At 41.4% G+C, this 72089-nt stretch overlaps 3 protein-coding genes, 1 long non-coding RNA gene and 1 pseudogene across 4 annotated transcripts in view; 3 read left to right on the top strand and 2 right to left on the bottom strand.

Moving 5' to 3' along the window:
• Positions 1-19447: 19447 nt before the first annotated feature.
• Positions 19448-25376, top strand: LOC118561173. Its single transcript, XM_036133101.1, has 3 exons — positions 19448-19461; positions 22417-22998; positions 23938-25376. Exons 1-3 carry the CDS (start codon positions 19448-19450, stop codon positions 24833-24835), a joined length of 1494 nt encoding a protein of 497 aa, XP_035988994.1. The 3' UTR covers positions 24836-25376.
• Positions 25377-28452: 3076 nt separating this feature from the next.
• On the bottom strand, positions 28453-29724 carry LOC118561172 (annotated as a pseudogene).
• A 6187-nt stretch (positions 29725-35911) lies between these two features.
• LOC105923877 lies at positions 35912-47300 on the top strand. The gene is made up of 4 exons (XM_036133099.1): positions 35912-35997; positions 39390-39961; positions 40050-40179; positions 46311-47300. Exons 1-4 carry the CDS (start codon positions 35984-35986, stop codon positions 47242-47244), a joined length of 1650 nt encoding a protein of 549 aa, XP_035988992.1. The 5' UTR covers positions 35912-35983; the 3' UTR covers positions 47245-47300.
• A 13577-nt stretch (positions 47301-60877) lies between these two features.
• On the top strand, positions 60878-65995 carry LOC110368077. The gene is made up of 4 exons (XM_021315110.2): positions 60878-61044; positions 62629-63210; positions 63304-63420; positions 65033-65995. Exons 1-4 carry the CDS (start codon positions 60878-60880, stop codon positions 65814-65816), a joined length of 1650 nt encoding a protein of 549 aa, XP_021170785.2. The 3' UTR covers positions 65817-65995.
• Positions 65996-70620: 4625 nt separating this feature from the next.
• The window catches only part of LOC118561174, a 3192-nt gene continuing 1723 nt past the window's right edge, over positions 70621-72089 (bottom strand). The window contains exons 2-7 of the long non-coding RNA XR_004929826.1: positions 71646-71867; positions 71530-71567; positions 71281-71426; positions 71150-71197; positions 70782-71008; positions 70621-70698 (exon numbers count right to left, since the gene is read on the bottom strand). This is a non-coding gene — a long non-coding RNA (uncharacterized LOC118561174). The remainder of the gene's footprint in view (positions 70699-70781; positions 71009-71149; positions 71198-71280; positions 71427-71529; positions 71568-71645; positions 71868-72089) is intronic.

Raw genomic sequence — 72089 nt, 5'->3', positions numbered from 1 at the left:
AGGCAGATTGTTCCACAGCTGTGGAGCCGCTACAACGAAGGAACGACCTGTTAGTTTCTGTTTTGATTTCGGGACAATAAGAAGCTGCAGGTTGGCAGACCTGAGGGAGCGGACAGGTGAATGGGAGTGCAGCAGTTCAGAAAGGTAAGGGGAGCCAAACCATTAAGAGATATAAAAGCAAGTAAAATAAATAAAATTCATGCAGGAAACCAATGAAGGGACTTTAGGATGGGGGTAATGTGCTCAGACCTTTTTGTTCCAGTTAAAAGTCGTGCTGCAGCATTTTGCACAACCTGCAGGCGCCCGATGGACGCCTCACTAACCCTAAAATATAATGAGTTACAGTAATCCAGCCTGGATGTTAGAAATGCATGAATGACTGTTTCAACAAGCTGCCTTGATATAAATGGCTTTATTTTAGCAAACTGGCTCAGATGAAAAATTATTAATTTAACAACAGCCCTAATCTGACTCTCAGGTTTAAGATCAGCATCCACCTTTAATCCCAGATTGGTGATAACTGGCCTATTTGTATTGTCTCTGTATTTACCTGGAAGCTGCTTTTCATGCTTTTCACAATGCTCTTCTTCATTTTGCCCTCTGACTCGCTGAAAGAGGAGTCAACTATGTCTGCCTTTTCTTGGATATTGCTCCTTTTATAGTTATCTGCACTTCTTCCACCCAGAGAACTTCTTGCAGAAATCGCTCACAGCTACGATGTCAGGTAGCGTATCTGTAACATTCTGACACAAGGCCCTCTGTAGTTTCCATCTGTAGAAACAAAATGTTAATATCCATGAACATTAAACTTCTTAAGCCTCCTACAAACAAGGAGGGAGACAAACTGGTGCCTTGCTTTACCTATTCCAACACATCTTGCTCCTTTGCGTTCGGCTATCTATAAAAAGCAAAGTAATCTGTTAAAGTGACGTTAATAAAAATAGCATCTGCTGTTTATCTGATGTCATCTTGTATTTGCAGAATGTGCACTAAAGCTAAGCATCCAGGTTCACTGTGTTCATATCAAGAGCACAAGTCGGTCCCTCCAGATGAAGCCTGAAGAACACACTGGACTTGTAGCAATAAAAGTTTTATGTAATTTATTTTATGAATTTATTGTCTCGTAGTTGTGGAGGAAGTTTGGTTGACTCTTTTCTCACAAGGTTGCTTCAATAAATTTAGGTCAGGTGGAAGTCTTCTGCACAGCTCTCTGAAGGTCCCAGAAAAGCAGTTTTATTGAATTTAAGGTCTGAAACTCCTTTATTGTCCTACAATGGGGGAATTTGGGATTTCCCCATGACATTCTATTTCAACCATTTTAACAGAAATTATTTTATGTGTTTGGAATCATTTTGCAAGTTCAACTCAATGTCTGCAAGGTACCCAGGTAGTTTTGCTAAAAAAAAGAAAGCATCCTTCACCGCTGTGCTTGATGTTCACGCCTAAGGGCAATTTAGAGACACCAATTAAGCTCACAATCATGTTTTTTGCACATTGAGGACCCAGAATGTACAGGGAGAGCATGCAAACTTGCCTTCCACCAAGAAGTTCCCAGGTTACGCCTAAATTAGACCGTGAGCGTAACGGTGCTACGTTCTAAGCTAACAGTACGACACGGATGATTGAGAGCAACATAAAGCTCACGGGCATCACTCCCCTGCATGAATGATACTGAAACAGTGAAACAACATACAAACATGTGTTCAGTCTTTGTTGTCTGTAAGTTAATGTTTCAATTAATTTATTAAGTGGTGCAGGAGCAGGATATAGTTTTCACAAGCCGAGCGCGCCCTCTTGTGGCTATAGACTGTAATGTTTACTCCTTGGTTCCTGTTGGTCACTGTGAATTACCGCTTTAATTTTATATTTAAGTTACACCTGAATAAAAGTCGCAGAATCTGCCAAACTATGAAGAAAAGTGCAACTTATAGTCCAAAAAATACGGCATGCATTTTGCACAGTTTTTCTCACATTGCTGTGTAGATCAGCTGCTGTATTTCTTCCATTTAACAGAATATTGCATTTTTACCTGAATATTCCATATTATCAATAATTGTGCAAAGCTCTGGCTTTATTTTTACTTTTATTTTAGCCTTTCTGATAAGTTCATTCTCTGTTGCTTAATAACTAACTTTAGATCCGATTAGCTTGTTTTTTCATTGTTTATTTAGTTTCTAACTCTGTTTCAATCTGAAAAACTCACAGAGAAAGAAATGGCAATTAGAAGGATTTTATTGATACAATATTTTAAGTCTTTGGCGCTCAGACCTCAGCAGGAACATTAATGCTGAATTATACTTTAATATGCATAAGTAGATGTATGAGAACAGGGATGTTCCCCTCAGGTCTGGAACTGGTGGTGGAGTGGAGATAAAAGAAGTTTGTTCAGTCCATATGATGATCTGTTTAAGATAGATGTCCAACTTGATAAACACAGGTTTGCATGAACTGTCCATGATGAGCAAGCTTGAAGCGACTGTGGAGAGGAAAAACTCCCCTTTGGGAAGAAACCTCTGGCAGAACCGGGCCCAACATGGTGGTCTTCTGCCGGACCAATAACAGGCGATAGGGAGTAATGAAGACTGAAGGGAGAAAACACTCTGATGGGTTGAGGATGGAGGAACATCATGGAAGCTAGATGAACTCAGCTATGATGGTGGAGAAGGGGTTGGGGGTGGGTTGAATCGGACATCTGATTCGAAATCCAACATGCAATCCGTTTGCGCTTGCTGGTTAGCAGGCTGAGACGTGGATTTGAAGTTGCTTTTAAGATGAGCGCGGGATGCTGATTGGCTTCATGGAGGTGCAGTTCGTAGCTGATTGGCTCACATCAGAGGCGTATCGGACTCTGATTGAATGGAGGCAGGCGATGAGTTTCTTCGATTGAACTTGCGCCTTCAGCTTCATTCCAATCTGAAAAACTCACAGAGAAAGAAATGGCAATTAGAAGGATTTTATTGATACAATATTTTAAGTCTTTGGCGCTCAGACCTCGGCAGGAACATTAATGCTGAATTATACTTTAATATGCATAAGTAGATGTATGAGAACAGGGATGTTCCCCCCAAAAATGCCGAGGTCAGAGCGCCTGACTCATAAGGCAGTGTGACGGGATAGTGATTTGAATGGGAGATTAGGTGAATGAAATGAAAGAAATGAACAAGGAGAAGTGAGCAGAGATGCTTTCTTGCGGAAGATGTCTTGCGTATGCTTTCTTGCGGAAGATGTCTTGCGTATGCTTTCTTGCGGAAGATGTCTTGCGTATGCTTTCTTGCGGAAGATGTCTTGCGTATGCTTTCTTGCGGAAGATGTCTTGCGTATGCTTTCTTGCGGAAGATGTCTTGCGTATGCTTTTTGCTGAAGATGTGAGCATAGATGCTTTTCTTGCGGTAGATGTGAACATAGATGCTTTTCTTGCGGAAGATGTCTTGCTTATGCTTTCTTGCGGAAGATGTGAGCGGAGATGCTTTTCTTGCGGAAGATGTCTTGCTTAAGTTTTCTTGCGGAAGATGTGAGCATGGATGCTTTTCTTGCGGAAGATGTCTTGCTTATGCTTTCTTGCGGAAGATGTGAGCGTAGATGCTTTTCTTGCGGAAGATCTCTTGCGTATGCTTTTTGCGGAAGATCTCTTGCGTATGCTTTCTTGCGGAAGATGTGAGCATAGATGCTTTTCTTGCGGAAGATGTCTTGCGTAAGCTTCCTTGCGGAAGATGTGAGCATGGATGCTTTTCTTGCGGAAGATGTCTTGCTTATGCATAACAGAATGCTTGACGCATGCATGAGAGAACACATTACAAGACGCAGGACCAGATGCGACAAGACGTACGAGAGAGTGCAACAGGATACATAACGAATGCATGACAGATGCATGAAAGGATACATAACAGAATGAGTGACAGGATAAACTGACAATATGAGTTACGATATGAACGAAAGTATACATGTGATGAATGATGATATGAAAGAAGCATAAAAGATCAACAATATGATAGGAGAGTTACAGACTGTGATGATTATGAATGATAAACTCAATTCGAAAGAGTGAAACATGAAGGGTCTGGCCAGACATGTGAAAAGTTCAATCCACCACCAGTATTTGCAGTTAGATTACCTTAGAGCCGAGAGGGCATTGAGCAGCTAAATGAATGGATGCTCAGAACGATGTGTGAGGCATGATGATGATGACCATAGCCCATTGTTTGAGTGATCAGGAATCTGTGAAACAATTATAAAGAACCCCCCCAAAACCTACGGATGGCAGCATCCGTACATTTGTAAACACATCCACGACAGAAAGGCATTATAGAAATATATTTCGATCCAGGCGAGAAGCAGACCAGACGGTCAGAACGGCAGCTCTCAACCAGAGTATCCTGTTCAAGAAGGAAAGAACAAATTTAGCGAACTCTAATGGTAACATGACTTAAGACATAATTTATAATAATGTTTGCTTAACTCATGAATGCATAAACTGCCGAGCGCATAATAAATGCTGTCATGAACGGATTAAGCTATTAAGCTCATTCCATGATGTTTGAAATGAAAATACTTTAGATTCTTACTACATTCTGATAAAACTGATGATCTTCATTACTTATTAGCTTAATTAGCCTCACCAGTCTGCAGACAGGATCCGTAATTTAAACTAATGTTATACAATAACGTCATGATAAATAATTGATCTCGGGTTGAATTCTGAACTGTGGTATGGGGAAGGTAACAGGAATTCTGTCCTGCTGCAACATGAGACCCTCAATGCTTGGACGCCTTTCTTCCCACCGGGGTCCTGCTGAAAACCCTCTTTACAAATAAAACCTTCCTCCCACAGACAAAGAGCTCTCTTTCTTCGGCTCACTCCTGCAGACTTCTTTAGCAGCTCTCACAGAGCAGACAAAGAAGGCCAACCATGAGGCCTGGTCGGCCCTGACCAACACACAAGCCAGCAGCTGGGAAAGGTGCCTGGCCAGCCACGCTTGATCCAAGGTCTGCTAGACTCGACTGCCTGCTTCAGCATCTGGAGAGGCTCTCAACGCCTGGGGAACATGTCCGAGCCATTATTTCAACAAATAATGTTCTGTTTAACTTGGGCCCCGCATTGTGAATAGATTGAAATACATGGCAAATGTCTCAACTCCATTCCATGTTCTTGGAATCAGACTCTCAGTGAACAAGGATTCACAGAGTTATCCTGATCAACCACCCTTGTTTGTCCTTTCTTTGTTTTGTTTGCAAATAGTTCCTTAGCCTCTTTCTATCTTCATTTTGCCCAGTAGCCCAATCAAGTCTCACCAACCTAGCAAAGAGGATTCACCAATTGAACATTGTGCTAATTCAGGCACCACAGAGAAAGCGTGCTCCAGACAGCAGAGAAGAATGAAAAGGAGAAGCAGCGTAGCTTAATGAGAGGGCCGTTGCCGCGAAGGCCTACCAAAACAGGGCCGTTTGCCGCGAAGGCCTACCAAAACAGGGCCGTTTGCCGCGAAGGCCTACCAAAACAGGGCCGTTTGCCGCGAAGGCCTACCAAAACAGGGCCGTTTGCCGCGAAGGCCTACCAAAACAGGGCCGTTTGCCGCGAAGGCCTACCAAAACAGGGTCGTTTGCCGCGAAGGCCTACCAAAACAGGGCCGTTTGCCGCGAAGGCCTACAAAACAGTGATGTGGAATGGGAGATGAAGGTGAGGTGAATGGTGAGGTGAGGTGAGGGGGAACGGTGAGATGGATGGTGAGATGAGGTGAGATGAATGGTGAGGTGCTCGGCCGGTGCTCGGGGCTGATGCATGGGGGCTGATGCATGGGGGCTGATGCATGGGGGCTGATGCATGGGGGCTGATGCATGGGGGCTGATGCATGGGGACATGAAAGATGAATGCTCATGACATGAAGGACACGAAACAGGCACATACAGATTACATGAGGAGTAGGAGACGGGCACATGGCGGGCACATGGCGGGGGTATGAGACAGGTACGAGCGGGGTACGAGACAGGGCACGAGACAAGGCACACAACGTAGCACGTGGCAGTGCACGATGAAAGTAGGTGAAGAGAATTTGACAGAATACTTTATGAACGCCTGGCTAGAGCAGCAGAGCTCATGAAGGGCACAACAATTGGTATAAATCGCTGGATTTAAAATGCACTTCTGAAATAAAATGGGTTAAGTAACAACTCAACCCTACTGTCCGGTTAAACTGAACGTGAATGACATTGAAAGTACTTAATGCGGAAGGATTGCCAATAGTAAGTCTTTGAATGACGAAATCAGAGATTTAAAATGCTGAGACATTTGCTAATACAGCCTGCAGGTTGATGATAAAGGGGAGACGAGAAGAATGTTGCCATATCAAAGATAGTAAGAGAACACAGGAATGGGAAAAACCAAAGAGGAAAATGGTAAGGTTAACATTTCAACTTACAAACTTAATTAACACTTAAAATCAAGCATACTATGGACAAGAAATTACTGTAGAAAATATGAACAATGAGTTGAATTAGAATGACATAATTATGAAATAAGAGAAGATTAATGGAGTCCATCACGAACCATACTGCAACCAGTAGGTGGCAGTAATGCTACTACAAGCCTGTAGCCAACCGCCAAAACCAGAAGAAGAACGAAAACAAACAGAATGGATGGGATACTTCTGCCTAACAGACGGACAGTTCAGGAGCATGATGAGCGAAATGCATGTAATAAGAATGAAAACATGAGTGGATACATGTTACCTTGAGCTGCTAGGAGCGGGCATGAGAGGAGATCAGGCTGAAAGTTGCGCAGGACGATAGCCGCTCTCGGCTACGAAGCAGAGCGGGACCGGAGCTGAGTTAGAGTTGGGACGGCGTCTACGTCGCTTGTGAAAAGCGGGGATTTGCAAGTTCATAGCGCCAGGAATCGGAGCTGATGAAAACAGAGGTTGGGTGACGGACAGCGGAAGAAGGCCAGCTAAGAGAGCGAATCCAGGTCAGTGCTGGTTAAGATATGCTGGAGCGAATACAGAGATTGCAGAGGATGGATGCGCGGCTAGATGGCGTTCCTATGAGCAGCAGGATTTGAGGATGAGTTGTTATCGTCTTGAATCGGACATCTGATTCGAAATCCAACATGCAATCCGTTTGCGCTTGCTGGTTAGCAGGCTGAGACGTGGATTTCAAGTTGCTTTTAAGATGAGCGCGGGATGCTGATTGGCTTCATGGAGGTGCGGTTCGTAGCTGATTGGCTCACATCAGAGGCGTATCGGACTCTGATTGAATGGAGGCAGGCGATGAGTTTCTTCGATTGAACTTGCGCCTTCAGCTTCATATTTATGCCACTGTCATGCCCAAATTTCCCCATGGTGGGAAAAAAGGAATTTCTTTACTTATCTTAACTTATCTTAATAAGCTCCAGTAACAGTGATCCTGTTGAGCAACATCTCAGAACAAAACCATATGTAGTTAATTTTGCAAAATCAAGCAGCAGTTTGCAGCTCTTTTTGTTAGATAAGTAGTGTTGATTCAGCAGTAACTATTTAATCTACTTGTCTGCTGCTGCCTGACAGATTGTCTCCCACTTTCACTTTGAAAGTAAGCTGGTAGGCAGGTAGCTTGGAAGTTCTGAAACAAGTCTTAGAAATTTTCTATTGAAACTGCTTTTCCCGACTGTTTATCCACAAGTCTCATTAAAGTGTGCAAACTCATCATTTCCCCTTCGTTTTTAATCTAGGGAAGATAATCTGTAAGGATTTAAAAAGAGAACTAAAAACTGCAGGGTTTTAATTTTCTGAAGAAAACCCACAAACTTATAGTTTCCAGTTTCAGTCTTCAGAAAACTAAAACGCTGCAGTTTTTTGGTTTTGTTCTTAAAATTCCTCTATTTCACTTTGAATTAAAATCCTTTCAGTTACTCACTTACTGAATAAGCTAAAAAAAAATAAGACAGGGATTTATCTCAACTTAATTAGTGTTACTCAAACAGCAAACCTAGAAAAACAATAGGCAGAGTAAGGCAAGTTTATTTATAAAGTATTTTTCAGCAACAAGACGATACAAAATGCTGTACATGACAAAAAACAGAGGAAAGAAAGGCATTACAGAGAAAAGCACATTGCATTGGAATAGTAGCAGCAGGTCAAGACAAATTGGACTACAAACTTCAACATTAACATTTAAAGGCAGCTCTGAACAAATAGGTTTTTTACCTTCATTTAAAGGAACTCAGGTTTTCAGCACTTTTACAGTTTTCTGACAGTTTGTTTCAGATCAGTGAAGCACAAAAACTAAACGCTGCTTCTCCGTGTTTGGTTCTGGTTCTGGTTCTAACTCAAAATTTATAAAAATGTTTTCTGACTGGGTCACATTCTGAAATGTCTGAGAATTTTTAGACAAGTGCTTTTCTGAACCTGTTGCTGTTATTTATTGTCTGCAAAGAAAACAGAAGCTGTTATCAACCACAGATCAAAATGAAAAATAAGAATCAGTGTTTTGTGAATTTATATGTTTTCATCTTTGATTAAAAGTGTGTTGATGTCCTAGAAAAAAAGACAATCACTATGTGATGCGTTTTAAGTTAATGAAGGTTTACATCTGATGAAAAATGTTTCGACTAGGGCTGGGCAATGATTAAAATATTTAATCGCGATTAATGAAGGATGTTTTCTTCAAGACTGCCAAGGAGAAATGTGTGCGCTGGGTTCACCGGTGCGGTCAGCCTATACACAACAGTTCAACCCGGAAAAAGTTACCAAATTCAAGTACATATGTAGCAAGCATTTTGTTGGAGGAAAGGGCACAACCGAAGAACATCCTGACCCAATTCCAGCGACATCAAGTAGTGAACAGGTAAGAGTATTTTGGTGGCCGACATGTTAATAATGAAGCGCCTGCTACCATGATAGCATATAGGCTATCATGGTAGCAGGCACTAACATGATACCCTGCTACCAGGATAGCTTACTCAAAAACATTTCAAATGAGACAAACATTAAACATATACCCATTCCTGGACGGACGCCATGATCGCCGCGCAGGAAAAAAACAACAAAGCTTACCGTTCGATCAACTCGGCCCGTTTTCCGTTTTTTTTTAAGCCCTCGACACTCAAGCCATCGTTTGAGCTGAAGGTTGGTGTGTTCTTCGACAGTGTGACCAGTAATCCGTGCGCCTGGAACATCGTCTTGGGAAAGTTTAACGGCTATAAAGTCGGTCATATCGCTGTTTCTGTTGCGCGTGTTGCTACGGGCGTTCTCTACCTGTATGGGGCGTTGCTCTTGAGACGGTAACGTCACGTGCGCTGTACGCTATTCCTGTGGGAAACACCGGCCGTTTCTCAATTCACGAGAACGTAAGTCCGTACTCGCATTCTCGTCAAGTCTGTTCTCGGTAAGAACACAGGAAGATCGGACTTGACGAGAACACGAGCACGCAGCACGTATTGTGCATTGGAACAGAGGTATACTCGTGACGTCATCACACCCACAGCGCTTGAGCATTCCTTTAACGTTCAAAACTATTTATACGCTACACCATCATATCTTATTGAAAACGTTTTTTATTTAAATTAATTTCTAAGTATAGGTATAAAAAATATCTAAAATAATTACAGAACTGTGGGTATAAAACCAGCAATAGCGTGAATTTCTTTGTGGGGAGTTGTAATTGTTGTAGTTGCAGAGGCGATTGAATCTTCTTTAAAAATCAGCACTTTGTAGAAGCAAAATGAGCGATACGAGCATTATTGCTGTTGCTTCGGTCGTTGGTCAGCTTTACCAGCAGGCTGAAGAGGAGGTGATGCAGTTGAGGAGGCAAATCCGAGCAAGGAGAAGATTGATGCGGCAGAGGAGGCTCAGAAGGCAGGCTTTGCTCACCCATCTATTGCCAACTGGTAGGCATTTTAAGATCGACAGCCTATTTCCTACTTTTATCTTTAAAAAAAACCCATTGATGATGATATTAAAAACGTGATCAGGTTGAAATTGTGACTATTTTTCCTATATTAATAAAAATGAAGACCCAGTTTTAACATTAATAACAGTAGGGTTAAGCTACTTTATTGCACCTACTGACCTTCACAGCATTGATCATTAAGAAAGGGAAAAAAAACACATTTTTATGTCTGTCCACCTTTACAGTGATTAATCTATAAATTATGTGCAGTTAGTTCAGCCCATTTTTTCAGTGAAATGGTAAAAATACCAGAGAAGGGAAGCCATTTGTTACATTTACTATACAACACTATACATTTTACCTTTTCTTTCTTGAGAACTATAATAATCTGCATGTTAAACAGGTATAGTTTTATGCATAGAAAATGTGACAAAAAACAATTATGGTAACATTTGGCATTTTTTATTTACATGAAGAAACAGAAACAAAATATGTGAGGATAAACACTTCTGTGCCAATCCTCCAAATATTTTTTAATGAAGGGGACCTGAAACCAGCCTTCTAGCTAAACAGGGCCACCATCGTCCTCCTCCTTCAGCTGCTGCCCATCAGAAGGCCCATGGATGGCCACAGGAGATAGAGGTGCTGGTGACCCTCTACTGGCAGGCCTGCGGTGCATCCTATAGGGAAACAGCTTGCCAGTCAGATCTCTTACCTTCTTGTCCTTAAATAGAGCCAACAATGACACACAACTGATACATAGATTATATTAATTGGATAGAAGATTAAGACAAATCAGCATATTACCTAAATTACAAGTTAATTTTATATTTGGTACAGGTCAAGTGGAGGCACGCTACAACAGGCACCACGCCAAGGCTGATTAACATCATTGAGCGTGTCTTTGGTGGTCTGAAGACACGGTGGCGTTCCATCTTCTTAAGGGTGCTGGAGGTCCGCCCGACGTTTGCCCCAAAAGTAATCACCGCCTGCTGCATCCTCCACAGTATTAGTATAGAGGCAGGGGACCAGCTAGACGTGGAGGATGAGGAGGTTGACCCAGAGGAGGATGACCATCCGGCGGCTGAAGACAGGGAGCTGCTGCAGCTGGCTGCATGTTTAAGTGAACATGACTACACCTGACCTAATGTAGATCAGTTGGAGTCATGTTCACATGCTGCTTCATTTCTTTTTTTTTACCACCTGGAAAAATACATAAAATAATGTGTAAATTAATTTCCATTCCAACTATTTTCAATTGTAAGTTTATAGGCATTGTCTGTTTGTATAAGATCTTAATGAGTTATTTCTTTGTTTTAAACCATGTTAGTAACTGTTAATAATTTGTTGAATATATTACACCTTCATTCTGTTCCAAAGATAAAACATTTGTATAAAATAAATGTCAGTTTTTTCATATACTATTATTACTATTATTTTCTTTCCCTCTTTCTCCTCTCAATTATTCGTGTCCTGACTCAGAAGAAACTCACTTAGATAGGAAAAACATTTATAGAATGTATTTATTTATTTTATATGCTGCTGCCGTCCTAGGCAGACATATACAATTTATTCCAGCAAGTATTGAGTTAATAAAGCAACACACGTCAGTCAGATAAACACAAAACAAATAAATAAATCATAACCAGCGGTATTATGCACTCTACTTTTTTTAATTACGCACTAACTCTGTAAACAGGCCACATAGGGAAGCTTAAAGTATAATGTTCTCGCCTCAAACGATCTGAAAACGTACTTTTGAAGAACAACAACAGCAGAAAAGGGAATTTTTAACTTACCGCTGTGAGCTCTGTTTGCGCTGTCTCAAATCAAGCTGCGGCCGCGGTGCATTCTGGGCAAGCGGACTGTCTGAAGAACGCACAAGTCTGCTCTGATGCATGCTCGATAAAGAGGGCGGGCGAGAACAACATCCGGGGAATTCGGCGCGTTCTCGACTTGGCGTTCTCAGCATTGGAACAGTGCTCGGTCTGAGGCTGATGACGTGTCACGAGCACACGAGCACACGAGAACGCTCAAGAACGCATATTGAGAAACGGCCACCGCCTTCCGCATGTCGGCTTTGTTTTTTTCCGGCCAGCACCTTTCTTACTCTGAATCCGAGGCTTGGCTGACAGCGAGGTTATTGGCGCATTATCGCCACCTACTGTTCTGATTCAAACCCCCACACCGCAGCAACAGACCTTCACAAAATAAAAGCATGTGAGCAACATGCGTTAACGCGCGTTAAAGAAAATATCGCCGTTAATAGTCTAATGAGTTAACGCGAAATTAACGCGTTAACTTGCCCAGCCCTAGTTTCGACATTTTGTTTCATCAACTGAAATCTATGCAACTAATTTTATTTTAACGTAACGTTCTTCACAATGACTTAAAGTTAAAACTGTCAATTTAAAATAATCTCAGTGGACAGCATATGCTCAAATAGTACAGTACCGGTTGTTCAGTCCTGTGCAGTATCCAAGCTTTTCAAAGAATATCTCTCTTTTGCTGCAGCAGCTCCCCAGTTTCAGAGTTACAGCTCCAAGTGCACCAATGACCATCGCGCTGGCACCACGGAGACCCTGACTCTCCATGACTTCTGTACATCCTCTCTCAGCTCCTGCTATTTCTCAAGCTCCTTCTGGGTGTGCCACCACTTGTGGTTGCTTAGTTCCGCTTTTTCCACCACCAAAATGTCTGCTTGGTTAGCCATCACCCACTTACCAGTCTGAACCTGGAAGTCCTGTAGGAAGTCAGCCTGGATTAGATTCAGTGAAGTTTATTTCTGTACAGCAGCAATTCACAACAAAAGTTGCCTGAAGGTAATTTACTGATAACAAACGAATTAAAGTGTATTATGTGTTCAGAAATATGTAGTCAGTTACATACATACATACATACATACATACATACATACATACATACATACATACATACATACATACATACAGCTTAAAACTCAATTACATTACTTATTCCAATTTTATTGTAGTTTTTTTAAACAATACAGAGGAGTTCTGTTTATCATTCAAATTCCTAATATAGGTTCTTCAAAGACAAAAATAAAGAAGGCATAAAGTTAAAAGCTGAAATAACAGGTAATGCAAAACTGGAGAGTAGCAGGAAAAAGTAGCAGGCCAAGGAAGAGTGGGAAAAATGTCCTCCAGCAGTCTAAGCCTATAGCAGCATAACTATAGAGGTAGCTCAGGGTAACATGAGCCACTCTGACTAGAAGCTTTGTCACAAAGGAAAGTTTTAAGATTAATCTTAAAAGTAGACGGGGTGTCTGCCTCACAGACCAAAACTGGGAGTTGGTTCCACAGGAGAGGAGCCTGATAGCTAAAGGATCTGCCTCCCATTCTACTTTTAGAGACTCTAGAAACCACCAGCAGACCTGCAGTCTGAGAGCGAAGTGCTCTGTTAGGAACATACGGGGTAATCAGAGCTCTGATATATGATGGAGCTTGATTATTAAGGGTTTTATACGTTAGAAGGAGAATTTTAAATTCTATTCTTGATTTAACAGGAAGCCAATGAAGGAAAGCTAAAATTGGGGAAATATGATCTCTATTGTTGATTTTCATCAGAACTCCTGCATTTTAAATTTTAAATCAGCTGAAGACTTTGAACTGCATTTTGTGGACTTCCTGATAGTAAAGAATTACAATAGTTCAGCCTTGAAGTAACAAATGCATTGACTAGTTTTTTCAGCATCACTCCTGGACAGAATGTTTCTAATTTTGGCGATATTCCTAAGGTGAAAAAAGGAAACTCTGGAAACCTGTTTAATATGGGATTTAAATGACATGTCTTGGTCAAAAATAACAAGATTTTTTACTTTATTACCAGAGGCCAAGTTAATGCCATCCAGATTGAGTGATTGATTAAGAAGTTTATTTTTTTAGGACTCTGGCCCAAAGATTACAACTTCTGTCTTTACTTCCTTTTAGATGCAGGAAATTTAAAGTCATCCAGATTTTGATGTCATCAAGACATGACTGCAGTCAAAGTAACTGATTGGATTCATCAGGATTTATGGATAAATATAGCTGAGTGTCATCAGCATAACAGTGGAAATTAATCCCATGCTGTCTGATAATTTTGCCAATCGGAAGCATATATATATTAAAGAGAATTGGTCCAAGGACTGAACCCTGTGGTACTCCACAGGTGACCCTAGAGTTTGAAGATTTATTATTAACATGAACAAACTGGAATCTGTCCGACAGATAAGATTTAAACCAGCCTAATGCTTTCCCCTTAATCCCTACAGTATGCTCAAATCTTTGTAGGAGAATATTGTGATCAACTGTATCAAATGCAGCACTAAGATCTAACAGGACAAGTACAGACACAAGTCCATTATCTGAGGCCATGAAAATATCATTAGTGACCTTCACCAGAGCTGGTTCAGTGCTATGATGAGCTCTGAAGCCTGACTGAAACTCCTCAAGTAGGTCATTACTTTGTAAATGTTCACATAGTTGATTAGCAACTACTTTCTCAAGAATTTTAGATAAGAAAAGGAGATTAGATATAGGTCTGTAGTTTACTAACTCATCTTGATCAAGAGATGGTTTCTTAAGTAAAGGTTTAATAACAGCTACTTTAAAAGCCTGTGGTACATATCCATTTACTAAGGATAGATTAATCATGTCCAAAATAGTGCCACTGATCAAAGGGAATATGTCCTTAAACAACTTGGTTGGGATTGGGTCTAACATACAGGTAGAAGGTTTAGATGAAGCTAAAATTTTAGAAAGCTCAGAAAGCTCTACTGCCTCTAAACAGTTTAAACACTGCTCAGGTTCTAAAGATTCCTTCAGCACTGCCTCACTTACTGAAGACGAGGTAACCATGTTTGGTAGGATGCCAATTATTTTATTTTTAATAGAATACATTTTATTTATGAAGAATCCCATAAAGTCATTACTGCTAAGGGAATGGATGGATCAATGGAGCTGTGACTCTGGGTAAATTTGGCAACTGTACTGAAGAAAAATCTAGGATTATTTTTGTTGTCAATTAATAATAAAAACCATGCTGCTCTAACTCTGCAAAGGGTCTTTTTATACAAAAGTAGACTGTTTTTCCAGAATAGGTAGGATTCTTCATGGTGTGTAAAGCGCCAATTTTTCCCCAATTTCCTAACATTGTCCTTCAAAGAAGTTCAAGGAAATATTTTAGTCTAAATATTGTTTAGACTTGTTGTCTATGGTGCAGACAAAAATAAGAATACAATAAAATAAAATAAAATTGAATAAAATCGATATATATACAGAAGCAATATACACTCAGTAAACTGTGCGTTAATGTAACGCAGAGGCTTGTAAGTCCTGAACGGGGGAGAGAGACAGTGTCCAGTGTCACAGGCGGCTCTTGGCCTTGTTCATCAGACCGGTAGCAGATGGGAAGAAACTGTGCTTGTGGCGTGAGGTTCTGGTCAATCTCATCATTTTGTTTAGTAATTTCTGCCAAAAGCTGCAGCATTTTGATTTAATCCATCGAGAGCAGCATTTGCAAGCAATGCTCTGATTGGATGAAAAAAAACTGTCTGTGATTGGCTGGTGGAGTCGACCGTTTTGAAGTTGCGAGCGCAGAGACGGAAACGAGTGAGCGTAGAAACAGCCGAGCGAGCGCACGGCTGGTGTTGAGCATGGAAGGAGCAGGTGGAGCGTGTGAACAGTGGGTTGAGAAGAGTTTATCACAGTTGAGCATGCACATGTGATGTTTAAATGCTGAATACCTGTGTCACTGCATGCTTGAATTGGTTCCTGCGAGCTCGAGGCAAAGGCACAAAAATAACGTCATAGTGAATCACGAGGAGTTCCCAAAGCTGAAGTGCAGCAAGAGAGAATGTCATGAATGGTGTGGAGCAGAACCCAGAATTCAGCCAAAACAATGTTTTTCCTTTTGCTGGATTTATTGAAGGGCAAAATTAACAAAAACCAGATCCAAAAAAAGGGGTAAGGCAGACATCCAATACACTTGACAGGAACAGAACTGGGCAGAATAAACAGAAGCAGGTTAACCAAAACAGGATCAAGGTGCTGGGGCTCTTACCAAAACAAACCAGGAGGAACAAACGCGTGGGCATGAAGTGTGATGATCCGACGGGGAGCAGAGAACTAAGGCAGGTTTAAATAGGCGGATAGAACAGGTGAGTGGAGGGAAACTAATCAAGGACAGGTGGGAGCGATTAAGGGAGCAGACAGGACACTAGAAAATAACCCTAAGACAAAACCAAACAAACCAAGCACAGAACTAAAAGCAGAGCTAAAACAGGGACCAGATAACTAACACAATAAAGGGGCTAAACTAGAATCCAAAAACGCAAATAAATCCAAGGGCAAAAAGAGCTACTTTAACCAAATAATAAACATAAACCAGAACAGAACGTGACAGAGCCCCTCCCTCAAGGACGGATTCCAGACGTCCTTTGAACCGAAAATAAAACAGATTAGACCGGGTGGGTGGAGGGGGTTACCGGACGGAGGGACACAGTCCATACAAAACAACCCGACACGGCGAACAGATGAAACAAAATCCAAAAATTACCAATCAAAACCTGAACCAAAAACAACCCAGACAGGGTGAACTAACAACTAACAGAAAAGTCTCAAAAAGTCTGGCGGACGTCCCGGAGCACGGCCCCGGCATGTCAGGTTCTCCGGCGGACGTCCCGGAGCACGGCCCCGGCGTGTCAGGTCCTCCGGCGGACGTCCCGGAGCGCGGCCCCGGCGTGTCAGGACCTCAGGAGGCCGTCGGCGGACCAGCGCCCTCGGAGACCGTCGGCGGACCAGCGCCCTCGGTGCTTGGCGCCTGGAGAGGGAAAGAGCAGAACCTGGCGCCTGACTAAAGACTAGAGACGGCGCCTGACTAAATGCTGAAGAAGGCGCCGGACTACAGGCTGCTACAGACGGAGCCTGGCTACAGGCTGCTACAGACGGAGCCTGGCTACAGGCTGCTACAGGCGACTGGTGCGGGAGCCTGGCTACAGGCGACTGGTGCGGGAGCCTGGCTACAGGCGACTGGTGCGGGAGCCTGGCTACAGGCTTCGGGCAGGACCTGGCTACAGGCTTCGGGCACGAGTGCTTTAAAGCTGTGAGGAGCTGGCACTGGAGACAGTGTGTTAAATCTACGAGGAGCAGGCACAGGAGACTGAGTCTTTAAGCTGCGGGGAGCCGGCACTGTAGGCTGGGCTTTGAAGCTACGGGGAGCCGGCACTGGAGCTGAAATCGAGGGCGGGTCCTCCAGGGCCCCTTCTTGGGGCTTGGGGCTTGGACGTTCCTCCTGGGTCTCCTCGTCGCCCGCTGGCGGCGGACCCCCCTGGGTCTCCTCGTCGCCCGCTGGCGGCGGACCCCCCTGGGCTCCCTCAGGAGCTTTGGGCAGAGGCGAACCCTCCAGGGTCTCCTCGTCGCCCGCTGGTGGCGGACCGTCTTCGATGGATGCAGGTGCCAAGGTGTCAGCCGGACCCTCGGGGACAGGTTCTGGGTTCGAGGTGTCAGCCTCTGCTTTTAGTTCAAGCACAGAACTAAAAGCAGAGCTAAAACAGGGACCAGATAACTAACACAATAAAGGGGCTAAACTAGAATCCAAAAACGGAAATAAATCCAAGGGCAACCAAATAATAAACATAAACCAGAACAGAACGTGACAGAGAATGTGTTTTAAATGTGCTTATATGTTAGAAACAGATAGATATCACAGCAAAGAGATTAAAGATGAGAACAAAAGCGTCTAGAACACCAAACCACAGTCATCACTGCAGCAACTGAAAACAGGAAGTGACGCAATACGCCTTACCGCAAACAGTAAGTCAGCAAGCAATCCAAGCTCTGCAAGAGACATGACACCAAAGGAGGCAGCATAGCTAACGTGTTAAGATTCAAAGCAGTAACAAACTTTCAGAAAGTTTACTTTTAGATTTAAATTTATCTCAAGTAAAGCATATGATTGAAGGTATAAACAATGAAATGAAACTAAACAAAATTTTGCTCAAATGTACATTGTGAATATACAGTTGAATGACAATAAAAACAGCTATGATTTTTGATTGGTCCAAGGCAAGTGAGAGCTGGTGGACTTAAAATGCTGTTCTGGGTTCTTTTGTGACCTCCTGGATGAGTCTTCAATGTGCAATTTTTATTTGGCTGGACAGTTCTGGAAAGTTCTCCTCTGTGCCATGTTTTTCTCCATTTGAGGATATTGGCTCACAGGGTTGTTTGTAGCAACCTATAGATGATCTCAATTTCTTTGGATCAGAACCAGATGTGTTGCTTTTTTAAATCTTTTGCCAGACTGATCCTGTTTCATATATATAAATATATGAAACAGAAAAAATACACTATATTACACGGGTCTGATACAAATCAGGGTGGTTTTAAATTGGTGAAATTAAACCAAAAAAGAAAGAGACATTTCATTAGTTATTGGTTGGTCTGGACAGGCTTTTCTGCTATGAACAAAGATTATCTTTGTATTTTATTATTTGTGTGTCAGGATCTGCAGGAATGTGATTAGTTATGTCAGCTCCCTGGGGATGCTTTTGGTCTGTAATTCCCTTATTCTGCTTGTCTCTAGATTCTCATTTGTGTTACCTGTTGAGTTATGTGTTAAGGGTTTAGGCTTATTAGATTCTTGTATCTGTTAGATCCGGTTTCTGTTAGGTTATCTTCTCACTGTAGTAGTTCGGTTATATCCTTGTTTTATGCTTGCCTTTCTTTAGTTCAGTTTCTGTGCTGTATTTATTTTACTAGCGCACAGTTAGATTTAGTTAACTTATTGTCCTTTATTTATTTAGTCCTGTTATATCTTTTCTTAGTTTAATTAGATTCTTCTCCAAATTTGGTCCGTTCATTATCTTCTGCTAGGTACAATTTCCTGCCGTCTCATTACCCTTCACCTGGGTTGTATTCCTCGGTTCAGCTGTATCTAATTATCCATCTGTTGTTTTCTTCCATCTCTTCCACTTTAAGTTTAATCCGCTCTGTCAGACACGTTGTTTGGTCCGCGGTCTTCATTCTGGATTTAACCTGTTATGATCACTTCCCTGTTGCTGCTCCTTGTTCCTGTCATCCTATGATCCTGTTTCTTTAATAAACCACCATTAAGCTCAACCTGAAACTCCAGAGCTGTTGTCTGCACTTCAGTCCTGCACCAAACCTGACAATGTGTGATAATCTGAAACTGCAATTTATAAGAATTTACACTTTCTAGAACGTTTTATTTTCATACATTTTGTTCACAGTACAACAGATATCACTCCTTTTTTTAAATTACTTTTGATTGTTACTCTTATTAAGGCTGTCAGGTGTAATTAACCTCAAGTCCAGAACATCCACTGGTCAATATGTAACCTTTTAGAATCTGGTTTCTGAGAAACAGGAAATGACCTGAGAGTGACTTTAAACCATGTCTACTACGTGCTGCGCCGAGGGTTTTTTCTTTTTTTAGATGTGGCCTACAGTAAAATAAATATGCAGAAACCGAAACTATGCACCTTAGTTGACTTATAGGAAGATCCTCAACCATTAACTTTAAAGAGCGAAAGACACAACAAGACTGTTTGCAGTGAGAAACCGACAAAATGCCAGGAGAAAGGTAAATAAAATAAATACTTTAATTTGCTAAATGTATTGACATCCAGGACACCATAAGAAGGTACATGGAATAATGTCTGTTCACTTGGAATCCTTTAAATGACATTTTTGTGAACTTATACATACATTTTATTTCAAGTCTTTCTCAGATCAGTTGTTCTCTCTACAAATACACAATATTTAGCTATTTTTTTTATAGCTAAAGGAATATCTGTTCTCTTAGTGATCTTCAGGTTGAAAATTATGTATCTTCCCTTTATTTGGTATTTTTAACATTACCAAATAAAGAAAAATAACAATTACATGTCCGTTAACTTCATAAATCCTATATCTTGCTGACAGTTTGTTCTAGTTTATAGTTTGTTCTAGATTACAGTTTAATTGGAGTTAATGCAAGCTCACTGTATCTTTAAGACGATTATAAGGCTTTTAGTCATGTATGCCATCATAGGAATCAGTGTGTTAATGGCAGCAAAGAAAGTATTCATTGTGTGATTATTTATTTTATTCCTAAGTCATTAACCTACAAAAACATTCATATTCCTAGACACCTTTGTTATTTCAGGGTAGGAAAATGTTTTAATCCTTTTCTTGGGTTGTCTAAGTAGCTGACTGCAATACTTCCATCTAAATCCAAAATGCTGCCCAGAAAATGTAAATTACGTCTTTACATTCTGCTACAAATATAAAAGGTGACTGTGGTGAAGATGTTAATGCAGTGAAGTTTACTGATAATTATCTTTTATGGTCTTTACCAGTATGTATAACATTGTTCAATATTGATCCATGACTGCAGCACCATTACCCTGTCTTGTCCTATACAAGCACGGAATACCTTTATTACTTTTAGTTCCGGCATGATGGTGATAAAAAAATAACAGACCACATTGCACACAAGGATTAGGTCCAAGGTCTATGTTGTCATTTGCATCTTAACATGTAAAGGACATAAATGCTTCAGTTAACAGCAGTGTGCCTGGCAGCAGAAGAACCCCAGGGAGCTTTCTGTGGCTGGGGGTCAGAGCAGCAGTCTGTGGGATTCAACTTCCCAGAATGCAAACGTTCTGCTCTAACCACCAGGCCACAACTCCCCCTGTCCTGTAATCTATTTTCAATAGATTTTTCATCTTGTCTTTGATCTATCATTAATTACATTTCCCTTTCTGCAAGCTATTCATTATGCTAAAAAGAATAATGAGACAATTTCTTTATATACCAAAGGTACACTATATTTCCAAAGGTATTAGTTCCACTGCCTTGACTCCCATATGAGCTGAAGTGACGTCCCCTTCCTGATCCATAGGGGTTCAATATGATGTCGGTCCACCCTTTACAGCTAGAACAGCTTCAACTCTTCTGAGAAGGCTGTCCACAAGGTTTAGGAGTGCTTATAGGAATTTTTGACCGTTCTTCCAGAAGTGTATTTGTGAGGTCAGACACTGATATTGGACAAGAAGGCCTGGCTCTCTGCTCTAAATTATCCCAAAGGTTTTCTATCAGGTTGAGGTCAGGCCTCTGCAGGCCAGTGAAGGTCATCCACACCAGACTCTGCCATCCATGTCTTTATGGACCTTGCTTTGTGCTGTGGTGCAGACATGGTGGAAGAGGAAGGGGCCAGCTCCAAACTCTTCCCACAAAGTTGGCAGGATGGAGTTGTTCAAAATGTCTTTGACTGCTTAAGCATTCAGAGTTTATTTCACTGAAACTAAGGGGCCAATAACCTGACGCCGCCAGATAGATTTGCTCCGCATATCCATCTGGAAACCTTCCGTTGAAGTAATTTTGGGAAGGGGCGAAAATACTGGTTAGCTGATTGGCTTATGTTGGTGATAGACAAGCCAAATAAACCAATTAGATCAACGAAGCATTTGACGTACTCGTCAACATGCTTCGTCGTCGCTCTGTTGACGAAAACACAACCACAAGCCAAGCTACTCTTGCTGCTGCAGGTAAAGGCTCGTTAGCTCAGCAAAGAAATACTCTGTAATTCCGATAAAACTTGCTCGATAGCCACGCTAACGCTAGTTTCATCGGCTGAAGCCGCCATGTTATTTATTTATTTTTTTTAACCCTTCAACCGCCATGTTATTTAGACTGAACTGTCGATCTTCCCGTTGCGTCACACCTCAACCCGCCTCAAAGCCAACGCTGATTGGACGTTCGTTTGGTGAACGGCTCCAAATTTTCTTTAACGGAGAGTAGCCAGACTGATCTGCGAGTGAAACCTTGAAAGCTCGCGAGATCATGATGGTCTCACGAGGCTAAGGGGCCAAGCCCAGCTCCTGAAAACCAACCCCGCACTATAATCCCCCCTCCACCAAACTTTACACTTGGCACTAAACAGTCAGACACCAGATACCGTTCTCCAGGGAACCACAAACCCAGACTCGTCCATCAGATTTCCAGATAGAGAAGTGTGATTCTTCACTTCAGAGAATGTGTCTCCTTGGCTCTTGAGTCCAATTGTGGCGTGCTTTATACACCATCTGCATCCGACACTTTGCTTTGCACTTGGTGACGTATGACTTGGCTGCAGCTACTTGACCATAGAAACTCATTCCATGAAGCTCTCTGCGCTGTTCTTGAGCTGATCTGAAGTTTGGCTGGTTTTTGTTACAGCTCTGTCTAAAAGGGTGAATCTGCCATTCTTAGTAAAATCTCAAAAATTCAATTAAATTTCTAATATATATTGTATTATCTGACCTTTCAAAATAAACTTTGAATTAAACTCACAAAACAGCAGTTTTGCACTTGGCTATGCAAAACTATGCAAGGTCCAGTAGATGGCAATAATACAATACATTTCCCTTCTGTTCCTAATAAAAAACAAGCTAATCATGCAAGTATTCTGATGAAAATACTATTTATTGTGGTGTGGGATGGTCAGAACTGCCTACCTTTGTTTGCTTATTTATTTTTGCATGCAATAATACAGTGACAATTTTCTGTCCTACAGGGAAAAGCTACAGCAGGTCCTGTGTCAGTACGTCACCCATACGCTGACCTACATGAAAACAGTAAAAGTTTTTTATGACCAGTTCTCTGAATGGAAGAACAGCAGAGACATAGAGAATGAGAAAATGATGGAAATCAAAGAAAGGGCTGATGAAATTGACCCCACTTTTACAAAGTCAGAGGGAAAATGGGCAAAGTTTCGTAACTACGTGAAGAGCAGCTTCCAGATGGATGCAGAGAGCAAATTTGCAGAACTAGAAAAGGAGCTGGATGAAGTGTTGAAATACACACTGGAAGGTCTGGAGGAACTCGACACCTTTGTGGATGCAGTGGAGAAGCTGGCAGTGACTTCGCTGCATGTGTTTACTGAGAACCTTGTTTTACACCTGCCTGAGACGATCAGATTTGATGATGTTCAAGCTGTGATCATCGCTGCACGACAGATCTGCCCTCTCCTCCTGGAGTTCAAACGAGACGCAAAGTCCTTCTTTCTGCCTAACCTTCACAATGTGGAGGTGCTTACATACCAACTGAAATGTTACATAGATACCACCGACACCATATGGCAGTCTCATGGCAAAAGGTACATTTATATTTGTATAATTAAACATTGAAGATGAACTGTGTTTTTATTTTTAATTAAGGAAACTTAAAATATAACTTTGCCTTTTACAGCTTTAACTTCAACATTTGCTTGGATATGTCAGAGGACATTGCTGTAAATCCTGGTCTGATTGAAAGTGACATGCACAAGATGATAAATCACATTAAGCAACTTGACAAGATCAGGTAAGTTTGTTATATTTTAATACATTCAGATTTTTCAGTGTTATTTTCAGTCATAACAAATGTAAGTAAAATCGTCTGCTTTTAAAAGAAGTACACAACAAGATCACTTTCAGTCCACGTTGGTTTATTTATATAGTGTGAGCGGCTATCTGCTATGACCAAATGGGGGTTTAAGAAGAGACGTTCCTCTACAGATGTTGCCACTTAAATGGAGTGGAGGGGTGTCAGACTGATTATGAGAAGGAGATCTTTGTTTTCCAGCTTTGGCCCCTTGCAGGGTCTTCAGTGCCCAATAGGTCTCCAGGAAGTGATCATATTAGGATCAAATCGTAGATCTTTAGGAAGGCAAACCATAAAAAATGCTAAACATCAGATGGTGTAGTAGGTCAGGGAACCCCACCGTAGATTGGCAACTGAGACCAGACCAGATATATGTATATATATATATATATATATATATATATGTATATATATATATATATATATATATATATATATATATATATATATATATATATATGTATATATATATAATATATATATATATATATATATATATATATATATATATATATATATAAAGAACAGTCTTTTTCCTGTTTCTATGTATGCTAAAGGTTAAAATATTCATATTTGTTATACTGAATATTCTTACATACTAATTACAGACTATCTTGTCTGACATTCTTACTCTTTTGTTTTACTTCATAACAAAGTAAAATGTCTTCCACAGGATGGATGAGCACTTTTGGATGGAGTTCCTGTTCCAGAAAGTCTCCCCAGATTATTTCATCAAAATCGTTGATGGCCAGCTGCCCAAAATGCTACAGTTCCTTGACGAGCTGGAGGAGTGTGCTGTTAAGTTAGACAGCATGAACAAAGGAGCAAAGATCTCCAGTGTGACAGGCAGCTCAGTGGGAGCAGTGGGAGGTGTACTTTCCATTGTTGGCTTGGCGTTGATTCCAGTTACTGCAGGAGTCTCTTTAGGGCTGACAATTGCGGGTGTGACAATGGGGGTAACAAGCGGAGTCAACAGTTTGGTAACCACCTTAACAGAGATTGGAGTTAATCATACTCAGCAGAAAAAGGCAAATGAAGCCTTTCAAAGCTTCATGGAGGAATTCCAAAAGATCCAGGAATGTCTCAGTGAGGTGATGAAACAATCATCAGACACTCTGAAGCCAAAGAAGATAAATGTGGTGGTGGGAGTTGGGAAGGCTGTTAATAATGTACCTGCAATAGTAAAGGGTGCTGATGCCATCGTTGATGCTGCTTCTGCTTTAAAGGCTGCAGGAGCAGGCAAGGCCTTAGATGTTCCTGAGATTGGTCAGGCGGTAGTTAAAGGGCCTCTGGCTCTCACCAAGGGGGCTAGAGCTGGTTTCATTGCACTTAATGCCTTCTTTATTGGCATGGATATCTTCTTTATTACCAAAGACAGCATGAGTCTGGCCAAAGGCAATGAGACTAAAGTCTCAAAGTTCCTTAGAGCCAGAGGTTCATTACTACGCTCTCAGATAGAATCATGGGAGAAGATTCGCAACTCTTTGTGTCAAAGCAAAAAGACTAACAAAGAAAACAGAAACTTCCTCCAAGAGCCTTTTTATCCAGGCATAAAGAAGGGATGGATCTAAAGTTCTCAAGAGAATAAAAGTCGAAGACTTGTCTGGTAGGCATTGAAAACAGTAAATCTGCCATAAGCGCTTTACTGAAGTTGCAGACTATTTCACTGATATACTACAAATAGAAAAATATAAAACCAATCAGTTTGACATACATTGCTAACATGGTAAGGTGTATAACTTTTTGCGTTAATATGTTTGAAGAAATTAATAGTTTATCATTCTCTTTTACCTACACAAATGCGTTAACACTGAACGTGACCAAGGTGAATTTTTTGCGTTGTTCGCCTGTTGTTAGTCGCTTGACTTTTTACCTCTCTCTCGCAAACAGTTTGCACAGACAATGCAGCAAAATTTCGCCCAGCTTGCTTCACTGCATCATCAAACAGGAGTATCCATATGTTTGCTGGTTCCTCTTGTCTGTTCAACTCACCGTGCCGGACCTTAATTTTACCAATCGAGTCACAGTGCTGTATGTGATGTGGAAAACTGAACAATGGCGCCGTGATCCCTGTCTTCTATAGAGACGTACCCGGTTCAGCGAGTACCGCCTCCTGCTCCCGGCATCTGGATGACGGTCGTTTCCAGAGGTATCTCCGTCATCTAGGTCCTACTATGAGAACCTGCTGTCCCGCTTCAGGGGATGGATCACCTTCTGGGACACCCACTATAGGCACTCTTTCCCCGCTGCAGAGCATGTGTCCATCAGTCTTTGGTCAGTAAATCAATCTGCTCATAAGAAATTTATCTTCCATGTTGAATTAAAAGCTTTGTCTCTGCTGCACTCCTTCAGCCTGTGTCACAACCAGAAAAGTTCAGATAGTTGAACTCGAGCAAAAAGTCATGCCTCTGCCAAGCCACGCCTTATGCACCATTAAACATGCGTCATTCGCATCGCTGACTGTTAATTCGCCCCTGAGCGTACCTTTACGTAGAGATAACTTATGAATCACTTACTCTATTTACCTTGTTTACGTTCAGTGTGAACACACCTTCAGAGGTAGGCCCCTAATGGTAAAACATGTTTTTTTTTAAGAATGTGATTTGTTTAAACTGCTGTAAATATGAGACTATTTAGAAGAAATTAACATGTATTTCCAGATCTGTATCCTAAAAGAATTTAACTAGCTTTCATTTCAATGTTTTTTCTTAATATTGCTCTTGCTACCAGTACCCCTTTACAATTTTTGTGTTGTTTTTGTTATATTTCTCATAGCTTTAGCTCTAATACAAATGGAGAAAAAAACTTGGCAAGGCTGTGCTTTAGCAAAATCTTTATTTAGTCGTGTTATTTTTGTTCAAGTCTGTTATACAACTTTTAAACCAAATCGGGAAATCGGTGTCCTTTTTAAAATGTTATACTAATAAAAAAGCATTTTTTGATTATGAAACAATTGCACTCTGATTTCCAAAGTTTCATGTTTATTTACTGCTATTTCTTTCAAATGTTGTGTTATCTTTTCGTTTTCACATATGGGGTAGAAATAAACCATGTTCATAGGTTCTTTTTGTTTGTTTGTTTTTTTGCAAGATGCTGCAACCAGACAGAATAGACGGCATTTGTTTAATGGACAGATTAAACCTAAATAATTAAATAAATAATCTCCAAACATGCTCAAAACACCAACAAATCGCAACTCACCATTTTCATGCAAGAAGAAATACAGGCCAGATTTTCCACTTCACCAAAAAATCTGCCAATTTAAGAAATATTTTGAATTCTTGTCTTTTGTCTTCAGAAATTATTATTTTTAAAACATGAGCATGTTTTAAAAATAATAATAATATTAATAATCGTCTTTTTTACTTACTCTGGAATGCACTTGTGGACCTTTATCATGCTTGGATCTAGCTGCCATTAGAAAATTTCACTTTCATGTCTTTTTTTTCTTCCTTTTGTTCTATCTGGCAATGTGGCAATAGGAATTGCTGTCTTAATGCCAAAAACAGCCAAACAGATAATACTTTCACAAGTGGAGCCTTACTGTTTCCGCCATAGTGCTTTGCTTGATTTATATATGCAAGAGTGTTATCAGAATTTATGCTGGGAATATTTTGTGTTAAATGGACACTGAAACAAGAAGGTAGAAGAGGAAAAAAAGGGGTGAATATGGAGCCAGAAGGGTCTCAATATTCACAAATACACATATGTGATTCATACATGCACAGTACAAGATCCAAACACTTACAGCACGTTTCACGCAAGGACAAAAAAAAATCCACAAATGCACAGCACAAGATTCACCAAAGTATTTCTGGTCCATAAACAATTATAAATGAAATTACAAAGTACCAGTGGTCTTTAAACTTCACTGCATTTGTGTGTGGATTTTTGATACTGCCATGCCTTGCCTCGATCCACAAATGCATTTTTTTAAACAGGGAATGGTTTGCAACCAGTCAGAAGTCTCCCTTGTATAAGCCAATCACAGGAAAGTACTCCACATGGGGTGACTTACTCATAAGCCAATCACATTCAACCTGTTCAGAAAGCGAGTACTATGAGCACAAGGAGCATTTCAGACCTCAGCATGGATTCTGACAACGTCAGTGGAGCGGTAAGTACAACATATATCTTGATATGCTTAGCTTGTTGTCTGCTTGGTATGACACTTTGTTTTGTTATTAATTTTAATTGGTTTATTAGTGCAACTGTTTATTAGTGCAACTGCCTCCACCGTTCGGCCTCGCAGCCGACGTCAAAAGCTGCCTCTCTGCTCCCTTCGCTAACCCACGTTTCTTGTGCTGTAGGTACAAGTCGCTCCAGATCCGCTCCGCAGCGCTTCTTGCTCTCTGACCTCCCATGTTTAACTCCACCAGGCTTCCTCCGTCTGATCTCCAGCCGGCAGCCGGCCAGCAGTGATTTCAGGATCTAGCTCACGGTTGATCCGGCTGAGGGACTCCGATTTCGGCAAGCGTCTCTCAGCTGCTCCCTCCTCCCACACGCGGTGGTGCATTTAGGGACTGAAATAAAATGAACATCCAGAGAACATTACAATAAAATACTGTTTGTCTGAATTCTTAGGTACGCAAAAGATTTGTGTACCTAGTACACAATGAACAAAATCACCTTAGTTGGTTTGTTGAAAGAAAAAAAACCTCAAAGCAATAAATCAAGCTTTGTTTATATAGCACTTTGAAAACATTTGAAACACAAATCTCTTTACACAATTTTGTAAAGAATTGTCTTATTCAACAGATTCTCTCCTTCACTCTCAATCTGGATCTTCAACGGCTTGTTGATTTAAATAAACTCTGCGTGTTCGTTAATATCAGAGCGGATCGCCAAACTCTGTTGAAGACATAAATTTACTTGAACAAGGATTATTTCTTTGTTAAAATCACTGCATACACTAATATACACAATATCCCAAAGAAAGAGCGACAATCATTCAGTGCATACATGATGGATGAAATGAATCAAGATCAAAATATTGTAAAGAAGGTGGATAATCTGGTTTAGACGTAGAACCCCCTCTGGTGGAGCTCAGCTTAGACTACAGCTCATTTAGTCTCTGCCTCCTGTTAACCTCTTAATGCTTAGCCTTCCTGCTGCCGGGTCTATCAGCTCTCCATCTATTGCTTCAAAACACTGTTGCACATAACCCATCTGGTTTCTGTTTTGGTCTCTAAAAAAGTATTTCCACCCCATATAAGTATTCACACCACTCTGAAAGTATACATATTTTCACCCCGACAGGATAAAATGGTTTTTCGAGCATTTCTTTGTTTTCCTTTGCGGTCAGTTTGCTTTTGCGTTGAGAGTTGCAGAGCTTCTCCGTCGCCTCTATCTCTGATCGCCAAAATGCAGCTCTGGCTCTGAGGAACTTTGAAACCACGGCCTCATTCCCTTTAGCCAGGGGCCATGCTGTCATTAGCAATAAAGAAGATATCCATGCCAAGAAAGAGAGCATTGGCTGCCATGAACCCAGTTCTTGCACCCTTGGAGAGAGCAAGAGTTCCTTTAAATGCTGTTGGACTAATACTAGGAACATCTGAGGCCACACTGGATACATTACTCAATACTTTTCCTTTCCTTACTACAACTTGCTGTGGTCTTGGCTACACGGTAACAGTTTCATTATTAATTTGTGTGGCAACAGATGGTTGTTTGGTCGCCTCTTCCAGACAATCCTGGACAATGAACACCATCCATGAATCTTTTAAAGGTTGTATTTGCTTTTTTTTGTTTGTTCCCTATTAACAGCAGCTTCTGCTATGATGGTTGTCAAGCTGTTAAGTCCACTGCTTCCTCCCAGGGTTGCACCAGCAACTGTGAGCCCTGTGGACACCCCAGCTGTAACCGGCATTAAAGCCAAGCCGACGATGGAGAGTACACCTTCATGGAGCTCCCATGGAGCTCCCAGCCACACTGGAAATCTTTGCCCTCTTGTTCATTTTGTCTAACTGAACGGCACATCGCTCAATCTGATCAAGAAACTCCACCATCTGGGGCCATTGATCGTTGTACTTATTTACAAAAGCTGATTAGTTGACCCTCTGGAACAAGAATGCCATCTGAAAGTCTTTGTCCAGCCTGGTAAAGAAACATTTCCTCATTTGTCTGTGCATTGAGAGGAATAGAAAATATTTAAATTAAATAATAATACTGTTATTACTGAAGGTTGAGCCTTACCTGACTTTATCCAGTTTAGCCCTGTTTTGCATGTCATCATCAACCATCATGTTTCTTTAAAAAAAAAAAAAGCTTAATTTCATAAATGGATGTTTGATCCAAAGCCACAACTTTGTTTGTTATTAAAGATTAATTTATCTGGCTACAAAGTTTACAAAGATTTTCTCTGTGATTTTAACGTGTTTTTCCAACTGGTACAGCAGCACCCCACATTTTGTTTTCTGGGAACAAAGAAGGCCTTTTCGTCTCTTTCGAACTCGAGTAGGAGAGGTCAGATCAGTCATACACATTTGATCTGTAATTACCTGGAAGCTGCTTTTCACAAAGCTCTTCAATTTGCCCTCTGACTCGCTGAAAGTGGGGTCAACTATGTCTGCCTTTTCTTGGATATTCCTCATTCTGTCTACCTCTAGCCCTCTGCACTTCTTCCACCCAGATTACTTCAGGCAGAAATCCCCCACAGCTATGATATAAGTTAGTATATCTGTGACATACTGACACAAGGCCCTCTATAGTTTAAAAAAATGTCTCTATCCATGAAAAGAAATCTTAAGGAATGAAACCACTTTCCTACTAAATAAGGAGGGAGAAAACCGGACTAATCAATATAAAACTGGCACCTTGCTTTACCTATTCCGATGCATCTCCTGTGCGTCTTCAGCTGTCAAAACATTGCAAAGTAATCTATTAAAGATGCAGCTCTTTTTTTAGATGAGTAGTGTTGATTCAGCGGTAACCATTTAATTACATTAAATTTTATTTATATAGCGCCAATTAATCATACATATCATCTCAAGGCACTTTCCAAAGTTAAATTCAATCAAATTATACAGATAGACCAGTTCACACGTGATGTCACGAGCTACATCCGCGCTACATCTGGGTCACGCTGGTAGGCAAAAACAGTACTGTTTTCGCCTACCAGCATGACAAAACGGGTGAATTAGAGCGTACTGTTAGTTTGTTTTTAGACTGTAAACAATGCCTACGACTTGTTGTGCTCCCAGTTGCACACAGAGGCATTCCAAATCATCGGATGTACATTTGTTTCGTATAACGATGGACGAAGAAAGAAGAAAGAAATGGATAATTTCAATGAAAAGGATGCAGGCAGACAATCCCAATGGACTGGGGGAGCCATCATAGTACGACAGAATTTGCAGTCTACACTTCATCTCGGGTAAATACAACTTAATTTTGCACTGGTCATTGTTCTGCTCAAATAAGTATATAAATAAAAAATTAGGATATATACTTAAGTCAAGACGTAAATGTTTGTTTCGTAATAATATACATACATGTACAATGTATGCAAACCCTCTGGTATGAGTCTGTGAAAAGGGTTAATAAGACAAAAACACCAAAATAATCCTTAGTGAACAATGTTTTTTTAACTTACCGGTGGCGGGTCTTCCTCTCTGCTGAGGCACTGTCTGTGTCCGACTCTGCTTTCTGCTGTTACACAAACATGTCTGAACATGTCCCGATATGAAATAATTGTAGCTGTCCAGTGGTTTCATGGCTTTCATGGTGTCTCGTGTAAACTGGCCTGACATATTTTTGTTCTTTAGAACAAGAGAACTCTTCAGTTTCTTGGTTTGCGTCTGCCAGTGTGTTCGCTTTTTGCCTACCAGTCAAGCGCAAATGCGTGAAAAACCCGAATCAAAACAATAACAATGAACTGGTCTATTGGTCAGAAAGTTTCCTCTCTAAGGAAACCCAGCAGGTTGCATCAAGTCTCTCCAAGCAGCATTCACTCCTCCTGAAAGAGTGTAGAGCCACAGTGGACAGTCGTCTGCATTGTTGATGGCTTTGCAGCAATCCCTCATACTGAGCATGCATGAAGCGACAGTGGAGAGGAAAACTCCCCTTTAACAGGGAGGAGAACCTCCAGCAGAACCAGAACCAGGCTCAGTGTGAACGCTCATCTGCCTCCACCCACTGGGGGTTAGAGAAGACAGAGCAGAGACACAGAAAGCTCAGAAGCTCACATTGACCCAGGAGTACTTTCTATGCTAGAGAAGACAGAGCAGAGACACAGAAAGCACAGAAGCTCACATTGACCCAGGAGTACTTTCTATGTTAGATGGTAATAGAGGATGATCTGCCTCCCCTGATGATGTCACAGCTAACAGAACGCCAGACCAGGTGTACCTTCTATGAAGACAAAAAAGGACAGAACAAAAAGTTAAAAGTTGAAATGACAAAAACACAATGCAGATTGGAGAGCAGTAGGAGAACTCAGCAGAGTTAGAGAAATAGACCCTGATGTCCTCCAGCAGCCTAAGCAAGGCAAGACAAGGCAAGGCAAATTTATTTGTATAGCAAATTTCAGTACAGAAACAATGCAAAGTGCTTTACATGATTAAAATATAGGAAAATAAAACAGAATAAAAGCTAGTAGGAATAAACTTTAGAAACAAAATAGAACATTAAAAAAAAAGTTGAACTAATGTAATGATTGGAGGAGGAGATGAACCCGATATTCAGCCAAAACACTTGAAGTGATGCTCAACAGGATTTATTGAATTGAAGAACAGGGTGAATCAGGCCAGTAGGCAAAAATAATCCAAGCAGGGTACAGAGCAGGCATCTGAGCAAAAAACTGACAGGAACTGGGCGGACTCAAAAACAGGCAAAGAGGTCAGATAATGTAAACAAGCAGACAGATAGAAATACAAAATGCTGGGGAGCTCTTACCGGATGAGTAAGGAGGACTAGGACATGAAACATGGGGACAAGAGATGTTCTGGCATGGAGCAGAGAACTGAAGCAGGTATAAATAGGCAGGAGAACAAAGAAGAGAGGGAGAGCTAATTAAGCAGAACGGGTGGAAGTAATCAAAAGGGGAAGAAGTGGCTGAAAGATTAACAGGACAAGTGGCAGGAAACAGGACAGAACTGAACTAGACAAAATACTTAACTAAAGTAATCATACACACTACACCCTAGAAAGAAAACAAAAACTAAGACAGAGCAAAAACAAAAGCACCTAATAAAAATCAGAAACTAATGTAAGTACAGGAACCATGACTAAATAAACTATAACTGTGCAGAAGCTATGAAAAATCCACAACGAGACCTAGAACAGAAATAAAACCTGAGGCAGGGGAGTGAACTAACTGATCAAATAATAAACATAAACCAAGATGGAAACCAGAATATTACAACTAATGATGTTTCAGTAAAACAGTTTAACTAGAACAGTCAAAGGCAATCCTAAACGAATGTGTTTTTAATCTTGATTTAAAGGAACTCAGGCCTTCCGCACTTTTACAGTTTTCTGGAAGTTTGTTCCAGATCAGTGGAGCATAGGAACTAAATGCTGCTTCTCCATGTCTGGTTCTGGTTCTGGTTCTGCAGAGCAGGCTGGAGCCAGAAGACCTGAGTGGTCTGGAGGGTTGATGCCCTGATAACAAGTCTGTGATGGATTTAGGTGCTAATTCAGGGATTTATAGACTAACAGAAGGATTTTAAAGTCTATTCTCTGAGATCCAGGGAGCCATGGAAGGACTTCAGAACCGGGTCCATGTTCTCTACGTTCTTAGTCTTAGTGAGGACTTCAGAACCGGGTCCATGTTCTCTACGTTCTTAGTCTTAGTGAGGACTTCAGAACCGGGTCCATGTTCTCTACGTTCTTAGTCTTAGTGAGGACTTCAGAACCGGGTCCATGTTCTCTACGTTCTTAGTCTCAGTGGAAGGACTTCAGAACCGGGTCCATGTTCTCTACGTTCTTAGTCTTAGTGAGGACTTCAGAACCGGGTCCATGTTCTCTACGTTCTTAGTCTTAGTGGAAGGACTTCAGAACCGGGTCCATGTTCTCTACGTTCTTAGTCTTAGTGAGGTCTTCAGAACCGGGTCCATGTTCTCTACGTTCTTAGTCTTAGTGAGGTCTTCAGAACCGGGTCCATGTTCTCTACGTTCTTAGTCTTAGTGAGGACTTCAGAACCAAGTCCATGTTCTCTACGTTCTTAGTCTTAGTGAGGACTTCAGAACCGGGTCCATGTTCTCTACTTTCTTAGTCTTAGTGAGGACTTCAGAACCGGGTCCATGTTCTCTACGTTCTTAGTCTCAGTGGAAGGAATTCAGAACCGGGTCCATGTTCTCTACGTTCTTAGTCTTAGTGAGGACTTCAGAACCGGGTCCATGTTCTCTACGTTCTTAGTCTTAGTGGAAGGACTTCAGAACCGGGTCCATGTTCTCTACGTTCTTAGTCTTAGTGAGGTCTTCAGAACCGGGTCCATGTTCTCTACGTTCTTAGTCTTAGTGAGGTCTTCAGAACCGGGTCCATGTTCTCTACGTTCTTAGTCTTAGTGAGGACTTCAGAACCGGGTCCATGTTCTCTACGTTCTTAGTCTTAGTGAGGACGCGGGCAGCAGCGTTCTGATCCACTTTTTAGGCAGACCTGTGAAAACATTGTTGCAGCAGCCTATAAGCCTATAGCAGCATAACTATAGAGGTAGCTCAGGGTAACATGAGCCACTCTGACTAGAAGCTTTGTCAAAAAGGAAAGTTTTAAGATTAGTCTTAAAAGTAGACGGGGTGTCTGCCTCACGGACCAAAACTGGGAGTTGGTTCCACAGGAGAGTTCCCAGGTTACGCCTAAATTAGACCGTGAGCGTAACGGTGCTACGTGCTAAGCTAACATTACAACACGGATGTTTGAGAGCAACATAAAGCTCACGGGCATCACTCCCCTTCGTGAATGATACTGAAACAGTGAAACAACATACAAACATGTTTTCAGTCTTTATTGTCTGTAAGTTAATGTTTCAATTAATTTATTAAGCGGTGCAGGAGCAGGATATAGTTTTCACAAGCCTAGCGCGCCCTCTTGTGGCTATAGACGGTAATGTTTACTCCTTGGTTCCTGTTGGTCACTGTGAATTACCGCTTTAATTTAATAATTAAGTCGTACCTGAATGTAAGTCGCAGAATCGGCCAAACTATGAAGAAAAGTGCGACTTATAGTCCAAAAAATACAGTATGCATTTTGCATAGTTTTTCTCACATTGCTGTGTAGATCAGCAGCTGTATTTAATTTGTTTAACAGAAAATTGCATTTTTACCTGAATATTCCATATTATTATTAATTTTGCAAAGCTCTGGCTTTATTTTTACTTTTATTTTAACCTTTGTGATAAGTTCATACTCTGCTGATTTATAACAAACTTTAGATCCTTTTAGTTTGTTTTTTCATTGCTTATTTTTATTTTTATTTTAGCCTTTCTGATAAGTTCATTCTCTGCCGCTTTATAATTAACTTTAGATCCGATTAGCTTGTTTTTTCATGGCTTATTTAGTTTCTAACTCTGTATTTTTGCCACTGTCATGCCCAAATTTCCCCATGGTGGGACAAAAAGGAATTTCTTTAATTATCTTATCTTATCTTATCTTATCTTATCTTATCTTATCTTATCTTATCAAGACGATACAAAAAGCTGTACATGACAAAAAACGGAGGAAAAAAAGACATTATAGAGGAAAGCACATTGCATTGGAATAGTAGCAGCAGGTCAAGACAAGTTGGACCATAAACTTCAACATTAACATTTAAAGGCAGCTCTAAATAAATAGGTTTTTAACCTTTATATGAACTCAGGTTTTCAGCACTTTTACAGTTTTCTGACAGTTTATTTCAGATCAGTGGCACAAAAACTAAATGCTGCTTCTTGCCTTTCTTTAGTTCAGTTTCTGTGCTGTATTTATTCTACTACCGCACTGTTAGATTTAGTTAACTTAGGGTCCTTTATTTATTTAGTGCTGTTATATCTGTTCTTAGTTTATTTAGATTCTTACCCTTACAGTTAATTCCCTGCCTTTCCTTTCCTTCAGCCGGATTGTATTCCTCAGTTCAGCTGTATCTAATTATCCATCTATTGTTTTCTTCCATTTCTTCCCCTTTAAGTTTAATCCACTCTGTCAGACATGTTTGGTCCTCAGTCTTCATTCTGGATTCTACCGTGTTATGGACACTTCCCTGTTGCTGCTCCTTGTTCCTGTCAGGCTATGATCCTGTTTCTTTAATAAACCACCATTAAGCTCAACCTGCAACTCCAGAGCTGTTGTCTGCACCTCAGTCCTGCACCAAACCTGACAATGTGTAAAAATCTGAAACTGCAATTTATAAGAATTCACACTCTCTAGAGCAACGTTTTATTTTTCATACATTTTGGTCACAGTACAACAGATATCACTACTTTTTTTAATTACTTTTGATTGTTACTCTTATTAAGGCTGTCAGGTGTAATTAACCTCAAGTCCAGAACATCCACTGGTCAATATGTAACCTTTCAGAACCTGGTTTCTGAAAAACAGGAAATGACCTGAGAGAGTGACTTTAAACCTTGTCTGCTACATGCTGCGCTGAGTTTTTTCTTTTTTTTCTTTTAGGTGTGGCCACAGTAAAATAAATATGCAGAAACCGAAACTTAACACCTTAGTTGACTTATAGGAAGATCCTCAACCATTAACTTTAAAGAGCGAAAGACACAACAAGACTGTTTGCAGTGAGAAACCAACAAAATGCCTGGAGAAAGGTAAATAAAATAAATACCTTAATTTACTAAATGTATTGCCATCCAGGACACCATAAGAAGGTTCATGGAATAATGTCTGTTCACTTGGAATCCTTTAATTTAAATTATTGTGAATGCATAAATACATTTTATTTTAAGTCTTTCTCAGATCAGTTGTTCTCTTTACGAATACACAATATTTAGCATTTTTCTGTAACTAAAGGAATATCTTAGTGATCTTCAGGTTAAAAATGATCAGAATCAGAATCAGAATCAGACTCAGACATACTTTAATAATCCCAGAGGGAATTTACTTTTGTTACTTGCTCCAGATATACACACATTTTTATATATATATATACAACATTCCACACAAGGTAATATGATATATACGTACATATATATATACATATACATATATCTATATATCTATATCTATCTATATATATATATATATCTATATCTATCTATCTATATATATATATATATATATATATATATATATATATATATATATATATATATATATATATATATATATATATATATATATATATATATATATATATGTATGTATAACTATAAATCCAAGTAAAGTGAATAGTGACTTGTGCAAGAACAGTGCAAAGAATGCATAAATGTCAGTTACAGAGGGGGGGGGGGGTGTTAGAATAACTGAGGGAGGCGTTGTAAAGATTGATGACCACAGGCAGGACATCCCCCACCCTCCTGATCACTTTGTTCAGTCTGATGTTGTCGGCAGCACACTGCCCCAGCATGTGACAGTGAAGAAGATCGTGCCGGCAACAACAGACTCATAAAACATCCTCAGTAACGTCCCGCAGATGTTAAAGCACCTCAGCCTCCTCAGGAAGAAGAATCGGCTTTGACCCTTTTTGTAGACCGCCTCGGTGTTTCTAGTCCAGTCCATCTTATTGTTAAAGTACACTCTCAGGTACTAATACTCCTCCACAGTGTCTACAGGGACCCCCTGGATGGAAACAGGGGTACTATACGAGTATCTTCCCTTTAGTGGCATTTTTACCTTTAAGGAAAATAACTATTACATGTCAGTTAACTTCATAAATCCTATATCTTCCTGACAATTTGTTCTAGTTTATAGTTTGTTCTAGATTACAGTTTAATTGGAGTTTAAGCAAGCTTACTGTACCTTTGAGATGATTATAAGGCTTTTAGTCATGTATGCTATCATAGGAATCAGTGTGTTAATGGCAGCAAGGAAAGTATTCACTGTGTGATTATATATTTTATTCCTAGATTATTAATTTACAAAACATTTATATTCCTAGACACCTTTGTTATTTCAGGGTAGTAATGTTTTAATCCTTTTTGTGGGTTGTCTAAGTAGCTGACTGCAATACTTACATCTAAATCTAAAATGCTGCCTAGAAAATGTAAATTACGTCTCTCTTTTTGGTGATTCTACTACAAATATAAAAGGTGACTGTGGTGAAGATGATACTGCAGTGAAGTTAGCTAATAATGATCTATTTGGTCTTCACCAGTATGTATAACATTTTTCAATATTGATCCATGACTGCAGCAGCATTACCCCGTCTTGTCCTATGCAAACATGAAATACCTTTATTACTTTTAGTTCCGGCATGATGGTTGTAAAAACAACAGACCACATTACACACAAGGATTAGGTCCAAGGTCTATGTTGTCATTTGCATCTTAACATGTAAAGGACATAAATGCCTCAGTTAACAGCAGTGTGCCTGGCAGCAGAAGAACCCCAGGGAGCTTTCTGTGGCTGGGGGTCAGAGCAGCAGTCTGTGGGATTCAACTTCCCAGAATGCAAACGTCCTGCTCTAACCACCAGGCCACAACTTCCCCTGTCCTGTAATTTATTTTCAATAGATTTTTCTTCTTGTCTTTGATCTATCATGAATTACATTTCTCTTTCTGAAAGCTATTAATTATGCTAAAAAGAATAATGAGACAATTACTTTATATCCTAAAGGTACACTATATTTCCAAAGGTATTAGTTCCACTGCCCTGACTCCCATATGAGCTGAAGTGACGTCCCCTTCCTGATCCATATGGGTTCAATATGATGTTGGTCCACCCTTTGCAGCTAGAACAGCTTCAACTCTTCTGGGAAGGCTGTCCACAAGGTTTAGGAGTGTTTATGGGAATTTTTGACCGTTCTTCCAGAAGTGTATTTGTGAGGTCAGACACTGATGTTGGATGAGAAGGCCTGGCTCTCTGCTCTAATTCATCCCAAAGGTTTTCTATCTGGTTGAGATCAGGCCTCTGCAGGCCAGTGAAGGTCATCCACACCAGACTCTGCCATCCATGTCTTTATGGACCTTGCTTTGTGCTGTGGTGCAGACATGGTGGAAGAGGAAGGGGCCAGCTCCAACTTGTTACCACAAAGTTGGCAGGATGGAGTTGTTCAAAATGTCTTTGACTGCTGAAGCATTCAGAGTTTATTTCACTGAAACTAAGGGGCCAAGCCCAGCTCCTGAAAAACAACCCCACACCATGATCCCCTCTCCACCAAACTTTACACTTGGCACTAAACAGTCAGACACCAGATACCGTTCTCCAGGGAACCACAAACCCAGACTAATCCATCAGATTTCCAGATAGAGAAGTGTGATTCGTCACTTCAGAGAATGCGTCTCCTTGACTCTGGAGTCCAGTTGTGGCGTGCTTTAAACCATCTGCATCCGACACTTTGCTTTGCACTTGGTGACGTATGACTTGGCTGCAGCTTCTTTACCATAGAAACCCATTCCATGAAGCAGAAGACCGCCATGTTGAGCCTGGTTCTGCCAGAGGTTTCTTCCCAAAGGGGAGTTTTTCCTCTCCACAGTCGCTTCAAGCTTGCTCATCATGGACAGTTCATGTAAACCTGTGTTTATCAAGTTGGACATCTAGCTCAAACAGTTCATCATATGGACTGAACAAAACTGCGTTTATCTCCACTCCACCACCAGTTTCAGGCCTGGGGGATCATTCCTATTCTCATATACCTGCTTATGCATATTGAAGTATATTTCAGCGTGAATGTTTCCTGCCGAGGTCTGAGCGCCAAAGTCTTAAAATATCGTATCAATAAATTCTTCTAATTGTCTCTTCTTTCCATGTGAGTTTTTCAGATGGAATTTCTAATATATATTGCATTATCTAACCTTTCAAAACAAAATTTGAATTAGACTCACAAAACAGCAATTTTGCACTTGGCAGAACTATACAAGGTCCAGTAGATGGCAATAATACATTACATTTTCCTTCTGTTCCTAATAAAAAACAAACTAATCATGCAAGTATTCTGATGGAAACACTCTGTATGGTGGTGTGGGATGGTCAGAACTGCCTACCTTTGTTTGCTTATTTATTTTTGCATGCAATAATACTGTGACAATTTTCTGTTCTATAGGTGGAAACTACAGAGGGTCCTGTGTCAGTATGTCACCGATACGCTGACCTACATGACAACAGTAAGAGTTTTTTATGACCAGTTCTCTGAATGGAAGAAGAAAAGACAGACAGAGAATGACAAAATGATGGAAATCAAAAAAAGGACTGATGAAATTGACCCCGCTTTCACAAAGTCAGAGGGAAAATGGGCAAAGTTTCGTAACCACGTGAAGAGCAGCTTCCAGATGAATGCAGAGAGCAAACTTGCAGAACTAGAAAATGAGCTGGATGAAGTGTTGAAAGACACACTGGAAGGTCTGGAGGAACTCAACACCTTCGTGGATGCAGTGGAGAAGCTGGCAGTGACTTCGCTGCATGTGTTTACTGAGAACCTTGTTTTACACCTGCCTGAGAAGATCAGATTTGATGATGTTCAAGCTGTGATCAAAACTGCACGACAGATCTGCCCTCTCCTCCTGGAGTTCAAACGAAACGCAGAGTCCTTCTTTCTGCCAAAACTGTACAATGTGGAGGTGCTTACACACCAACTGAAAAGCTACATAGATTCTATCGACACCATATGCGAGTCTCATGGCGATAGGTGCATTTATATTGATGTTATTAAACCTTGAAGATAAACTGTGTTTTTGGTTTTAAGAAAAGAAACTTAAAATATAACTTTGTCTTTCCAGCTTCAACCTTAACATTTGCTTGGATATGTCTGAAGACATTGCTGTAAATCCTGATAATCTGAGTGAAAATGACATGCAAAAGATGATAAATCACATTAAGCAACTTGACAAAATCAGGTAAGTTTGACATATTTTAATAAAAATACATTCATATTTTTCAGAGTACACGACCAGATCACTTTCAGTCCACTTCAGTTAATTTATATAATGTGAGCAGCTATCTGCTATGACCAAATGGGGGTTTAAGAAGAGACATTCCTCTACAGATGTTGCCACATCTGGAGTGGAATTGGGTTTCAGCCCCATTATGAGAAGGAGGTCCTTGTTTTCTAGCTGTGGCCCCTTGCAGGGTCTTCAGTGGCCAATAGGTCTCCAGGAAGTGATCATTTTAGGATCAAATTGTAGATCTTTAGGAAGGCAAACCATAACAAAAGCTAAACATCAGATGGTGTAGTAGGTCAGGGAACCCCGACTGAGACCAGACCAGGGGTGGGCTTGCCCCCATGCACTTGTTGCACCGAAAAAAATGCTTTGGATCTACTTAATTCAATAGTCAACATTGGTTGCACACAAACCTGTTGCTTTTGCAGCAGCCTAAAATGTTGCATTAATCAGAATCAGAATCAAGTTTATTGCCAAGTAGGTTTGCACTTACAAGGAATTTGACTTGGTGTTGATGGCACAGACAATACGGTTTGTGGGGGAGGGGGGGTCATTTCAAGTGTTTTATAAATGAACATAACAAGGTTATATAGCCTGCATGCTTGCCGCCAGACCGCTTTCCATCTTAGAAAGCGGTCTGGCTCGAGACAGCCTCCAACCTGTCCTGGGAGGGAGGGTGGAGAAATCGGCTGCTGCTGTTTCTTGTCTTGTGACGCTGCCTGCAAATCTTCATCATCCACCAAAGTTCGTCCTGTAACATTACCATGGCTGTTCGTCCCGTCATCTACTCTTGACTCTTTCTGTTGATTTTTCTGGCCGAAATATGGCAAAATACTTTGTTGACATTCATGCTGCCACACGTTCTCATGCATTACTTTCAGGTAAATAGCTAGATCCAGTAGGTTAGACTATTGTTTTTAAACCTGCGCCATCTACTGTCTGGACTCGGGGGTGGGTATTAGTTTATGTTAACCGCTTAGAGCAGAAAATGTATTAATACTTTTTTTTTTATTAATTTTTTTCCCCCAGTGTCCTGTCTAGCAATGTGGCAATAAAAATTGATATCTTAATGCCAAATAGAGCTCGACAGATTTTACTTTCACAAGTGGAGCAATCAGCTTTCGCCATAATGCTCCGCTTGATTTGTGCGTGTATATAGCTTTATTGTGATTCCTGCAGGGAGAATTTCAAATTATATGGACACTACAATGGGAAAGTAGGAGAGTAAAAGACAAACAAGAAGAGAAAAAAAAGAGAAAGAAGAGGTGAAAGAAAGAAGAGATAAAAGGAAGAGAATGATAAATCGTTCTCTGTCTGCTCCATCACCTGGAAAGAGACACAAAAAGAACAGCACAACCAACAGACATAAAGCAACAGATACAATCGAGTAACACCTTGATACCATTGCTAAATCATATGTATTATTATTTAAGCTGACATGTGTAATGTGATACCTAAAAAAGAAAGTAAAAGAAAGTAAATAAATTATAGCCTTTCTGTATATAAGTGAACATTTAATACCTGGGACCCAGCACCTGTGGGAGTTTGTGAGAGTGCACTAGTTTAGGTGAAGATTATCCAGAAGGAAATGGCTTGATAGTGATTGTGGAGAACCGAAGACCCACCTTCCCCGAGCACAGAGGCAGGGGTCAGGGGACCCATAACCCCGGACTCCCAAAGGGGCCCCCAAAGCAGTGCGCCCGAGAGGGGCCTTCACAGGAGATCTGCAACCCCCCCACCCCCCCGAAGGGAAGAGGAGAGACGAACCCATGGAAATCCCCCAGCCACCGCAATGCTGACGCCCCCAAGAGCCGCGGTGACGAGCCCGTGGGCTCCGCCGGCAGCCGGCCGCGCTGAAGTGGTCCCGGCCATGGGCCCTGAGGGCCAGAGGCCCCAGGGGCGCCCCGCCCCCGTGGCAGGGGCCCCGGCCACCCCCCGGGGGGCCAGGCCCCGCGAAGCCACCGCCGGGAATGGGCTGGCGCCCACCCGGGAACCCGCCCCAAACCCGAGGACCGTCAACGCGCCAGAGGGTCAAGGCGCCCGCCAACGCAGCGGAGGTGGGCAGGACGTGGGGGGATGGGCTCCGCACCTATCGGAGACTTGAGATGATTAATACTCTTTAAAAACGGACAACAAATAATTTAATTAACAAATGTGAAGGACACAAGACATGTATTTATATTAGGGCTGTCAAACAATTACAAATTTTAATCGCAAATTAATCGCATATTTTACTCTATTATTTCTGAAAGTAATAGCCTGTTTGGGCATTTTAATATGCAATTTTGCAGTAAATGACACTAATAAAATACATGCTTGTACAAAAAATATTTTTATTTTGTTATTTTTCAAGCAGTTTTCAGAATTGGAATGAAAACATCCTTGTGCCAAATGTTAAACTCTGGACTATTATGGCTAAATGACTAATCATGACGCCCTGATGTTTACACAATCTGTAAATAAATTTGTAAATAAATACCTGTTTTCATGCCGATATATATATTTTTTAGCCTCTTAAACAAAGATAGGCATGGGCATATACATATAAATTAATACAAAATTTACATTTCAATAAAGTCATAAGTTTTGTTCATTTTTTCACTCTCTCTCTCACACATCTAATTCTGAGCTTTCACACCAACAACAATAATTTCTTTGAAAGTTTTTGCTTGCTGTTTATATCCATATTCATAGAGTTTAAGCCTGGAAAAAGGTTTTAAATCTCCAGGTCATTCCAGTCTTACACTTTGCTTGCAACTGCAGGAGCTTACTACCCTGAAAGAAACTGTTTAGGAACTGTTTAGTAACTCCAGGTCCTTCGTTTGGCAACGTAATTCAGCCTTAGTTTGTCAAATACAGAGAAAACAAATTAATAAGCATTAAAGTGCGGTTTATGGGTTGGGTTTCTGTCATCAACATTTAAAAGCTCATCTTCAGAACCAATCTCTGCTTAAAATGGTGATCTGCACCAAGTAATCTACTTTCAGCAGTTATCACCGGTTATTGCACCGTAAACTGCAGAAAATACGTGCAGAGTTGCTCTGTCTGCCTTTACTACCGTCGGCTCCTATGGCGGAGGGATATTTTGTGCCCAAAAAAAACGCAACCCATGACTCATGAAATTTAGAAGCACTTTTAGAAAAAAGAAGCCCAAAGTCGCATAAAATAAACAGTCTTTGGCAACAGTGAACGCGGGTCTGTTTTGCCACAGTCTCTAGCTCTCTTGAAACTACGGAAAGCGCTGAGGATAAAAGAATCACTGTCCGGAGAGCGCGGCGGGGAAAAACATTAGGGAACGGTGTGTGTGTTTTGACGCGCGATTAACGGCGACAACAAAAAATGTCTAACGAAGTTAACGCGTTAATAACGCGTTAAAACTGACAGCCCTAATTTATATACATTTTTAAAAATCCATAATATTACCTATTCAGACCAGAGGGGGGAGGGATATGTATCCCCCCCCCCAGGGATGACCAGAGGGGGGGACATCACAAACAGAGGTAAATCCCCCCCCAGCAAATCGTACCCAATAGATAGATAGATAGATAGATAGATAGATAGATAGATAGATAGATAGATAGATAGATCTTGTGGCGTGAGGTTTTGGTCCTGATTGACCGCAGCCTCCTGCCAGAGGGAAGTGACTGAAATAGTCTGTGACTGGGGTGAAGGGATCAGCCACAATCTTCCTGCACGCCTCAGAGTCCTGGAGGCGTACAGGTCCTGGAGATTTGGAAGATTGCAGCCAATCACCTTCTCTGCAGACCGGATGACACGCTGCAGTCTGCCCTGGTCCATAGCGGTGGCACCAGCGTACCAGATGGTGATGGAGGAGGTGAGGATGGACTCAATGGTGGAGGAGTAGAATTGCACCATCATTGACCTTGGCAGGTTGAATTTCTTCAGCTGCCTTCAGCAGGAAGTACATCCTCTGCTGGGCTTTCTTGGTGAGGGAGTTGATGTTCAGCTCCCACTTTAGGTCCTGGGAGAGGATAGTTCCCAGGAAGCGGAAAGACTCAAGTGTCGATGGTGGAGTCACAGAGGGTGATGGGGGTAGCTGGGGCTGAGTTCTTCCTGAAGTCCACAACCATCTCCACTGTTTTTACAGTGTTGAGCTCCAGGTTGTTCTCCCTGCACCAGGTCACCTGATGGTCAGCCTCCCACCTGTAGGCGGACTCGTCACCATCAGAGATGAGTCTGATGAGAATGGTGTCGTCCACGAACTTCAGCAGCTTGACAGACTGGTGACTGGAGGTGCAGCTGTTGGTGTACAGGGAGAAGAGCAGAGGAGAAAGAACACAGCCCTGGGGGGAACCAGTGCTGATGATTTGGTCACTTTACTTCAACATAACTAAATCAATTCCTCCCCAAAACTATTTAATTAATTAAAACTAAGGGGCGGGGATTTAACAAAGAGGAAACCTCACTAGTTTATTTTTTTTCCCCCAGTGTCCTGTCTAGCAATGTGGCAATAGGAATTGATGTCTCAATGCCAGATAGAGCTCGACAGATTGTGAAGCGAACAGCTTTTGCCACAGTGCTCCGCTTGATTTATGCATGTAATTAGCTTTATTGTGATTCCTGCAGGGAGAATTTTAAATTATATGGACACTACAATGGGAAAGTAAAGGAAGAACAACCAGCCAGAACCCCCATCACCCCTTAAATACCTAATAAGCCCCCTTCCCTCCCCCACCTTACCCTAGCCACCCCTGCCCTCCACCCCTCCTGGAGGAGGGGAAGGCGTCAGCCCCAGACCTGGCAAGCCGCTGACTACCCACAGCACCCCCCCACCAAGACCCCGGACACAGTGGCCCGCACCTCCTCCAGGCCCCAGACTCCTTGCCGCCATCGGAGAACGGGGGTGTGCAAAAGACCCGATCCTCCCTACGCCCGCTCAGATGTTGTGTTGTTGCATGTTGTTCTCAAGTGTGTTTAAAACTGGGAGCACCGAAGAGGGTGCACGGCACAGCCCACCCCACCCCACCCCCCCTCCCACCCCCACCCCCCTCCGGAAGGAAGCTGGTGCCAGCGCACCCCCTCCAAGCAACTGCCCAGAACCCTCAATGTCTAAGTGCGAGAGGAGGTGAAGGGAGCCATCCGAGGCGAGCCCAAAATAAGCCCCCCCCCCAGACTTCTTCCCCCCACCCCCTTATACCATGGCCTACATGAGTGTGCGTTGTGAAAATGTTTGGAGTGAAAGTGTCTAAAATGCATGATAAAATTGGGGAGAGGGGCGTCACCAGAAAGTGGCAACCTCCAGTAACGCCCCCTCCCTCAGGACCTACATGTGTGGCGGCGTGATGGAGCAGGCAGAGGGAGGAGTCCGGGGATGGGGAGCAAAGGACTGGGAAGCCATCCCAGGGAGCCAGCTCCCCTACTGACTCCAATAGGCACCCCCGCTCCCCGAAAGCCCCACCTGGAGAAGGGGGCCCCACCAGCAGCACCACCATAGCCCGGGGGCCAGGGAGAGGCCGCAGGGCCCGCCAGCCAACCACCCACCAGGACCAACAACTCAACCCCCCCAGCCCACACACCAAGCCTACTGGCTTTACCCCCCCCCCCCCAAAAGAAAATAAATAAAAATAAATAAATAAATGAAACCTCGCTAGTTTCATTCCTGCAACCTCTACATTACTAGTAGCGTCCCCTGACCCTGTGAGCTGTCTGATCAGTGAAACTGATAAGTCATCTTTGGGATTTGAACCTGTGTCAAATTTATTTCTCCTGAAATATTCTGTTCCCTTGACATCTTTAATCAGTCAATTAATTTCTGTCATTACAGTAGTTTATTATGTAGTACCTACACAATATTATGGCATTCTATAAGAAGATGAAACAATAATGTTGAATCAACATGATATGCTTAGATGGTTTCAACAAACCATCTTTTTCTTTTTTTTTGTCTTTGGTCATGGTTGTGCCTTGGCTCCTAGGCCTCTTGGCTGTTTTCAGGAAAAAAACTTTTTCCTGTATTTATGTATGTTAAACAGTTGGAATATTCTTGCATTCTAACTACAAACTATCTTGCATAACATTCTTACTCATTAGTTTTACTTCATAACAAATTAAAATTTCTTCCACAGGATGGATGAGCACTTTCGGATGGAGTTCCTGTTCCAGAAAGTCTCCTCAGATGATTTCATCAAAATCGTTGATGATCAGCTTCCCAAAATGCTACAGTTCCTTGATGAGCTGGAGGAGTGTGCTGTTAATTTAGACAGCATGAACAAAGGAGCAAAGATCTCCAGTGTGACAGGCAGCTCAGTGGGAGTAGCTGGAGGTATACTTTCTATTGTTGGTTTGGCGTTGATTCCAGTTACTGCAGGAGTTTCTTCAGGGCTGATAATTGCCGGTGTGTCAATGGGGGTAACAAGCGGTGTCAACAGTTTGGTAACCACCTTAACAGAGGCTGGAGTTAATCATACTCATCAGAAAAAGGCAAATGAAGCCTTTCAAAGTTTCATGGAGGAATTCCAAAAGATCCAAGAATGTCTCAATGAGGTGATGAAACAATCAGCAGACACTCTGGAGCCAGGGATGATAGATTTGGTGGTGGGAGTTGGGAAGGCTGTTAATAATGTAGGTACAATTGCAAAGGGTGCTGATGCCATCGCTGATGCTGCTTCTGGTTTAAAGGCGTCAGGAGCAGGCAAAGCCATACTACAAGATGGAAAAGCCTTATCTAACATTGCCTCAGATGTTCCTGATATTGGTCAGGCAGCAGTTAAAGGGCCTCTGGCTCTCTCCAAGGGGGCTAGAGCTGGTTTCATTGCACTTAATGCCGTCTTTATTGCCATGGATATCTTCTTTATCACCAAAGACAGCATGAGTCTGGCCAAAGGCAATGAGACTAAAGTCTCAAAGTTCCTCAGAGCCAGAGTTTCATTACTACGCTCTCAGTTGGAGTCATGGGAGAAGATTCGCAACTCTTTGTGTCAAAGCAAAGAGTCTAACAAAGAGAACAGAAACTTCCTCCAAGAACCTTTTTATCCAGGCATAAAGAAGGGATTGATCTAAAGTGCTCAAGACAATAAAAGTGGAAGACTTGTCTGGTAGGCATTAAAAACAGTTAATCTGCCATAAGCGTGCAAGTGCTTTACTGATGTTGCAGACTATTTCACTGATGTACTACAAAAAGAATATAAAACCAATCAGTTTGACATACATTGCTAACATGGTAAGGCGTGTAACTTCCAGCGTTAATATGTTTGAAGGAATTAATAGTTTATCATTCTCGTTTACCTGCAAAAATGCGTTAACACTGAACGTGACCAAGGTGAATTTTTTGTGTTGTTCACCTGTTGTTAGTCACTTGACATTTTACCCCTCTCTCGCAAACAGTTTGCACAGACAATGCAGCAAAATTTCGCCCAGCTTGCTTCACTGCATCATCAAACAGGAGTATCCATATGTTTGCCGGTTCCTCTTGTCTGTTCAACTCACCGTGGCGGACCTTAATTTTACCAATCGAGTCACAGTGCTGTATGTAATGTGGAAAGCTGAACAATGGTGCCATGATCCCTGTCTTCTCTAGAGACACACCTGGTTCAGCGAGTACTGCCTCCTGCTCCCAGCGTCTGGATGACGGTCGTTTCCGTCGTCTAGGTCCTAGTATGAGAACCTGCTGTCCCGCGTCAGGGGACGGATCATCTTCTGGGACACCCACTATAGGCACTCTTTCCCCGCTGCAGAGCATGTGTCCATCGGTCTTTGGTCAGTAAATCAATCTGCTCATAAGAAATTTATCTTCCATGTTGAGTTAAAAGCTTTGTCTCTGCTGCACTCCTTCAGCCTATGTCACAACCAGAAAAGTTCAGATAGTTGAACTCAAGCGAAATTCCGCTTTGCACTAGTCATGCCTCTGCCAAGCCGCGCCTTATGCACCATTAAAGGCATACTATGCAAAATTTTTCAGTTAATTAATGTGTTCCATACCGTTTTGGATGATTAAATGAGTCATTTCAGGTCGAACAAAGGTTTTCTCGGCCGCCCTGGTGGTCTGTGGGGGAAATACCGTACTTGCAATAGCGTACCGCGAGCGAGCTATTTTTAGAAACATAACGTCACGATGACGTCACATCACGTGGTACGCAGTAGGACAAGCTTGCATAGTCCGCCGCTGTTTCGCTGTAAAAGAGACGTGCGTTAGCCTAGGTTTTACTCGGTAAACGACTGCTTTTTCCAAATCTAAAACCATGGTTTTTAAACATTGTTGCTATGGAACGTGCAACAGCGACTCGAGGTACGCTGATCGGCCGCATATGAAGGATGTTTTCTTCAAGACTGCCAAGGAGAAATGTGTGCGCAGGGTACACCGGTGCGGTCAGCCTACACAACAGTTCAACCCGGAAAAAGTTACCAAATTCACGTACATATGTAGCAAGCATTTTGTCGGAGGAAAGGGCCCAACCGAAGAACATCCTGACCCAATTCCAGCGACATCAAGTAGTGAACAGGTAAGAGTATTTTGGTGGCCGACATGTTAATAAAGTAGCGCCTGCTACCATGATAGCATATAGGCTATCATGGCAGCAGGCGCTAACTTGATACCCTGCTACCAGGATGGCTTACTCAAAAACATTTCAAATAAGACAAACATTAAACATATACCAATCCCTGGACTTTGATTACAAACAGAAAAAAAACGGCCGACGACGCCATGACCGCCGCGCAGGAAAAAAAAACAAAGCTTACCGTTCGATCAACTCGGCCCGTTTTCCGGTCTTTTTAAGCCCTCGACACTCAAGCCATCGTTTGAGCTGAAGGTTGGTGTGTTCTTCGACAGTGCGACCAGTAATCCGTGCACCTGGGACATCGTCTTGGGAAAGTTTAATGGCTGCAAAGTCGGTCATATCGCTGGTTCTGTTGCGCGTGTAATAGCTGGTTGCTACGGGCGTTCTCTACCTGTATGCCCTACCTAAGCGGCAAAAGGGGCGTTGTTCTTCAGATGGTGACGTCACGTGCGCGGTACGCAATTGCAGGAGCACTCGGCCCGCACCCACAGGCTCAGAAGTCTGGTGCATCGCGAGAGTCGGTCTTGCTTTACGGCGAGAACTGCTACACGCCCTCAGTGAAAGGCATGCTCGTTGCTAGTGCAGTGGTGATATTTGTGCAGTTATCATGGCGGAACCAGCGAGAAAACAGCGAAAGCCCATGTCGGAGCAGGCAAGAAAGAGGAAAAGGGCTCTGGACAGAGAGAGGAGTCGTACACGGGTGAACATCAGGCAAGCTTTTTCCGAATGGCGAGAGCTAAAAGAAAAAGAAGGCTGCAAGGCTGACGCGGACCTCGCGTTTCTGCTGATGCGATTGTAAGTAACATTGAAATGGTTTCTCTCTCTCTGTGTGCATGTTCATACTTTCACTGTTAGTCATTGTTGTTACTGCCGTTTTTTCGACTTTTCGTTGCGTTCGTCTGTCTGCTAAGCTCAAAACAACCGCGCCTAGCTTGACGGAGAAACCAGAACAGCTGAGCATCTTTATGACAGTGCACTTTTACTTTCGCCCTCTGGGGGGAGCCTCGCTGGAAAATCAACACCAGTTGCATAGTATACCTTTAAACATGCATCATTCGCATCGCTGACTTTTAACTCGCCCCTGAACCTACCTTTACACAGAGATAACATATGAATCACTTACTCTATTTACCTTGTTCACGTTCAGTGTGAACGCACCTTCAGAGGTATGCCCCTAATGGTAAAACCTGTTTTTTTTTTAAGAATTTGATTTGTTTAAACTGCTGTAAATATGAGACTATTTAGAAAAAAATTAACATGTATTTCCAGATCTGTATCTGGATTCTGATTCTGATATGGGGTAGAAATAAACCATCTTCATGGGTTGTTTTCGTTTGTTGTTGTTTTTTGTTTGTTTGCAAGATGCTGCAACCACACAGAATAGACAGCATTTGTTTAATGGACAAATTAAGCCTAAATAATCAAATAAACTCTCCAAACATGCCCAACAAAGTAATAAATCGCAACTCACCATTTTCAGACAAGAAGAAATACAGGCCAAACTTTCCATATAAAAGGCTAACTGGGTAACTCCACTTCTGACTCTAAAAATATCAGCCAATTTAAGAAATATTTTGAATTCTTGGTTTTTAATAATCGTTAAACTTTATTGATCTCACAATGGAGAAATTCACTTCTGCATCTGAACCCATCCTCTTGGGGAGCAGTGGGCTACCACTGTAGGGCGCCTGGGGAGCAATCTGGGGTTAAGAGTCTTGCTCAGGGACCCAGAGTGCAGGCGGTGGTACTTGCAACCTTCTCACAGGGCAAGTGTACTGCTCTAACCACTAGGCCAACACTCCCCCTGGTCTTCAGAAATTAACACAAGCATGTTTTAAAAATAATAATATTAATAATGATCATTTATATAAGAAACCATGCAACTTCTGAGAATATCAAAGTTCACAACCGGCAATCAATATAATAAAATCAGCAACAATAAAACATTTTTTTCAAATACACAAGTAAAAACAGTGAGTACGATAAAAGAAACATACAAACAGCACCAAACATTTAAAAAGGGATCATAAAAAACATTGGATAAAAAGAAAGATTTTCCAGCCGAATTTAAGTATTGAACATTTGAAGTGGAGCAGATCAGCATACCGACCAGCAAAAACAGAATACCTTTTTTTAAAGAGAAGATGTTATAGATATTATACGGCTAATAACATAAAACGTATGCTAAATATAAAATAATCAGTTTGTGCTACACATATGCCAATCTTATAATGTATGCTGTTCTGAGCGAAACCGAGCAGAGACAGGGAGCCAGTCAAGTGAGCAGAGAACAGGGGAGATGTGTTCATGTTTAAACACGCTCATCAGCATCCTGGCAGCGCTGTCATGCACATGCAGAACTTTTTGTATGTTTTTGCCTCGGATCCCAATGAGAAGTGTTGTAATCGCCTGGAGGAGACAAAGACATGGATATTTTTTCTGCATCAGAGACTGTGGGTTGCAGTTTTACAAAGTTTCAGGTATGTAATAATGAATTTTTACAGATATGTTTGATATGACTTTTGAAGGTGAGTTGGGGATAAAAAAATAACAGAGACTGGTGACTGTACTGGAAAGAGAAATGTTCTGGCCAGAAAAAGCAATACTGTGGATTTTTTTTTAAATTCCTGAATTAGGTATAGTGCACCAATTTGAATCACTTCTATTTTTGAGCTTTTAATGTGCCTTGATCTACTCCAGAGAAGTTATCAGTGTACAAAAGGGAAGAGAATATAGAGGAAAATTAAAGATGATGAAGATGGAGTGGATGTGGTCTCAGACTCATTGCTAACCAGCTCAAGGTAGAGCTGAGTATCATCAGCATAGCAATGACAATACTTGTATCTCTATTAATGTAAAGGGCTGATTCCCTATAATGGAGAGTGGGGTGAACTTAAAGTTGTACCACTAGCACTTTAAAATCACTTTAAGTAGAAACAGGCAAAACTCACCTCACTCTCCCCTACCTCCTCTCAAATCCTTGGATCACCTAATCGTAACCTTTAAACAGTTCCTCAAAATCATTTCAGGACTGAAGAAGAAGCTCTCATAAAATTGAATGGAAGGATTTTGTTGTTCAAGGAGTTTTGACCCTCTGGATATTCTCCCAAAAAAGAATCTGAAGACCTATTTGTCATAAAACTTTTTAGTCTTATTAAGCACAAATTCAACCTTCTCCTAGAGCTGAACTTGGACCTTCTGATTTCGATTTGTATAGTTCTACATCGGTATGCTATCAGTATCTTCATAGTATATATTACAATTGTAGTTATACTACATCAGAATTTTTGATAATGCTGGCATAGCATTTTTCCCTGACAGTAGACAAACCTCTTGTGAAGCAGGGTGAGCAAATCTTTCCTTCGCTGTTGGATTCTTTGCTGATGTTGCTCTGGGACTTAGACTTAGACAACTTTATTTGTCATTTTGTATGCACAGAATGCGTACAGAACGAAATTTCGTTGCATACAGCTTGTAAATTGCAGTAAAATTAAATTACAGTATAAGGTGCAGCAGTAATTTAAAAGTAAACAATTTAAATATAGACAATGCAGGAGAAGTCACAGTGTACAGGTGAGTATTTTTTTTAAAATCCATTTGTATGTGCAGAATTGATTGTGCAAGGGCATTTGTGCAAGAATACAGCTTGTAATTTACAGTAGATTTAAAATACAGTATAAGGTGCAGCACTGAATTTAAAAGTAAAGCAATTGAAATGTAAACAATGCAGGAGAAAGTCACAGTTTACAGGTGAGTATTTAAAAAAAACATTTGTATGTAAAGAATTTGATTGAGAAAAAGGGAATTTGTGCAAGAATGCATTTAAAAACTAAGAGTTGTAATGCTAAATGGAGATGAAATGATGCAAAATGTGAAAATATGGGAATGTTGTGCAGAGTTTATGGGTTATAGTTCAGCAGTTCAACAGCAGTTCAACAGTCTGATGGCAACAGGGAAAAAGCTTTTGCAGAACCTGGTGGACCTGCAGCGGATGCTGTGGAACCTCTTCCCAGAGGGCAGCAGGGAGAACAGTCCATGAAGGGGGTGTGAGGGGTCCCTGATGATGTTACGGGCTCGGGAAACGCAGCCCTGAGATGAAATGTCTTTTATTGAGGGAAGAGGAGCCCCGATGATGCCTTCTGCTGTCCTCACCACTCTCCTCACGTTCTTCCAGTCGGAGGCGCTGCAGCCTCCACACCTCACAGAGAGACAGCTGGTCAGAATGCTCTCTATGATGCTTCTGTAGAAGGTCGTGAGGATGGGCGGGGGCAGGTGGGCTCTCCTCATCCTCCTCAGGAAGTTCAATCGCTTCTGTGCCCTCTTCACATATTGTGATGCATATTGGAATAATGATGCATAATGTAAGGAAACAAGAATTGGGAGAGGGGTAAAGGCATCTGGGGGAAGGGGGGTTGCTGATTGTGTAGGCTTCTACCCTGGTGGCTTCCTCTGTCCCCATTTCCATTTAGACCATGCCATGCCAAGGCTGCCTGAACTATGTTAGGGATATGCCGTACTGTCAACTCTCAGACTGAAATACTGTATGAGCAGAACTACACGCCAGCTGCAATTCCTGAACTTGGTGGCCCCTGCAATCTTTATTTCTCCTGGACATTATGTAAACAGCATTCTGTGACATCTGTGACCTGTAACAGAGCGCTACTGAGCTGCCTGATAATGTACCATCACTATCAGTGACAATGGCTGTGGGTAATACTGGACAATGTTCACAGACATACAGCAACACACACAGACGATTACACTGAAACACACATGCACACACATCGCCTTTGCTGTGCAATTCCTATACTGTGCTACTTTCTTATTTAACTATAGTGTCAGAAAGGTCAGATCAGAGACTTTAAGTTGTAGCTTTAAGTATTTACTTACCATATATTTCGGCTTATAAGTCGCTCCGGTATATAAGTCGCATCAGTCAAAACATGTGTCATAAAGAGGAAGTAAAACATATAAGTAACACTGGACTATACACATTTATTTAGACATTTACTTCACACAAGCCAACACCAAAAACTGACAATTAATCTTTATTAAATTACACAAATGAAGCGACAGTGGAGAGGAAAACCACCCATTAATGGGAAAGAAAAACCTCCAGCAGAACCGGGCTCAGTATGAACGGTCATCTGCCTCGACCGACTGGGGGTTACAGAAGACAGAGCAGAGACACAACAAGAGAGACAAAAACGCACAGAAGCACACATTGATCCAGTAATCTGTTCTACATTAGATGGTAGTAGCGGGTGAGCCGTCTTCTCTGAATGATGTCACAGTTAACAGAACGCCAGACCAGGTGTACCTACTATGAAGAAAAAGAGAGAGAACAAAAAGTTAAAAGCTGAAATGACAAAGGTCATTTCAATGCAAAACCGGAGAACAGTAGAACTCAGCAGAGAGAGAGAAATAGACCCTGATGTCCTCCAACAGCCTAAGCCTATAGCAGCATAACTATAGAGATAGCTCAGGGTAACATGAGCCACTCTGACTATAAGCTTTGTCACAAAGGAAAGTTTTAAGATTAGTCTTAAAAGTAGACGGGGTGTCTGCCTCACAGACCAAAACTGGGAGTTGGTTCCACAGGAGAGGAGCCTGATAGCTAAAGGATCTGCCTCCCATTCTACTTTTAGAGACTCTAGGAACCACCAGCAGACCTGCAGTCTGAGAGCGAAGTGCTCTGTTAGGAACATACGGGGTAATCAGAGCTCTGATATATGATGGAGCTTGATTATTAAGGACTTTATACGTTAGAAGAAGAATTTTAAATTCTATTCTTGATTTAACATGAAGCCAATGAAGGGAAGCTAAAATTGGAGAAATATGATCCCTCTTGTTGATTTTGATCAGAACTCTTGCTGCAGCATTTTGGATCAGCTGAAGACTTCAAACTGCATTTTGTGGACTTCCTGATAGTAAAGAATTACAATAGTCCAGCCTTGAAGTAACAAATGCATGGACTAGTTTTTCAGCATCACTCCTGGACAGAATGTTTCTAATTTTGGCAATATTCTGCAGTTGAACAAAGGAAACTTTAATATGGGATATAAATGACATGTCTTGGTCAAAAATAACACCAAGATTTTTTACTCTATTATCAGAGGCCAAGTTAATGCCATCCAGATTAAGTGATTGATTAAGAAATTTATTTTTTGAGGACTCTGGTCCAAAGATTACAACTTCTGTCTTGTCAGAATTTAAATGCAGGAAATTTAAAGTCTGAGATCTAACAGGACAAGTACAGACACAAGTCCATTATCTGAGGCCATGAGAATATCATTAGTGACCTTCACCAGAGCTGTTTCAGTGCTATGATGAGCTCTGAAGCCTGACTGAAACTCTTCAAATAGGTCATTACTTTGTAAATGTTCACAAAGTTGATTAGCAACTACTTTCTCAAGAATTGTAGATAAGAAAAGAAGATTAGATATAGGTCTGTAATTTACTAACTCATCTTGATCAAGAGATGGTTAGCTTCTTTAAAAGCCTGTGGTACATATCCATTTACCAAGGATAGATTAATCATGTCTAAAATAGCGCCACTGATCAAAGGGAATACCTCCTTAAACAACTGGGGCAGGATAGTTTTCATAAGCCTAGCGAGCCCTCTTGTGGCTATAGACGGTAATGTTTACTCCTTGGTAAATTTGATATATAAGTCACAACCCCTGCGACCCCATGAGGGATTAAGCAGGGTAGAAAATGGATGGATTGATATAAGTCACACCTGAATATAAGCCGGTGGATTGGCCAAACTATGAAAAAAGTGTGACTTATAGTCTGAAAAATACGGTAGTTTATTTTTATTAGAATGAAACAAAAGAAGTCTAGTTTATTATAGCTTTTAGAAAAGATAGACAAAGCAACTTTATATTTACTTTATTTCTTATCATGAACAGAAACAACGCATTTCTGTGATTTTAAACAAGTACTGTGATTGTATGCTTTCTATGTTTGTTAATGAATGAACAGAGACAATTAAGCTTTGAATATTAGTGGTAAAGCTTGTTTGAAACTGCAAAGGTCATGCCAATGATTTACTTAGCTAATTCCTTTGTTAATCTAATGTTTTTCCTTTCCTATGTAATATTTCCCTCTAATGTTTTTTCGGTTCATGTACAGCACTTTCAAACATCTTGTTACTGAAAAGTGCTATATGAATACATTTTCCTTGCCTTGAAACAAAATAGGTGCAATAATCATCTAAACAATAAATGTATGCCATGTCTTGGCTGTGCATCAGATGATGCATGAACTGGTTCTGTAATTTATGGGCACAGACAGATATTATGCATATTGCATATTATCTCATATTGATAGGCTATTATTTTTCCTGTTTTTCAACTGTTGAACTTGAATATTTTATCTTTTTTAACCTGAGAATGCCATATTATCAATAATTATGCAATATTTACTGTGGTATTTATTGTTCTACTTTTTCTGAATAAGCTAATTCTCTGTTGCTTTAGAACTGACTTAAGATTAGATTAACTTGTTTTTTCATTACTATAAACTGTGTGTTACTCACTGTCATGCTTGCATTTCCCAATTGTGGGACAATAAAGGAATTTCTTGCCGGACCCAATGTGTGATAGAAAACAGCAAGCAGATCAAACAGGAGAATCCAGCTTTGAATGAAACAAATACCGGTAACTTAAATACTGCAGGACAGTATTCAATTACAACAAAAACAGGCTAGAATAATTTACAAAACACTAATCTCCTGGGGGAAGAATCAATGTGGGGAACTGTGGATAATCAAAATTCTGTTAAAGCTTCAACAAACCTTGTCTACACAAAGGTTGTGAGCACAATAAAAACATCATAAACCATAGGTTCAACACTGTCATAAAACCCATAGAAACCAATGTCACAATAGTTATCAGACCAGAGCAAGCAATAACGTTTTCATTACACTGACTTTTTAAAAACTTTCACTTTCATGTCTTTTTTTTTTCTTCCTTGTGTCCTGTCTGGCAACGTGGTGCTAAGAATCGTTGTCTTAATGCCAAAAACAGCCCAACAGATTTTACTTTCACAACTGGAGTCTTACTGCTTTCGCTATAGTGGTCCGCTTGATTTATATATGCAAGAAGCTTTACTATAATTTATGATGGGAATATTTCATGTTAAATGGACACTGAAATAGCAAGGTAGAAGAGGAAAAACAGGAGAAAAACAGATGGGACGAAATGCCAAAAGGGAGAAAAGGTGAAAGAGAAAGTGGAGAGAAAAATGAGAGAGCAATATAACATCCTTCAGGGTCTGCTTCTACACCTGCAAAATGAAACGAACAGCAAAACCAACTGATAAAGTATTACAGCTACAAACAACCAAAGCCTTGATATCATTACAGAGGAATATACAGGAGTAATTAATATGAAATGTATAAAGTGACAGCTGAATATGATAACAGGGGTTTTCTGTATAGATGTGTAAGTATCTGAATCCAAGAACCTGTAGGTGTTTGTGAGAGTGTGCTTGTGTTTGTAAGGCTTATCCATAAAAAAAATGCTTAATAGTGGTTGTGAGGAGCCAGAGACCCGCACCCCAGAGCATCGGGGCAGATGCCAGGGGAACCAAAACCCCAGCCCCAGACATTGAGGATCACCAATGTTCAAGCAGGCCAAGGTACCAGCCAGCGGAGGAGAACAGGACCTGGGTGGTGGGCTTCACACTTAGTGGAGACCTGAGATGTCCCAGGAGAGAGGGCAGTACAAACCCAACCTGACAAACAAACAAACAAACAAACAGAAAACCACGTGTACAGTCACACTCACACAAGGAATGACTGGGGAGCAACCTCCCAGGAAGCCAGCTCCACTGCTGAGTCCAATAGGCACCCCCGTTCTCTGAAAACCCCCACGGAGAGGGAGGCTCCACTTGCCGCACCACCATAGCCCGCGGGGCCAGAGATGGGCAGCAGGATCCGAGCGACAAACACAAATCAAGACCAACACCCCCACCCCCTAACCCACCCACCCACCATCCGGACCATCTGGGGGAAGAAAAAAAAAATTCTGGTCAGTCAGTCAGCCCGAACCATGCAGACTCTGCGCCGCGGGTTCTATCCGACTATTCGCCGGATAGAACCCGCGGCGAGACAATGAGCTGGATATGGAAACCTCAAACCCCCCCCCCCCACAGAGGACAAAAATGGATGTTAAACCCACCCCAACACTAACATTCAAACAACTCCCACACCACATACGACAATAGACACCCAGGCTGGGTTCAAATCCCAGCCTGAAATGTTAATGTCCAAACCCCCTCCCAGCTTGAAAATTCATGAGCCGTAACAGAAATTATAGGTTCAACACAGTTAAGATCTACAGAAAGTGAAGGTAAAACAGTTATCAGACCTAAGCAAGCAATACAATTGTATATTACACAGGCTTTTTCAAACCTTTCTCTTTCATTTCCTTTAGATAGAAACATTATAAACCAGAAAAGTACACCACTGATAAAAGAAGAATTTATCTATTGTCCCATAATGGAAAAATTCCGGCATGACAGTGGCAAAGACCCAGACAGAATTACACATAATTTTTATTAATGAAAAAGAAGACCAAATCTAATCTAAAGTTATTTCTAAAGCACCTGAGAATCAGCATTATTAGAAAAGCCAAATTAAATAGTAAAAATAAATAAAGTATTGTTCAATTATAAAAAAGAGATATAACCGTACATATAACCAGACATTTACCCTGTCACACCTTTGTTTCAGAGGTTGATTCATGACATAAGCTAATTGAAGGTAGACCTGTGGATGTCATTTAAGACACCTAAAACACACCGCTTTCATGTGTAACAGAGAAATAAATAAAATCATGTCAGGTCTCAAAAATGGAATTATGGTCACTACCTGGCTCGATCATCCTGGGTTGATATTTTGGTGTGAAATGTCCAAATCAACCCCAGAACAAAAGTAACCAATCCTTTGCAGATACTGGCTGAAGCTGTTAGCCACATAATATCACTCATTCAGTTTTATTAAACATATGAGAGCAAAGTGTCCACCAAGTGTCAGTGTTTGCTCTGACTTACGGAGCTAGTACAATGCTTATATACCCAAGGACAAGAACAAATGCATATTTAAAGTGTAGTGCAAGAGCTCACCTTTTGGCAAGTTATTGTGAACAACTGACTTCTGGTTTATCTATTCTGTTAAAGCTGCATTTCTCAGCTCTGTCAGATAATATTCCGAGTGGCAGAGCCAACAAACCTTGTCTACACAAAGGTCATGAGGATGATAAAGACAGAACATAAATCGTAGGTTTAACATAGCTAAGACCTACAGAAAGTGAAGGTAAAACAGTTATCAGACCTAGACAAGCAATACAATTGTATATTACACAGGGTTTTCAAACCTTTCTCTTTCATTCTTTTAAATAGAAACGTTATAAACAAGAAACGTACACCACTAATAAAAGAAGATATGATAAGAAATGTATTTATTGTCCCATAATGGGAAAATTTAGGCATTAGAGTGGCAAAGACAGAATTACACACAATTTTAATGAAAAAGAAGAGCAAATCTAATCGAAAGTTATTTCTAAAGCAACTAAGAATCAGCTTTATCAAAAAGTCCAAATTAAAAAGTAAATATAAATTAAGTATTGTACAATTATGAAAAAGAGATATAACCATATATACATCACATATATCACCGCCTAATCTACTTCCAGTAGTTATCATCAGTTATTGCCACCGTGAACTGCAGAAAATACGGGCAGATCAGCTCCTTCTGAGTTTACTTTGCTCCTGTCAGGATGAGCCTCCCCCATACACAGTGATCGAGATGACAATTTATGCTTTTATTTTCTTATTGATTAACGCTAAATTCATTAAATCACCACAAACATATTAGTTTTAGGTATAGCTAATGATCTGTAATGTTCTGTTCTGGTTCTTGTTGATATTTTGATTAAGTTAGCTTTCCTGCTTTAAGGGTTAGTTCTGTTTCTAGTTTTTGATTATGTTGGAATCATGTTTAGCTTGTTTACTGTTTTAGTTATCTGGTCTTCTCTATTAGTTTTTATTAAAGCTTGTGTTTCTCTCAGTCACTTCCCCTTCTTTGATCACTGTCACCTGTCCTAGTTAATTAGAGCCACTTGGTTTCACCTGTCCTGCTGCCTATTTAAACCCTCCTCAGTTTTCTGTTTGCTGCCGGAACTTCACACATGTCTCATTGCTCATGCCTCCTGTTTCCCTGCGGTAAGAACCATCCAGCATTCTGTGTTTTGCCTGATTACCTGATCCTATTCTGTTTTATGAGTCTCCCTGCACCCTGTTTACATTTTTGGTTTTTTGCTTGGATTACCGCTTTGAACTCGGCTCTGGACTATTTTCTGTACACCTGCCTGATCCATCCTCATCGTCTCTTAAATAAATCATGTCAAGCATTACTTTAAGTGTCTGATTGAATACCGGGTTCATCTCCACTCCAGTTCATGACATGATCCACTGATTTTTCCTTGTTGACCGGACTTTGGATCGCTTTACTCGATGGGGCGGCATTTTTGTTTTGTTTTGCTTTTCTAGACTTACGCCTGGTCACGTTGTACTTGCTTACTGAATGCCATGTGCGTAACTTGCGTAAAAAATGTGACGTAAGTTGTGCTGCCCGGCTCTGGTGCTGCCTGGAATCGATAAGAGAATCGTTAGGCGAGCTGCCAAACGGTGCCATGGAATTGGAACACATGGAACCGGTTCTGAACAGGAACCGGTTTTAGATTCCCATCCCTAACTATATTTATCTAAATTTCACACATCATTTCCCAATAAGCCTTGATACCATCACTGAAGAATATACAGGATTATTTAATATGAAATGTAAAAGGAGACAGCTGAAGATAATAATAGGGGATAATAATAGGGGTTTTCTCTATAGAATATACAGAATCTGTAAGAATCTGTAAGAAAAATGCTCAATAGTGGTTGTGAGGAGCCAAAGACCCGACCCCAGAGTGCCGAGGCAGACGGCTGGGGAACCAGAACCCCAAATGCCCGAAGGGACCCCAAAGCAAAGGTGCCCAAGAGGAGCCAACACAGGGAAAGCTGCCTCCCCCACGTGAGGGAAGAGGAGAAACGGCCCCCAGGAAACCCCCCAACAGCCAGGGATGACCCCTTGGGTTCTGCCGGCAACCAGCTATGCCAGAGCGGATCCAGCAATGGGCCCCAGGGACCTGATGTCCAGGGGCGCCAGGCCCCGCGAAGCAGCCGCCAGGAGCGAGCCGGCACCTGGCCAAGTACCCAGCCCCAGACACCGAGGACCCCCAACGCACAAGTGGGCTAAGGCACCAGCCACTGGAGAACAGGACGGGGGGATGGGTGGGCTTCACACTCAGTGGAGACCTGAGATGTCCCAGGAGAGGGGACAGAATAAATCCAAGCTTACAAATAGACGAACACAAAACCACGTACACAAGGGGAAAAAGACATGAAAGTGAAAGTTTTTAAAAAGTCTGTATAATGGAAAATGTTATCATTTGCTTAGGTCTGATAACTATTGTAAAACTGCTTTCTACAGGTTTTATGACAACGTTGAAACTATGGTTTGTTTTTATTGTGCTCACGACCTTTGTGTAGATGGCTTCTTTCATGTCTTTAAGATAGACACAATGTGAACAAGAAATGTACACACACTGTGTAGAGGGACACGAAACCTTTTTATTGCTGTCTGACATTAAATCAGACAAAACGACTCCTGTTTTGGAATAATTGGGATGAATAAAATATATTTATTTATTTTCATTGTCAAAATAATGAGAGATGGGATATTTGTTTATTTGTTCAAATTCAGGAGTTTACCTTGAGATTTCTCTACACATTTTTAGAAAAACCTATAGAAGTTTTGTTAGTTTCTGAGGTTGATGGAGGTACACCTGTTTGACACCTCAAACTCACTGCCTGCTTTGTTGTGTATCATAGACAAATAAAAGAAATCATACTAGATCTGAAATAGGGAATTATGGTCATCTATCGTGAAATGAATACTGAATCTCCATAGGCTAAAAGCACTTTGAATCACCTTGTTAATGAAAAGTGTTAAATAAATAAACTTGCCTTCAAAGACCACTTTCAAGGCAAGAAAGAAGCCATTACTCCAAAATCAACATAAAAGGCCAGGTGTGTTTAAACTCAAGTCCAACACCCGCATTTGTCAAAATGTAACCTTTCTGAAAAACAGATAATGACCTGAAAGAGACTTTAATTAACATGATATGTATTACGTGCTGCTCAGCATTTTTTTTCCAGTGGGTGTGGCCTACAGTATAATAAATAGATTACCTTAGTTCAGTTGTAGGCAGATCCTCACACAGAAGCTTTGAAGAGCAAAAGGTACAACAAGACTGTAGTGAGAAACCAACAAAATGTCTGGAGAAAGGTAAAGAAAAGATAAAGTTTATTTTAGAAAATGTGTTCATGTCTAGGATTAATTTGTAAACAAATTTAAATTGAATTAAGTCATTTTACTTTTAATCCTTTAATTTAGGTTATTGTGAACTTTTACATTTTGAAATTCTCTCATTTTATTTCAAGTCTTATTCAAATCTCCGGAAGCCTAGAGTAGTTATTCTCTCTACAAATACATTATTTTTCAGTTTTTTAAAGATAAATGAATATCTTCTCTATTAGTGGTCTTCAAATTTAAAATGACCCAAATATCTTCTCTTTATTGGCCTTTTTACCCTTACCACTTAAAGGAAAACAACTATTACATGTCAGTTAACTTCATAGACCTTGCTGACAATTTGTTCTAGTTGGGAATTAAACAGCGTATCTCATCAAATTGTTATTATGGTTACATGATAATAAAGATTCTTGATTCTTGCAGGGAACATCAGACTGACAATTTTCTGTCCTGCAGGCAAAATCTACAGAGGGCCCTGGGTCTGTACGTCACCAATACTCTCTCCTACATGACAACAGTAAAAACATTTTATGACCAGTTCTCTGAATGGAAGAAGAGAAGACAGACAGAGAATGACAAAATGATGGATATCAATAAAAGGGCTGACATAATTGACCCCACTTTCACAGATTCAGAGGGAAAACGTGCAGCTTTTCATAAAAACATCACAGGGAAATTGCAGATGGATGCAGAGAGCAAACTTGCAGAACTAGAAAAGGAGCTGGATGAAGTGTTGAAAGACACACTGGAAGGTCTGGAGGAACTCAACACCTTCGTGGATGCAGTGGAGAAGCTGGCAGTGACTTCGCTGCATGTGTTTACTGAGAACCTAATTTTACGCCTGCCTGAGAAGATCAGATTTGATGATGTTCAAGCTGTGATCATCGCTGCACGACAGATCTGCCCTCTCCTCCTGGAGTTCAAACGAGACGCAAAGTCGTTCTTTCAGCCTAAACTCTACAACCTAGAGGTGCTTACACACCAACTGAAACGTTACATAGATACCACCAACACCATTTGCCAGTCTCATGGCAACAGGTAAATTTAGATTTCTATTATTAAACATAGAAGATAACCTGTGCTTTTATTTTTAAATAAAACAATATCTTGAAATATAACTGTCTTTCACAGCTTCAACTTTAAAAGCTTCTCGACTTTGTCTAAGGAAATTGCATTGAATTCAGATAATCTAAGTGAAAATGACATGGAAAAGATGATAAATCACATTAAGCAACTTGACAAGATCAGGTAAGTTTGACATATTTTATTTTCAGTTTTAAATTCAGTTGTAACACGTTTGTATTAAATTGGTCTGATTCTTTGTATTTTCTATCACAAAAAGTTTGCAACCTAATCACATTCAGTTCAGATCAGTTCATTAATATAGAGCATATTCACAGCACGGTATCTCAATGCACTTTACAGAGCCACTTCTTTCAAATTATACAGACAAATTAGTTAAAAAAATTTTAAGGAACCTCAACAGATTACATTGAGTCACCGACTTGCAGCATTTCCTCCTGGATGAGCATGTAGCCACAGAGGACAGTTTTTGGCATTGTGTTCCTGGCTTTGCAGCAATCACTCATACTGACCATGCATGTTACGACAGTAGAGAAAAACTGCTGTGTTAAACCATTTAACACAAAGGAACCTCCAGCAGAACCAGGCTCAGAGTGAACGGCCATCTGCCACAACCGACGGTTCGCTCAGCTTTTCAGATAAAGGTTTGACACTGATCCTGGATTCTTTGTCAGTTCTGGTGCCTCGCTCTGAGCAACCAGCAGGTGGAGTGCTGCTGTTTTTAAGGACATAGAGGACCAATCTCCTAAGGGTAATCTTAGTCAGCTGTAAATCAATGATCTACCACCACTGTCGTGGATCGTTAGAAGCTATTTCTTGGTGTGAGTGGTGCACCTGGTAACCTGAACCAGGATGAGATACTGATGTAATCTCTCTGGAACGTGTTGGAGGACCGAGCTGTAAACACTGGGGAATGAAAGCTCAATCCTCAGCCTCTGTTTAGTGATGGCTTTTCTCTTTTGACCAAGATGGCTTCTTTTACCTCTCTTTCAAACCATCTGTTCTCCCTGTGCAGAATCTGTACATCATTGTTGACAAAAGAGTGCCCTTTGTTCTTGAAGTGCAGGTGAATCTTCCTCTGAGCTGCAGGCCCTCCAATGCTGCTCCATGGTAGCTGTTTAGTTTCTCTGATGACAGACTGTGGTTGGAATTCTAAACAATAATAACTGACTTCCCAGAGTTACTGAATAAGGAGACGGTGGTAATGACGTTCCAGCACTTTGATTGAGAAACAGAACAGAGATCACATAGATGGAAAGTAATCACACCCCACGGTCCCACTGCAGTCTGCGTCTGACCTGTCTCTGCCCCTCCTCGCTTTCGGCTCTCCCTAATATTCGATAGTTGCCTTGGCATGAGAAAAAACAAAGACAGTCTATCCTAGACAATCAACATCCCGCACAGCAGCTACAGCGTTTGGCCTTGCAATCAGCAAACAGTGGATCTCATACACAGCCATCATGTCTCCAAGCCTCCTATGTCCGAGTGGCGTGAGGCCATAGTGACTTCAGAATAATTCTCCATTAACACAGACTAAATGCAAAAAATGAAGGAGAAGCTGGACATAGGACTCTGTATGTTTCTGCGGGTTTATTGTTGAGCCTAAATGGGTCTTTTGTCAAAAGAAATGTTTCATGGTCTTAGTGGTTTAAATAATCTTTCTTCATTTTAATACATTTTCCTAAATTCTAATTACAAACTATCTTGTATACCATGTTTACCCTTTTATTTTATTTCATAAAAAGATTTTGCATAGAATGTAATTTTTTCCCAACAGGATGGATGAGCACTTTCGGATTAAGTTCCTGTTCCAGAAAGTATCCTCAGAAGATTTCATCGAGAGCTGTGATGACCAGCTACAAAGAATGAAAGATTTCCTCAATGAGCTGGAGGAGTGTGCCAATCAGATAGACAGAGTGAACAGAGGAGCAAAGATCTCCAGTAAGACAACCTTAGTTGGGGGAATAACTGGATGTGCACTTTCCGTTGCTGGTGTTGCATTAAGTCCAGTTACAGCAGGACTGTCTCTGGGGCTGACAGTTGCCGGTGTGTCTATGGGTGCAGTAAGCAGTACCGGCAAGTTGGTAACCACCTTAACAGAAATTGGAATTAATCGCAGTCAACTAAAAAAGGCAGTTGATGTCCTTAAAAGCTTTGTGGAGGATTTCCAAATGATCCAGTACTGTCTTAATCAGGTGATAAATCAACCAACAGAAAATCTGAAACCAAGGAAGATAGATGTGGTGGGAGTTGGCAAGGCAAGCGAAGCTGTACTACAACATGGACCAGCATTACAAAACATCTCCAGACAGGCCTTACATGTCATTGATATTGGTCAGGCTGCACATTTGGGGCCTCTCAGCAAGGGAGATGGTTTTGCTGAACTTAATTGCAACAGGACTAAAATCCCAAACTTCCTCAAAGACAGAGCTGCATTATTTCGCTCACAGGTAAAGTCATGGGAGGAGATTAGAACCTCTTGCAGCAAACTGACCACCGAAGAAAACAAAAATATCCTCCAAGCGCCATTTTATCCAGGCATTAAGAAGACATGGATCTAAATGCTAAGGGAAATAAAAGTGACTTCTCTGGCAGCCACTAAAAAACAGTAATTCTGGCATAATTATACTAAGACATTGTTTTACTGATGTTGCAGACAATTGTATTAACCGAAGTTTAAAAAAAAATTAAAACAATCAGTTTGACATCAATTTTAACGTTAATCAATCTGTGATGTACTGTAATGTAACAGTCTGGTTGTTCTCTTTTACCTGTAAGAGGTAATACTAAAACTTTTTGAGAATTTGATCTGATTAATTTGTTGTAAATATGAGACTGTTTAAAATAAAGTGAATGTGTATTTCCAGATGTGTATCCTGGAAGAATGTAATTATTTTTCATTTCAATGTCTTGAGTTGTATTTTTTTCCTAATATTGGTTTCTCTCTTTTCTTTGATATATATATATATATATATATATATATATATATATATATATATATATATATATATATATATATCACAGGGTCCTCTGTCCACAGGGTTCTCTTTCATTGCCTTGTCTATATATATATATATATATATATATATATATATATATATATATATATATATATATATATATATATATATATAGAGAGAGAGAGAGAGAGAGAGAGAGAGAGAGAGAGAGATGTGTTTATATATGGCTAAAAAAAACTTGTCGAGGTTGTATGTTTTAGCATAATCTTTATTTTATTTTCCCTATGATATTGTAGTTCTGGTCCGTTGTTTAACTTTTCAAACAAATTGAAATAATTTTTGTCCTTTCTAAAAATTGAATGCCAATAAAAGAAACATAGAATGATTGGATTACAACACACTTGCAATTTGATTTCCAATATTTTGTGTTTGTTTTGTTTATATTTGAAAAGAGAGCAAGTATTTATAACTTAAAAGGAACAGAAGTCTTTAAAAAGCCTAGATTTAGAACCACAGTAAAAGAACAGAGAGTTACAGTGAAAGGTGTACAATTATGGAATAACCTCAACAAATAAATTAAAGAAACAAGGTCACTTAAAGTATTTAAAAAATGCATCAACTTAAGTGTATTGAATAAATATGAAATTATGGAACAATGTAATGGTTTGTGACCAAGTTGATAATCAATAATAATAATAATAATGATAATAATAATAATATATTATTATTAAGAGAAATTTTGCATTTTAGCATTTGAGTCTGATAAGCCAAGACGTTCCCAGCAGAGAGACATAGTCCCTCCAGCGTGTCCTGGGTCTTCCCCTGGGCCTCCTCCCGGTGGGACGTGCCCAGAACACCTCACCAGGGAGGCGTCAAGGAGGCATCCTGACCAGATGCCCGAGCCACCTCAACTGGCTCCTCTCGACGTGGAGGAGCAGCGGCTCTACTCTGAGTCCTCCCCGGATGACTGAGCTCCCCCTGTTTATACTGCTCACAGTCATGATTGCTTACTGTTCTAATTGTTTTTACTGTTTTATTGATTTTATTATTTGTGATAGAGTGGTACCCTGTCCAGGGTGTACCCCGCTTCTCGCCCTTTGACAGCTGGAGATAGGCACCAGCACCCCTAGTGACCCCACTGGGGACACGCGTGACAGAAAATGGATGGATGTTGTTGACTCAACCTGCCAAAGGGTATACAGATGGAAATTGAATAAACTCAAACACAAACATCAAAAATCAGAACCAAGTAAAAATCAGAATCTGCTTTTTTTGGTGTTTATTGTGGACAATCAAAGAATTTGACTTTGGTTACACCACTCGTGCCGTATTGACATTAGGTATAAGCTTTAATATGCTACAAAGCTGTTCAATCCTGTAAAAATAAACAAAAATCCATGTTCATGAAACATAAATACAATGCCTCTTCTTTGATTTGGGCAAATCTTAGATATACAAGGGTCTTGACTTCCGGCTTCGCCTCCGGGCAGCGGCTACGCGTACAGCTCCGACCAACTCTCAGACATTTTTCATAAAAAATGCCGCCAAACTCACTAGAAATCTCTCATCTACCCAGCCAATTAGTACTTGACCGCCAGCGCCTGTTGGAGTTACGGTCATGTAGTTATTTTGGATTTTTAACTACTACGCTCGACTGTTTACGTGGCTGCGGCGCACTACGGGCACCATTCCCGGGGGCCTGTGAGGCAGCGGAATCAAGCAGCTCACGCCGGTGGAGAGCAAAGCGGAAGCGGTGTAGCCGGCCGAAGAAGTGCGGCTGCCGCGGAGGCTTAGTAGCTAAGCTAAAGGATAACCCCCATAGATCATCGCTACCATCCATTCTGCTCTCCAACGTCCGCTCACTGGACAACAAAATAGACCATTTACAACTCGAGCTCTCTGCAAAGAGGGAGTTTATGAACTGCCGTGCTCTCATCCTGATCGAGACATGGCTCACATCATCAATCCCGGACAACACCGTTAGCCTGGAGGGGATAGCTACTTGCCGCGCCGACAGAAATAAACAACTCAGCGGTAAGACCCGAGGAGGTGGACTCTGCGTTTACATCAATAACAACTGGTGTAAAAATGCTAGATTAATCACAAGTCTTTGTTCCACGGACATCGAGCTCATGATTATTAGCTGCAGACCTTTTTATCTGCCTAGACAGTTCACTGTTGTAATTATCACAGCGGTTTACGTTTCTCCCAGCGCAAACACAAAAGAGGCTATGAGTGTCCTCTATTGGACAATCTCTGAGATGCAATCTGCACACACAGAGGGGGTTTTCATCATTGCTGGGGATTTTAACCAGGCAAATATGAAAACTGTTCTCCCTCATTTCTACCCACATGTGGATTTTGCAACTCGGGGAGAGAACACTCTTGACTTAGTTTACACAAACATAAAAGGTGCATTCAGAGCAGCCCCCCGCCCCCACCTGGGCTCTTCAGACCACCTTTCTGTGATGCTAATTCCTGCATACAGGCCCCTGCTGATCAGAGCTAAACCTACAGTGAGGCAGGTGAGGGTGTGGACTGAGGGAGCCATGGAGGCGCTCCAGGACTGTTTTGAGTGCTCTGACTGGGACACGTTCAAAGCTGCAGCAACTTATGAGGACATTGATGAGTACTCCATGACTGTGTCAGCCTACATCAACAAATGCATTGAGGACGTCAGCACTACAAAGACCATCATCACCTGAGCCAACCAACGACCCTGGATTACTGTGGAGGTCCATCAAGCGCTAAAAGCATGGAACTCAGCCTTCAAGTCTGGTGACAAGGAGGCACTCAGGACAGCAAGAGCCAACCTAAACCGTGCCATCAGGCTAGCGAAGCGGAACCACAGTCAGAAAATCCAGGAGCTTTTCCATGAAGCCAGCAAAACCAGCATGTGAAAAGGCATACGGGAGATCACTGAATACAACACTCCCTCCCCCTCGGTGGGTGAAGTTGATGCTGACTTTCTTAACGGACTAAACCACTTCTTTGGGAGGTTTGAGGCACTAAACAGCACTCCAGCAGTGAAGGCTGTTTCCCATCAGGAAGAGGAGGTCCTCTGCCTTGACACAGTGGACGTGTGGAAGACACTGAGGAGAGTGAACCCGCGGAAGGCCCCAGGTCCTGACAACATACCTGGGCGGGTGCTCAAGGAGTGTGCAGGTCAGCTGGCTGGTGTTCTCGCAGACATTTCTAACACCTCACTGGCCACAGTGCCAGCATGCTTCAAGTCTCCCTCAATCATTCCGGTGCCGAAGAAACCTCAAGTCACCTGTTTCAACGTCTACCGGCCTGTTGCACTGACTCCCATCATGGTGAAGTGCTTTGAAAGGCTGGTAAAGGAACACATCGTCTCCAGTCTCCCCCCAACACTCGACCCATTCCAGTTTGCCTACCGACGGAACCGCTCCAATGAGGACGCCATCTCCTCCGCTCTGAACCTGAGTCTGACACACCTGGAGGAGAAGAACACACACATACGGATGCTGTTCCTGGACTTCAGTTCAGCGTTTAACATCATCCCACTGCATCTGGTGGGAAAACAGGAACATCTGGGCTTCAGCACACCCCTTCGCAACTGGCTGCTAGACTTTCTCACCAACAGACCTCAGTCAGTCCGGGTTGGACAGAACACCTCTGATGTCATCACCCTCAGCACGGGCTCCCCTCAGGGCTGTGTCCTGAGCCCCCTGCTGTTCACCCTGATGACACACGACTGAGTCTGCATCCCCAGGTTCACCACCAATCACATCGTGAAGTTTGCAGATGACACAACGGTGGTGGTCGTGATCAGAGATGCCAACGACCAGGACTACAGTAATAATAATATCATCTTTATTGTCATTGAAACATACAATGAAATTTGTTCTCTGCTTTTAACCCATCACCCTTGGGGAGCAGTGGGCTGCCATGTGCGGCACCCGGGGGGGCAATCGGGGGTTAAGGGTCTTGCTCAGGGACCCAGAGTGCAGGCGCTGGGGATCGAACTGGGTACTTGCATCCTTCTCTGAGTGCAAGCACGCTGCTCTAACCACTAGGCCAACACTCCCCATACACTGAGACGAAGCTTGGTAGGCAATTTGGGGTTAAGTGCCTTGCCCAGGGGTACATCGACATGTGGCAAGGGGAAATTGGAATCAAACCCACAACCTTCTGATTGCCAGACGACTACTCAACCCATCAAGCCACAGTCGCTCCTATTCTCTGCATTTAACCCATCCCCATTGGGGAGCAGTGGACTGCCACTGTTTATAAGTCATATTTAATATTATCAGTCTTATTTAATATTTCAGAAAGGCCATCCATCCATCCATCCATCCATCCATCCATCTTCACGACTCGCTCATGTTATGTTCCTGACAAAATAAAAATCTCTTGCAGGTAATAATCACAGAAGCCAAAGGACAGTTTGAAAGGTTTATTGGTAAATCTGCACAGTGAGATGATTCTTCTTGTTTTAGATCAAGAATCCAGGACGGCACTAGGGGAGAGGTTAGTGTGTTACTGTCTGAAACTGAAATGGGTCTAGAATTTGTTGTTAAAGAAGTGGAGTTGGTTTCTTACTGGTGCACAGGTGGTGAACTCATCAGCAGAGGCTGAGGTTGGCAACAGATTGATGATTGGTTGAATTAGTTATTGTCTCCTTCTGTCCTTCTCTTCAAGGTTGGATGTTTGGACGATGGAGAGTGCACCAGGAGGTGAGTGACCAATAAGTTACAGATGAGCCTTTGAGTCAGGAGGGTGGCCAGAGGAGTGGTGTGGAGAGTCTTAGGGAGAGTTCTTCAAACAGACTAAGAGAACAACAAACAATTTGTTGGACTCGAATAACCGTTAAATGACAAAGGGAGCATATTTTTGGTAAGGAGAGAGTGCAAAGATAAGTGTAAGAACCCCATAAATCTTAGACACAAAGAGGAAGAGAGCCTGATTACCTCATGTGTGAGGACAACAACCTGCCATCTGTATCCAGAAACTTGGTCCTATTTCATGGGAGAGGAAAGTAAGTTTCTACCTGAAACTGAAATTGGTGTAAAATGTGTTGTAAAACTTTGTGATTGTCTACTTTTGTCCTTGAAGTTTTTGATTGGTGAAACCAACTTTGGAGGATGTACAGGCAGGAGTGCGGTCAGAGGAGCGGTGTGGAGGTTCTTAAGGAGATTTCTCAGAACAGACGCAGAGAATGGAAGTCAGTACTTTAGAATCAATTATCTGAGCATTGAGAAGGAAAACAGATTTATATTAATGAGATACAGCAAAAGGAAATGTAACAACTCAGGAATCTTAGTTACACAGAAGAAGATATTTTGATTACCTCTTGTAAATGTGAAGACTCCTTTGGGAAACCCAGTCCTATTTAAGATGAGACATAGGTGGGTTAGTATCCGAAAGGGAAATTGGTTTGTAGAAGGAGGGGAGACAGTGTCGTACTGGTGCAGAGGAAGTGAGGATATCCACTGAGGCGGAGCTTGGTCAGGAGATTGGTGGAGTTAATGATTGTCTCCTTCGGTCCTTCTTTTCCTAGTGGAAGTTGTGGATCGGCAAAATGTTGGAGGGTGAACTGGCAGGTGGTGAGAGAGTGACGAGTTATCGTGGAGCACTTGAGCCAGGAGAGCAGACAGAGGAGCGGTGTAGAGGTTCTCAAGGAGAGCTCTGAAAAAAGACACAGGACATGAATAACAATACGTTGGAATCCAATGTCTGAGAATGAACAAAGACAAGCAGATTTCTCTAAGGAAGGGACAGCAACAAGAATGTAAGATTTCAAGAAGTCCATGATATACAGAAGAGTAATGTCTGATTACCACTTGTGTGAGCAGAACATCTGAAGTCTCCCTCAGGAAACTCGGTCCTATTTAAGGTGAGACATAGGTG

Source organism: Fundulus heteroclitus, unplaced genomic scaffold (assembly GCF_011125445.2).
Source record: "Fundulus heteroclitus isolate FHET01 unplaced genomic scaffold, MU-UCD_Fhet_4.1 scaffold_577, whole genome shotgun sequence".
Lineage (NCBI taxonomy): Eukaryota > Metazoa > Chordata > Actinopteri > Cyprinodontiformes > Fundulidae > Fundulus > Fundulus heteroclitus.
Note: the sequence above shows the minus strand (reverse complement) of the source record. Positions and strands in the feature narration are given on the sequence as shown.

What these genes read in the sequence shown, in the direction of transcription:
- LOC118561173 (XM_036133101.1), top strand. An exon ending in TGGCAGTCTCATGGCAAAAG is followed by an intron (nt 22,999 to 23,937) that starts GTACATTTATAT and finishes TGTCTTCCACAG; the next exon opens with GATGGATGAGCACTTTTGGA.
- LOC105923877 (XM_036133099.1), top strand. An exon ending in CGACACCATATGCGAGTCTC is followed by an intron (nt 39,962 to 40,049) that starts ATGGCGATAGGT and finishes TTAAAATATAAC; the next exon opens with TTTGTCTTTCCAGCTTCAAC. An exon ending in AAGCAACTTGACAAAATCAG is followed by an intron (nt 40,180 to 46,310) that starts GTAAGTTTGACA and finishes TTTCTTCCACAG; the next exon opens with GATGGATGAGCACTTTCGGA.
- LOC110368077 (XM_021315110.2), top strand. Translation starts at nt 60,878, where the DNA reads ATGACCCCTTGGGTTCTGCCGGCAACCAGCTATGCCAGAGCGGATCCA. An exon ending in CGAGGACCCCCAACGCACAA is followed by an intron (nt 61,045 to 62,628) that starts GTGGGCTAAGGC and finishes TCTGTCCTGCAG; the next exon opens with GCAAAATCTACAGAGGGCCC. An exon ending in TGCCAGTCTCATGGCAACAG is followed by an intron (nt 63,211 to 63,303) that starts GTAAATTTAGAT and finishes TGTCTTTCACAG; the next exon opens with CTTCAACTTTAAAAGCTTCT.